This window comes from Pseudorca crassidens, chromosome 3 (assembly GCF_039906515.1).
Source record: "Pseudorca crassidens isolate mPseCra1 chromosome 3, mPseCra1.hap1, whole genome shotgun sequence".
Lineage (NCBI taxonomy): Eukaryota > Metazoa > Chordata > Mammalia > Artiodactyla > Delphinidae > Pseudorca > Pseudorca crassidens.
The window spans coordinates 39,802,217-39,874,305 of record NC_090298.1 but is presented as its reverse complement, the minus strand read 5'-3'; the positions used below and the strand labels follow the sequence as shown (position 1 = coordinate 39,874,305).

General features: G+C 36.3%; 1 long non-coding RNA gene and 1 pseudogene across 1 annotated transcript; one reads left to right on the top strand and one right to left on the bottom strand.

Moving 5' to 3' along the window:
• The first annotated feature begins 583 nt into the window (after positions 1-583).
• On the top strand, positions 584-1,770 carry LOC137220673 (ADP-ribosylation factor-like protein 6-interacting protein 1 pseudogene; annotated as a pseudogene).
• Positions 1,771-12,761: 10,991 nt separating this feature from the next.
• Positions 12,762-64,112, bottom strand: LOC137221275 (uncharacterized). The gene is made up of 4 exons (XR_010941957.1): positions 63,973-64,112; positions 60,392-60,480; positions 29,971-30,005; positions 12,762-13,041 (listed from the first exon to the last, which is right to left on the bottom strand). It is a non-coding gene; the product is annotated as an uncharacterized lncRNA (long non-coding RNA).
• Positions 64,113-72,089: the final 7,977 nt, after the last annotated feature.

Below are 72,089 nucleotides of genomic sequence, written 5' to 3'. Positions count from 1 at the left end.
CTTTAAGTTTTTTGTTTTTTTAATAAATTTATTTGTTTTGGGCTGCGTTGGGTCTTCATTGCTGTGCACGGGCTTTCTCTAGTTGCAGTGAGCGGGGGTTACTCTTCCTTGCGGTGACAGGCTTCTCATCACAGTGCCTTCTCTTGTTGTGGAGCACAGGCTCTAGGTGCATGGGCTCAGTAGTTGTGGCTCTCGGGCTCTAGAACACAGGCTCAGTAGTTGTGGCGCATGGGCTTAGTTGCTCTGAAGCATGTGGGATCTTCCTAGACCAGGGCTCGAACCCCTGTCCCCTGCATTGGCAGGTGGATTCTTAACCACCGTGCCACCAGGGAAGCCCCTATTTCCTTTCATTTTAACCATTATTTTTTTTCTTTCAACAAATCAGTAACTAAAAAGATATCATTGATTTAAAATTAGAATAATTTTATTTATAAAACATTTAAATATTTGTATGTATGTGTCTGAGCTTTCTATTTTTTTGTTGTTCTGGTTGATTATATTGTCACTACTTTAGTGTACAGTAGTACATTTCTTTAATAATTTTATTTTAATTAAGATATCCTTTTATGAGGGTTGTCATGAGTGGCTCTGAGGAAGGCCAGTTTTGGGGACGTCTTGCTCTAGCTGAGGGGGCACCTTGGGAACAATGGTGGAAGGAGATTCTCGCAGCACCAGCCTGCTGGCTGCAGAGACTGCAAGTCTGGAAGAGTAGCTGCAAAGATGGGGAGAAGTTATGCTGATGGCAGATGAAGTCTTCCAATGGGGAAGAGCTTGGTTTCCACCTGCCATCATGGGTATGGTTTCTTTGGTGTTTCTGACTATCTACTATCTAGATCCATCCATTCTGTCCGGTGTTTCCTGTTTTGTTGTTTCTGTGCTTGGCTGACTACCTTGTTCCCATTCTAGCACCTAGAATTTTTGGCTCCAATAAATGGACCACTGAGTAACAGCAGTGAGTCCTTGAAATTTGAAGCAATCTAGTAAAAACTCGACACAGAGCTGTGGGCTGGTAGAAACACCTCCTTATGCTAAAGAAAGAAAGGCCTAAACTGTACTTCATGACCATGATCATTTCTCTTGCTGTGGTTGTTTGGGTGGGACAGCAAGTCCACAACCTCCTTCTCTCCTACCTGATAGTGACTTTCTTACTCTTGCTTCCTGGACTAAACCAACATGGAATCATTTCGAAGTACATTGGAATGGCCAAAAGAGAGATAAACAAGCTTCTCAAACAAAAAGAAAAGAAAAATGAATAATGCATCTGCTTTATTCGGTGTGATTAATGGTGTATACATTGTCCTTGGGGATAGTGTCTGTTATGCTGTCTGGATACAAAAATGTTACAGATGTAGCTCTTTGCTGTCCCTCATTCTGCCCTTAGTGGAAATTCCGACTTGCCAAGTAAGGCTTTATGCCCAGTGTCTTCATGGGTGTGTTCTCATCAGCTGGCCTTATATGGACAGCTCATTCATCATTACCACTTGTTTTGGTTTTTCTCACCCAGGGTTAATTGAACTCTTACTTTTAAAATAATATAGTGGTGAACTTCATCCTTTAGTACAGTTAACAGTGGCTTGGGATAACTGTTCAAGTTGATTTTTGCTTTAGCTGGATACAAAATCATGGTCTGTGACTACAGGAAGCTGGTTCTACTGTCTGCTTCCACAGTCTGCTTAAACAACAGTCTGGTTTCATGAATATAGAAACCAAGTTTACCACTTCTGATGAAGAGACCAATTAAGATTCATTCCTCATTCTGTTTCTATACTGTGGGAGAAGAATCCTTGTGGAATAAAATGAACCTAATTCCATGGCCTAGTATGTGTTGGCTTCTCCCTTGTGCAGAATTTAGCAACTTGTTGGAAACATTGATCCTTCCTCCTAAATGGGGAATCTGACAGGCTTAGAACTCTTGTTCCCTTGCACTTAAAGTTAGTACATCCTTAAAGGCTTTTTAGTAGCAAGCTTACACAAGATGGTATTTAGGATTTTTAGCATACTTTTAATTTCAGATTTTCAGCTAACTGAAACTAAAGTACATAATAGGTTGAGTCATGTCTATGACCTTCATTCCAAGACCAGCCAATAAAGAACAAAACTCATCCTGTGTTTAGTCAAGATTCATTTCAGTAGAAAATCCTACTAGTTTTTCAAGACCAGAATAAGCCTTTAAAGGTAAGCCTCAAGTTTCTCATTTTATGGTAACACTGGCTGCTTTTGGTCCCCATAGATGGAGTAGTTGAAATCTGTAGGAATGAACTTCTGAGGGCTGGAAATGTGACATATTTGGGAACAATTTTTAAACTGATTAACTAGCTATAATATAGTTTTGTGAATTAATTGCACTGATGCTATAAAACCTGGACCTTGTGGTATATCTGTTCCTAAAGAAAAATTGTTTTCTCCCCTTCAGTATTGCTGTAACAGTGGCACCATGTAGCATATGTTTGACTTTTCTTTTTTAATATTTCGTATACAAGCTACCATAATTTACATGTGTTTCCTCATTGTAAATAAGCTTGTCTTCCTATCTGGATTTTTGTGTTTATGTGTGTTCTACCAATTAACTACTTTTGCGATTTTAATCCTGTGTTATTTCTTCTACTTTTTTTGTGTAAAAGGGGAAAAATAAAAAAGCTGGAATCCAAAAAAAAAAAAGATATTCTTTTATCTACCTTATAGATTTTGTTATATTGTCTTCTTATTAGTTATTCTATGTATTTTATATTTGAAGAAAACCCTCTAAAAGCTTTCTTTCTTTTTTTTTTTCATGTCACTATGTGGCTTGTGAGATCTCAGTTCACCGGTCAGGGATTGAACCTGGGCCACAGCAGTGAAAGCCAGGAATCCTAACCACTAACTAGGCTAGCAGGGAACTCCTGAAGCTTTCCTTTTTAATTTATGTAACTTGGCACTTTTGTTTATGTCTTTTTACTAATTCTTAATCTTATGTTACAGATGCCCAAACAAGTATCATAAATTTTGCTATTTGATTGTCCTTGTAGCTTATATTACATACTCAGTTTCCATAAATATACAATGAGTGTTAGTAGAAAGACTATAATTCCTGCGTGAAGAGCACATTATTTAAGTTATATACCTGAAATATCAGCATGTGAATTAAATAAATAAGTCCTGGGAATGTAATGCACAACATGGTGACTATAGTTAATAATACTGTATTGTGTATTTGAAAGTTGCCAAGATGAGACCTTCAAGATGGCAAAAGGTCACCTTCTTCTCCACAAATACATCAGAAATACATCTACATGTGGAACAACTGCTACAGAACACCTACTGAATGCTGGCAGAAGACCTCTGACCCCCCAAAAGGCAAGAAACTCCCCACGTACCTGGGTAGGGCAAAAGAAAAAAGAAAAAACAGAAGAATAGGGATGGGACCTGCACCAGTGGGAGGGAGCTGTGAAGGAGGAAAGGTTTCCACACACTAGGAAGCCCCTTCGTGGGCAGAGACTGTGGGTGGCAGAGGGGGGAAGCTTCGGAGCCACGGAGGAGAGCACAGCAACATGGGTGCAGAAGGCAAAGCGGAGAGATTCCTGCACAGAGGATCAGTGTCGACCAGCACTCACCAGTCCAAGACGCTTGTCTGCTCAATGGCCGGGGCGGGCGGGGGCTGGAAGCTGAGGCTCGGGCTTCGGTCGGATTCCAGGGAGAGGACTGGGGTTGGCGGCGTGAACACAGCCTGAAGGGGGCTAGTGCGCCACAGCTAGCCGGGAGGGAGTCCTGGAAAAGGTCTGGAGCTGCCTAAGAGGCAAGAGACCATTGTTTCGGGGTGCACGAGGAGGGGGGGATTCAGAGCACCACCTAAACGAGCTCCAGAGTTGGGTGTGAGCTGTGGCTACCAGCACGGACACCAGAGATGGGCATGAGATGCTACGGCTGCTGCTGCCACCACCAAGAAGTCTGTGTGCAAGCACAGGTCACTCTTCACACCTCCCCTCCCAGGAGCCTGTGCAGCCCGCCACTGCCAGGGTCCCATGATCCAGGGACAACTTCCCCGGAAGAACACGTGGCACGCCTCAGGCTGGTGCAAAGTCACGCTGGCCTCTGCTGCCACAGGCTCACCCCGCATCTGTACCCCTCCCCCACCCCGGCCTGAGTGAGCCAGAGCCCCCGAATCAGCTGCTCCTTTAACCCCGACCTGTCAGAGCAAAGAACAAATGCCCTTAGGCAACCTTCATGCAGACACAGGGCCAAATCCAAAGCTGAACCCCAGGAAATGTGCGAACAAAGAAGAGAAAGGGAAATCTCTCGCAGCAGCCTCAGCAGAGGATTAAATCTCCACAATCAACTTGATGTACCGTGCATCTGTGGAATACCTGAATAGACAACAAATCATCCCAAAATTGTGGCAGTGGACTTCGGGAGCAATGATTATATATATATATATATATATATATATATATATATATATATATATATACTGTCCTTTTTCTCTTTTTGTGACTGTGTATTTGTATGCTTCTTTGTGTGATTTTGTCTGTATAGCTTTGCTTTTACCATTTGTCCTAGGGTTCTGTCTGTCCGTTTTTTTGTTGTTTTTTTTTAGTATAGTTTTTAGTGCTTGTTATCATAAGTGGATTTGTTTTCTGGTTTGGTTGCTCTCTTCTTTCTTATTTTTTTCTTTTTTTATTATTGCTCTTTAATTTTTTTTAATTTTTTTATTTTTTTGCAGTATGTGGGCCTCTCACTTTTGTGGCCTCTCCCGTTGCAGAGCAGAGGCTCCGGACATGCAGGCTCAGTGGCCGTGGCTCATGGGCCTAGCCACTCTGCGGCATGTGAGATCTTCCCGGACTGGGGCACGGACCCGTGTCCCCTGCATCGGCAGGCAGCCTCTCAACCACTGCGCCACCAGGGAAGCCCTAATTTTTAATAATTATTTTTTATTTTAATAACTTTATTTTATTTTATTTTTTCTTTCTTTCTTTCTTTTTTTCTCCCTTTTCTTCTGAGCTGTGTGGCTGACAGGGTCTTGGTGCTCCGGCCAGGTGTCAGGCCTGTGCCTCTGAGGTGGGAGAGCCAAGTTCAGGACATTAGTCTGCCAGAGACCTCCCGGCTCCACGTAATATCAAACGGTGAAAGGTTTCCCAGAAATCTCCATCTCAACGCTAAGACCCACCTCCACTCAACGAACAGCAAGCTACGGTGCTGGACACCCTATGCCAAACAACTAGCAAGAGAGGAACACAAACTCACCCATTAGCAGAGAGGCTGCCTAAATTCATATAAGGTCACAGACACCCCAAAACACACCACCGGACGCAGTCCTGACCACCAGAAAGACAAGATCCAGCCTCATCCACCAGAACACAGGCACTAGTCCCCTCCACCAGGAAGCCTACACAACCCACTGAACCAATCTTAGCCATTGGGGGCAGGCAACAAAAACAACAGGGAACTATGAACCTGCAGCCTGTGAAAAGGAGACCCCAAATACAGTAAGTTAAGCAAAATGAGAAGACAGAGAAACACACAGCAGATGAAGGAGCATGGTAAAAACCCATCAGACCAAACAAAGAGGAAATAGGCAGTCTATCTGAGAATGAAATCAGAGTAATGATAGTAAAGATGATACCAAATATTGGAAATAGAATGGAGAAAATACAAGAAACGTATAACAAGGACCTAGAAGAACTAAAGAGCAAACAAACAATGATGAACAACACAATAAATTACATTAAAAATTCTCTAGAAGGAATCAATAGCAGAATAACTGAGGCAGAACGGATAAGTGACCTGGAAGATAAAATAGTGGAAATAACTACTGCAGAACAGAATAAAGGAAAAGAATGAAAAGAATTGAGGACAGTCTCTGAGACCTCTGGGACAACATTAAACACACCAACATTCGAATTATAGGGGTCCCAGAAGAAGAAGAGAAAAAGAAAGGGACTGAGAAAATATTTGAAGAGATTATAGTTGAAAACTTCCCTAATATGGGAAAGGAAATAGTTAATCAAGTCCAGGAAGTGCAGAGAGTCCCATACAGGATAAATCCAAAGAGAAACACACCAAGACACATAGTAATCAAACTATCAAAAATTAAATACAAAGAAAAAATATTAAAAGCAGCAAGGGAAAAATAACATACAAGGGAATCCCCATAAGGTTAGCAGCAGATCTTTCAGCAGAAACTCTGCAAGCCAGAAGGGAGTGGCAGGACATATTTAAAGTGATAAAATAGAAAAATCTGCAACCAAGATTACTCTACCCAGCAAGGATCTCATTCAGATTTGACGGAGAAATTAAAACCTTTACAAACAAGCAAATCTAAGAGAATTCAGCACCACCAAACCAGCTTTACAACAAATGCTAAAGGAACTGCTCTAGGCAGGAAACACAAGAGAAGGAATAGACCTACAATAACAAACCCAAAACAATTAAGAAAATGGTAATAGGAACATACATGTCGATAATTATCTTAAATGTAAATGGATTAATTGCTCCAACAAAAAGACATAGACTGGCTGAATGGATACAGAAAGAAGACCCATATATATGCTGTCTACAAGAGACTGACTTCAACCTAGGGACACATACAGACTGAAAGTGATGGGAAGGAAAAAGATATTCCATGCAAATGTAAATCAAAGGAAAGCTGGAGTAGCAATTCTCATATCAGACAAAATAGACTTTATAACAAAGACTATTACAAGAGACAAAGAAGGACACTACATAATGATCAAGGGATCAATCCAAGAAGAAGATATAATAATTGTAAATATTTATGCACCCAACATAGGAGCACCTCAATATATAAGGCAAATGCTAACAGCTATAAAAGGGGAAATTGACAGTAACACAATCATAGTAAGGGACTTTAACACCCCACTTTCACCAATGGACAGGTCATCCAAAATGAAAATAAATAAGGAAACACAAGCTTTAAATGATACATTAAACAAGACGGGATTAATTGATATTTATAGGACATTCCATCCAAAAACAACAGAATACACTTTCTTCTGAAGTGCTCATGGAACATTCTCCAGGGTAGATCATATTTTGAGTCACAAATCAAGCCTTGGTAAATTTAAGAAAATTGAAATTGTATCCAGTATCTTTTCCAACCACAACGCTATGAGACTACATATCAAGTACATGAAAAAATCTGTAAAAAATACAAACACATGGAGTCTAAACAATATGCTACTAAATAACCAAGAGATCACTGAAGAAATCAAAGAGGAAATAAAAAAATACCTAGAAACAAATGACAATGAAATCATTATGACCCAAAACCTATGGGATGCAGCAAAAGTAGTTCTAAGAGGGAAGTTTATAACAATACAATCCTACCTCAAGAAACAAGAAACATCTCAAATAAACAACCTAACCTTACACCTAAAGTAATTAGAGAAAAAAAAAAAAAAAAAACCCCAAAGTTAGCAGAAGGAAAGAAATCATAAGGATCATATCAGAAATAAATGAAAAAGAAATGAAGGAAATGACAGCAAAGATCAATAAAATTAAAGCTGGTTCTTTGACAAGGTAAACAAAATTGATAAACCATTAGCCAGACTCATCAAGAAAAAAAGGAGACTCAAACGAACAGATTTAAAAAGTGAAAAAGGAGGAGTAACAACTGACAGTGCAGAAATACAAAGGATCATGAGAGATTACTACAAGCAGCTATATGCCAATAAAATGGACAACCTGGAAGAAATGGACAAATTCTTAGAAAAGCACAACCTTCTGAGACTGAACCAGGAAGAAATAGAAAATATAAACCGACCAATCACAAGCACTGAAATGAGTCTGTGATTAAAAATGTTGGAACTTGTTCCTTTTGAAAAAGTGTTTCTTTGGAAGTCAGATTTACTATTTCCAGAAAGAAAGTTTTTGTTAGAATATATTTAAGCATTCAAAAAAATATATTGTGCCCTTTAGATAACTAAAAGCTGTTTTAAAGTTGAAAAAAATATTTAAATGTATGTTGAAACTATGGTAGCTCATGGCAGGCCCTCTGAAGGTCCAATGGTACAGTGAGAAATCAAACATAGAAGGACTTATATATGATATAAAAAGTTACCTTACATGATAGTAGGAACACTCTTGAGTGCTGATGTTGTTCCTTCCCCAACCCAGTGGTACAAGGGGAAAGATTCTTTTTATTCTTTTTTTTACTGAAATATTATTGATTTACAATGTTGTGTTAGTTTCAGGTGTACAGCAAAGTGATTCAGTTATACATATATATATTTTTTTTTTCAGAGTCTTTTCCCTTATAGTTATTACAAAATATTGGGTATAATTCCCTGTGCTATACAGTAGGTACTTGTTAGTTATCTATTTTATATATAGTGGTGTGTATATTTTAATCCCAAATTCATAATTTATTCCAGCCCCCCTTCCCCTTTGGTAACCATAAGTTTGTTTTATGTATCTGTGGCTCTATTTCTGTTTTTTATATAAGTTCATTTGTATCTTTTTTTCAATCCCACATATAAGTGATATCATATGTTATTTGTCTTTGTCTGGCTTACTTCACTTAGTATGATAATCTCTAAGTCCATCCATGTTGCTGCAAATGGCATTATTGCATTCTTTTTTATGGCTGAGTAATATTCCATTGTGTATATATAACACATCTTCTTTATCCATTCATCTGTTGATGGACACTTAGGTGGTTTCCATGTCTTGGCTATTGTAAATAGTGCTGCGATGAACACAGCACTTTTTTTTGTATCTTTTCAAATTATGGTTTTCTCTGAATATATCTCCAGGAGTGGGATTGCAGGATCATATGATAACTCTATTTTTAGTTTTTTTAAGGAACATCCATACTGTTCTCCATAGTGGTTGTACCAACTTACATTCCCACCAACAGTATAGGAGGGTTCCCTTTTCTCCACATCCTCTCCAGCATTTATTATTTGTAGGCTTTTTGAAGATGGTCATTCTGACAGAATTAAGAATTAAGGTGATACCTCATTGTAGTTTTGATTTGCATTTCTCTGATAATTAGCTATGTTGAGGATCTTTTCATGTGCCTCTGGCCATCTGTATGTCTTCTTTGGATAAATGTCTATTTAGATCTTCTGCCCATTTTTTGATTGAGTTGTTTGTTTGTTTGATATTGAGCTATATGAGCTCTTTGTATATTTTGGAGATTAATTCCTTGTCGGTCACATCGTTTGCGAATATTTTCTCCCATTCTATATGTAGGTTGTCTTTTTGTTTTGTTTATGGTTCCCTTTGCTGTACAAAAGCTTTTAAGTTTAATTAGGTCCCATTTGTTTATTTTTGTTTTTATTTCCATTACTGTAGGAGATGGATCCAAAGTATATTGCTATAATTTATGTCAAAGAGTGATTCTTTTCTTTCTGACCTGGAGAGTTCTTTATTCCACGTGGGCTGCACTGACCACTTAATTTCAGGCTTTAGTAGATGAAGAACAAAGGAAGTATCAGGGGACCTCATCTGTGTCCTTATAGTTATGTCTGGTGTATATTATCTGCACTGCTTTATGATGATTTGATAAGGAAGCAACGGTGGAAAATCTTAACATTAAATGTTGTCAATCTTGACAATATTCAAAGTAGGATCTACCCATTATTGTCAGCCCTAAATCAGAGCATTTGAAAATGCAATTTAGAATTATATTTTTACTTTATATTTGAAAAGCTTATGAATTTGTGATTTATATACAAAACTGTGTAAAATGATTGCTTATTATTCATTTTATTTCTGCTACCAGGACATATAAGTTACTGTTATATTTTGAATCATCACACTGTCACTTAAAATATAATAGAGAAGCCATATGCAAATCATGTCCTACAGAGCTTACTGAAGTATTATTGTACGAGGTCTGTGACAAGTTTTATACATTTTTAGTAAAGACTTTTTTAAAGGGAAGATTTGAAATACAGTGGGTGTACTAAGGTTTAAACTAAATTTTTTTCTCTACTATCTTTGAATTTTTTTTATCTTCACCAGGTAGCTGAACATGAAAGGTGAGGCAGTTATGTAACCTGAGGTAGACATAATTTCCCCCACCAAGGTATCCATGTCCTAGTACTAATTCCCATAACTGATGAATATGCTACCTTAAATGTCAAAATGATGTCACTAAATCAATTAAATTAAAGACCTTGAGATGGGGAGATTAGCCTGGATTATCTGGCCCAATATAATCAATTTAAGTCCTTTAAAGGGGGGAACTTTTCCCAGTTGTGGTCAGAGGAAGATGTGACTTGAAGAACTGTTAGAGAGATGCAACGTTGCTGGCTTTGTAGATGGAGGAAGGGGGCTATGAGCAAAGAAATGAGGGGAGCTTCTAGAATTTTGGAATGGCAAGGAAATGGATTCTCCTCCAGAATTTCTAGAAATAAAGTCAGCCCTGTAGACACTTTCATTTTAGTCCAGTGAAACTGATGTTGGATTTCTGACCTACAGAGCCAAAAAATAATAAATTTGTGTTTTTTAGGTCATTAAATTTGTAATAATCCACCACAGCAGCAGTATAAAACTAGTACACCACTATTAATGGAAAGTGCACTAAATTTATTTAACAATTGTTCAACATATATTCCCAATTTTACCACTGTAAAATTAAAATATTTTAATACTATTATTTTAATTTCCTTAGAGCATGGGCCTTTCATCATAAACCTTCATTATTCTTCTTACTGGTTCCCATGACACTATTTGCTATATAAATATATGTTTGTACCCAAAGATGTACATATATGTATTTACAGATTTTGCTTTTTGATTAGACTTCATTTAAAATGTAAAGGATCAGGGACACTTAAGAAAGGTGTTCTCAGAATATTTTGACTCTGTAGCCTACACAATATTGGGTAATGTAGAATTCTGTCATATACGGCTAACCAGTGTCTTTAAATATATTCCTCTTGTTTTTGTCCTTTCCCACGTTCCCAGTGCAGAACCTAGAAAAGGTTAATCTACAGATTCCCTTGAGGGTAGTGTGCAGACAACTGACTCAGGTTCTATTAATCAAGGCATCAATGGAAATCTTGGTTTTTAGAAACAAGCAATGTGTGGTGGGAGCCCTTTGTGGAGGAGTTCCCTTCACAGTGGTAGAGACTTTTGGTTATCATGGAATGGCAGATGGTAGAGCTTCTAGCATGCAGTCCTAAATGTTATGGAAGCTGAGTGGGGAAGGCAGTGATGTCCTTGCTAGAAGGGTCTCTGTAGTTGGCATTGGCATTGTTTTTGACTGCATACCTTCCTTTTCTGCTTCTCTGGACTTTCTGTTAGTACCCTTCAATAAATTTATTTTTTTTTTGCCAAAACGCCAGAGTAGATTCTGATGCTTTTAACTGACAATTCTGATTAATTTAGCCATGCAATTATTAAATACCTCCTGCAGGCAAAATAAGGGTCCCGAAGGGGACCAAATAGGAGAAATTATCTTCTGATTGTAATCAGAAAGCTACTCTTCCAAACAGAAGGAGATGAAAGTATTTGTTAATTTATTAATTTTCTGTTAAATTGTTAAATTTTAATTTGTTAATTTTCTATGTAAAGATAAAAGAGATGTCATATAAAAAAGGATGCAGTTTGCTTCAGAAATTAATCAGGTGAAAATGCAGGGGCACTCAGAAGAAAGCATTGCTTTGGTTAATAAGCACCGTAGTTTAAATTTTGTCAGTCACATTTGTAGATATGACTCTCTGCAAAATGTAATAATAAACACTAGATATGAAGGGAATTTTGAGTACCTGATGAGTAATGACTGCGAATAATGGCTTGAAACATGCAACCACCATGTTAGTACAAACTACTACCTGGCATAGGATAAAATAGTTAAGTTAAAAAAAAAATCTCTAAGAATAAACTCTCTATGTATTAGTCCAAATGACACTTCTGCACGCAAGCCTTCCCTGATTTCTCCAAGTAGATCAGGAACCCTTGTTACATGTTTCTGAATTACTCAGTACCTATTATTCATATTGCTCAAGACTTTTAATTATTGGCTGTGAAGGCAAAGACAGTATATGACTTGCTTACTGTTGTATCCTCAGCATCTACCATAGGATGTTACATAGAAAACATTCATTTAAACGTTTTTGTCTGACTAATAGACTGATTGAGTAAGAAAGACAGCATGTCTACCGTGGCTCTATCACAAAGTATGTATATGAATTAGGGAAATTAAATTGATTTTCTGAGCTACTTTCCTCATCTATAAAATTAAGGGGATTTGAAAAATTGAACGTATTAATTCTTAGTTTCATTTCATGTTAAATGTTTACATTTACTTATAAATTTTATATCTTATATGTAAATGTTTCATATATAAATTCATATATACCAATGGTATAAAAATTTTACTGAGAACTCAGATATTTTAGAACATGATGTTATAATTTCCATTTTTTCTAAATAAAAAGGTTATGTAAGTTTGTTATAAAAAATGTAAGAAATGGAAATATTCCTCATGCCCCATCCTTAATTTCTAGAGACAAATGTCATAAGTGATTGCATCTGTGATAATCTTTGTGAGCCATCTCTTTAAATAAAATAGACCAAAATGTTATAACAGAAATTGAGACAATTTTCTTTCCTAGTAATTTTGGATTTTTAAAAAAGCTACAGATCATCTAGCTCAAAGATTTCCTCTGTTTTGTAAAATTTTATGGTACAATTTTTGGTAAGACCTATGTCCCCTTCCACCAAATTCCTTCACTCATAAATGTGTATGATATATAATACTAAATATTTTTAAATGTCTTTAAATTTTCAAAATTACTGCAAAGCATATGCTATTAAGTTCTTTGTCTTTTGTTTAATTTATATTTAAAAATCACTTATCAACAATACTTTTATGACAGTTTCACTTAAACTCTCCATTTGGGTAGAGTTTCATCATTGAGTTGGTAGAGCACAAGGTAACCGTGGCCACGGTTGACCACCTTGATTCATCAAAAAGGGTGGCAGCTGAAGGCTGACAGCCAACTATGCTTCCTACAGAAGGTTCTTTTGAAGGGAGTTCTGAGCAGGAAACTTCATGGCTGCTTCATCCGAAAAGAATGTTTTCAGCAACATCTAAATTAAGAAGGCAAACATATTTACTTGTTAACACGTTAAGTTGTAAATAGTTCATTTTAAATTCTCAGTATTGGAGTAATTGGAAACCACAATAAAGGCCTGAAACAAACATTGCCAATATCTTTAATTTCATCTCACTTTTCAGACACTACTTTTTCTCTCTGACCAGCTACCTCATTCTTTTCGAGGAATACTCTAAGTTCTATCCTTCCTCAAGTCTTCATCAAGAAGCTCCATCTTCCTTGAAAGCATGCTTTCACAGCCTTTCCACCATTGATATGACCCCCCAACTTTGCAAAACCCCCCTCCTGAATCAACTTTTGTTATACAAAAGAAGTTACAAATTAAAAACAAAGTCAAAATTCTAATAAAATTCTAGTGCAAAACATTAATGCATCAATGGATAATGTTTTGCTGAAACCTGATCACTGTTTGCAAGGGGGTATTGTCCTTGCAGTTTCCTTTCATTTTGGCATACTATTTTACAGTGTGTCACATGCTGCTTTCATGTCCCCATCACTTTTTTCTATTTGACTTCTTGCAAAGCTTTGATTTGCACAATATGTTGAGTGAGTTGTTTGTCTTTCCCTCAGGTATACAATCCATCTTTATACAAGATCCTGTGATGATTAAATCAGTAATATGAATAAATAGGTAATAAATCCCAATTTAATTGAAAAATATAAATGTTAACACAAACACTGACATCTGTTATATGGTCATTAGCTGAATAAAATACTCATATATTTTAATATCATCAGTATTTATATATTTTAAATTTTAATATCAACACTAGATAAATAAAATAATTTTAAATATATGGATATATATCTATCTGTTGATCTAATTGTAAAGATACTATGACTATACCTACTTGCCTCATTAACTCAGCTGGAATAGGACCACTTTTTTTTTTTTTTTTTTTTTTTTTTTTGCTGTACGCGGGCCTCTCACTGTTGTGGCCTCTACCGTTGCGGAGCACAGGCTCCGGACGCTCAGGCCCAGCGGCCATGGCTCACGGGCCCAGCCGCTCTGTGGCATGTCCGGGACACGAACCCGTGTCCGCTGCATCGGCAGGCGGACTCTCAACCACTGCGTCACCAGGGAAGCCCCACTTTCTTTTTGATTTCAGGATTTGTTGCCTGCATTAAGTAAGGCAACTTGTGCATAGTGCATTCTTTCTGAAGTCTCACATCCAAGTGTTTCTGTAGCCTAAAAGTCAGAAAACCCTAAACTTTATCCTGAGTCTACAACTAATCTGGATTACATTAATATTTTATATTTGAAATATTTAGCGATTACACCTATTAGTAGCTAAAAGAAATCTTTAAAAGTATCTATTTCTGCCGTCTCATTTTACAATAATTTACCATTGATGGGTCACACAGTTAATATTAGCAAAGGAGAAGTTTCTATTATTATACACAGGAACCATATGTGAAATGAAATGATTCAAGGAGTTAACAAACTTTTATATGACTCAAGTTTTTTTTATCTCTATAAAGACCCCTTGTTGCCAAAAATGTGATGTCATTTGAGTGCTCATTTTCCTAATACTACTTCCATTGTGAAAGCTGCTGAGACAATGTATGTCACTTAGATTAAAAACTCATCTTTAAATGTTGTACTTTATAGTAGGTATAAGATCACAGTTATCACATCCAAAAGGATGGACGTGTATAAATTAAGTTTTTCTCTTGATTTCTGGTGTAATTCTCTTTGATGGAGGTGGGAGGAAAACCATATGATCAAACTGAATTACTTGAGATTTAGAATACATATACATAAGTGATTGAAAAAGTAAATTAAAAATAAAGATACCTAAGAATGTTTTTGTGTGGCCTGCCAAACTCCAAATATCTGCTAACACTAAACAGGTTATTCTTTAATTGAAAATACTAGCAGGCTATTTTTTAATATCATAGGGAAGCAGACATCTGAAAGAACTGAACAGAAAATAATTAATGAAAAGTCGTGTGTTATCCACACTTAGCATGTTTATCAAGTCTCCAGAAAACTTCATGTGGCTGAGAAAAATGATATTGTACAGATCATACCTGTTATGTAATATGAAGCAAGAATATCCATTCTTCCCCTCCTTTCTGTTTTTCCTATAACAAGGCCAACTGTGGAAGAACAGTGTGTTGCCAGCGTGCCTGCCAAGTTTTAATTGAAATGTTGTGATAAATTTCACTGCCAGGTCAGATGTTATTTTCTGGTTAAGGAGGGTCAAGCTGGTCTCTTAAAGGACCACTTTTGATTTTTATAGTGTCTGGTGATTTGTTCCTGGAAGTTGATTTACCACAGATCTGACCTCTGTCCTCTCAGTTGACCTCTGCCAACATGCTCAAGTCTCCAGTTCACTTGTGGCCACTGGTAGAAAAAAGTATTTTATTAAACTGGGCTTCTCATTTTATTAGTGTGAAAATAGGCTTTTCCTAATCGATAAAACAGGAAGCATTCACTTTATTGCTTTAGACTAGAGACTAAAGGTCATTTAACATAAATAGAATGAGGCACATAAAAACACAAGCAGTAAATATTTGATGACTGAGCATCAACAACTTGATTAACACACAAGAAAGTCTACCCTCTTGAATACATGCATGAGGTTAACAAAAATATGAAAATTGTTGACATTTAGGACAATTATATTTTGAATGATAATCCCTACAAATGATTCACTGTAAACTACAGCTTTAGTTTGATTGCTGAAAGCATCTATCCCTAGTTTCTACATAAGGCTTAGTATTTGTTTATAAAGAATACAGCTTCTCTTCCACAAGTTCAGAGCTATAAAACTTCCTTTAAAGAAAGTAAATTTTGGAGAAGCATAGTAAACTGCATAGCAAGAGAAACAAAGAAGAAAATGGCAATAACTTTGCCATTTCATTGATAAAAATATTGTGGGGACTTCCCTGGTGGTGCAGTGGTTAAGAATCCGCCTGCCAATGCAGGGGACATGGGTTAGATCCCTGGTCCAGGAAGATCCCACATGCCTCTGAGCAACTAAGTCAGTGAGCCACAATTACTGAGCCTGCGCACCTAGAGCCCATGCTCCACAAGAGAAGCCACCGAAATGAGAAGCCTGCACACCACAATGAAGAGTAACACCCCTGTCACCACAACTAGAGAAAAGCCTGTGCACAACAATGAAGACCCAACATGGCCAAAAATAAATAAATAAATTTACAAAAAAAAGAAAAAGAAAATATTGTGGAAGCAACATGAGGAATTAAAGAGTGTGCACTCATTATTTTTGTCTTGCTGAGCATTCCTCAAATTGACTGAAGGTTGGTCTGCTGACTGTAATCGTTCAGAAACAAATGCCTCAATCTTATAGCCTGGGTTTGCAAGACCTACAAGATTCCATTGTTCTATTTCAAGCCTTTGTCTTAAGCGTCTCTGCACCTTAGTAACATTTTCAGTCTTCATTAATACTTGAAAAGATACTCATATTACTTGAACAACAATTTATTTTTACCATTTTGAGACAGCTTATTTAGGTAATTTATATAACATACCACTATATACAAATGCAAATATAATGACCATTTTTTGTCTATATTTGCAATGTTTTATCAGTATTCTTTGGTATTTTTTTTGAAATACCATGTCTTTCTATGACAAAGGTTTTAATCAACATGATAAAAATAAAAGAATGATTGAATCTACATTAAAAAGGTCTTTCTTTGAATAGTGGAGAGAAGTTTATTTTTTCTTCTTTTTTTTTAACTTAGTTTCCTCATCATTTTTTTTCTTTTTCTTTTGAATTTTATCTTATTTTTTTATACAGCATGTTCTTATTAGTTATCTATTTTATACATATTAGTGTTTATATGTCAATCCCAATCTCCCAATTCATCCCACCACCACCACCCCACAGCCGATTTCCCCCCTTGGTGTCTATACGTTTGTTCTCTACATCTGTGTCTCTATTTCTGCCTTACAAACTGGTTCATCTGTACCATTTTTCTAGATTTCACATATATGCATTAATATATGATATTTGTTTTTCTCTTTCTGACTTAGTTCACTCTGTATGACAGTCCCTAGGTCCATCCACAACTCTACAAATGACTCAGTTTCGTTCCTTTTTATGGCTGAGTAATATTCCATTGTATATATGTACCACATCTGTTTTATCCATTCATCTGTCCATGGGCATTTAGGTTGCTTCCATGACCTGGCTATTGTAAATAGTGCTGCAATGAACTTTGGGGGTGCATGTGTCTTTTTGAATTACAGTTTTCTCTGGGTATATGCCCAGTAGTGGGATTGCTGGGTCATATGGGAATTCTATTTTTAGTTTTTTAAGGAACCTCCATACTATTCTTCATAATGGCTCTATCAATTTACATTCCCACCAGCAGTACAGGAGGATTCCATTTTCTCCACACCCTCTTCAGCATTTGTTGTTTGTAGATTTTCTGATGATGCCCATTCTAACTGGTGTGAGGTGATACCTTACTGTAGTTTTGGTTTCCATTTCTCTAATAATTAGTGATGTTGAGCAGCTTTTCATGTGCCTCTTGGCCATCTGTATGTCTTCTTTGTAGAAATGTCTACTTAGGTCTTCTGCCCATTTTTTGATAGGGTTGTTTGTTTTTTTAATATTGAGCTGCATGAGCTGTTTATATATTTTGGAGATTAATCTTTTGTCTGTTGATTCATTTGCAAATATTTTCTCCCATTCTGAGGGTTGTCTTTTCGTCTTGTTTATGGTTTCCTTTGCTGTGCAAAAGCTTTTAAGTTTTGTTAGGTACCATCTGTTTATTTTTATTTCCATTATTTTAGGAGGTGGGTCAAAAAAGATTATGCTGGGCTTCCCTAGTGGCGCAGTGGTTGAGAGTCCGCCTGCCGATGCAGGGGACACGGGTTCGTGCCCCAGTCCTGGAAGATCCCACATGCCACGGAGCAGCTGGGCCCGTGAACCATGGCTGCTGAGCCTGCATGTCCGGAGCCTGTGCTCCGCAACGGGAGAGGCCACAAAAGTGAGAGGCCCGCGTATCGCAAAAAAAAAAAAGATTATGCTGTGATTTATATCAAAGAGTGTTCTTCCTATGTTTTCCTCTAAGAGTTTTATAGTGTCTCGTCTTACACGTAGGTCTTTAATCCATTGGAGTTTATTTTTGTGTATGTTGTTAAGGAGTATTTTAATTTCATTCTTTTACATATAGCTGTCCAGTTTTCCCAGCACCACTTATTGAAGAGACTGTCTTTTCTCCATTGTGTATCCTTGCCTCCTTTCTCATAGAGTAGTTGACCATAGGTTCATGGGTTGATCTCTGGGCTTTCTATCCTGTTCCATTTATCTATATTTCTGTTTTTGTGCCAGTACCATATTGTCTTCATTTCTATAACTTTGTACTATAGTCTGAAGTCAGGGAGTCTGATTCCTCCAGCTCTGTTTTTCTTCCCTGAAGATTGCTTTGGCTATTCGGGGTCTTTTGTGTCTCCATACAAATTTTAAGATTTTTTTGTTCTAGTTCTGTAAAACATGCCATTGATAATTTGATAGGGATTGCATTGAATCTATAGATTGCCTTGGGTAGTATAGTCATTTTCACAATATTGATTCATCCAATCCAAGAACATGGTATATCTCTCTATCTGTGTCATCTTTGATTTCTTTCATCAGTGTCTTATAGTTTTCTGAGTACAGGTCTTTTACCCACTTAGGTAGGTTAATTCCTAGGTACTTTATTCTTTTTTTGCAATGGTGAATGGGATTGTTTCCTTAATTTCTCTTTTTGATCTTTTGTTGTTAGTGTATAGAAATACAAGAGATTTCTGTGCATTAATTTTGTATCCTGCAACTTTACCAAATTCACTGATTGGCTTTAGTAGTTTTCTGGTGGCATCTTTAGGGTTTTCTATCTATAGTACCATGTCATCTGCAAACAGGGACAGTTTACTTCTTCCTTTCCAATTTGTATTCCTTTTATTTCTTTTTCTTCTCTGATTGCCATTGCTTGGACTCCAAAACTATGTTGAATAATAGCAGCTAGAGTGGACATCGTTGTTTTGTTCCTGATCTTAGAGGAAATGCTTTCAGGTTTTCACCATTGAGAATGATTTTTGCTGTAGGTTTGTTGTATATGGCCTTTATGATATTGAGGTAGGTTCACTCTATATCCACTTTCTGGAGAGTTTTTATCATAAATGGGTGTTGAATTTTGTCAAAAGCTTTTTCTGCATCTATTGAGATGGTCATATGGTTTTTATTCTTCAATTTGCTGATATGGTGTATCACATTGATTGATTTGCATATATTGAAGAATCCTTGCATTCCTGGGATAAATCCCACTTGATCATGGTGTATGATCCTTTTAGTGTGTCGTTGGACTCTGCTTATATTTTGTTGAGGATTTTTGCATCTATGTTCCTCAGTGATATTGGCCTGTAGTTTTCTTTCTTTGTGACATCCTTGTCTGGTTTTGGTATCAGGGTGATGGTGGCCTCGCAGAATGAGTTTGGGAGTGTTCCTTCCTCTGCAATTTTTTGGAAGAGTTTGAGAATAATGGGTGTTAGCTCTTCTCTAAATGTTTGATAGAATTCACCTGTGAAGCCATCTGGTCCTGGACTTTTGTTTGTTGGAAGATTTTTAATCACAGTTTTAATTTCATTACTTGTGATTGGTCCATTCATACTTTCTATTTCTTCCTGGTTCAGTCTTGGAAGGTTATACCTTTCTAAGAATTTGTCCATATCTTCCAGGTTGTCCATTTTATTGGCATAGAGTTACTTATAGTAGTCTCTTCTGATGCTTTGTACTTCTGCAATGTCTTTTTTAACTTCTCCTTTTTCATTTCTAATTTTATTGATTTGAGTTCTCTCCCTCTTTTTCTTGATGAGTCTGGCTAATGGTTTATCAATTTTGTTTATTTTCTCAAAGAACCAGCTTTTAGTTTTATTAATCTTTGCTCTTGTTTTCTTTGTTTCTATTTCATTTATTTCTGCTCTGGTCTTTATGATTTCTTTCCTTCTACTAACTTTGGGTTTTTCTTTCTCTAGTTCCTTTAGGTGTAAGGTTAGATTGTTTATTTCAGATTTTTCTTGTTTCTTGAGGTAGGATTGTATTGTTAAAAACTTCTCTCTTAGAACTGCTTTTGCTGCATTCCATAGGCTTGGGATCGTCGAGTTTTTTTTGTCATTTGCCTCTAGATATTTTCTGATTTCCTCTTAGATTTCTTCAGTGATCTCTTGGTTATTTAGTAACATATTGTTTAGCCTCCATGTGTTTGTGTTTTTTACATTTTTTTCTCTGTAATTGATTTCTAATCTCATAGTGTTGTGGTTGAAAAAGATGCTTGATATGATTTCAATTTTCTTAAATTTACTGAGGCTTGATTTGTGACCCAAGATGTGATCTACCCTGGAAAATGTTCCATGTGCTCTAGAGAAGAAAGTGTAATCTTCTGTTATCAGGTGGAATGTCCTATAAATATCAACTAAATCTATCTTGTCTATTGTGTCATTTAAAGCTTCTGTTTCCTTATTAATTTTCTGTCTGGATGGTCTGTCTACCAGTGTTAGTAAGGTGTTAAAGTCCCCTGCTATTATTGTGTTACTGTTGATTTCCTCTTTTATAGCTGTTAGCTTTTGCCTTATCTATTGAGGAGTTCCTATGTTAGGTGCATATATATTTGTAATTGTTATATCTTATTCTTGGTTTGATCCCTTGGTCATTATGTAGTGTCCTTCCTTGTCTCTTGTAACATTCTTTATTTTAAAGTCTATTTTATCTGATATGAGTATTGCTACTCCAGCTTTCTTTTGATTTCCATTTGCAGGAAATATCTTTTTCCATCCCCTCACTTTCAGTCTGGATGTGTCCCTAGGTCTGAAGTGGGTCTCTTGCAGACAGCATATGTATGGGTCTTGTTTTTGTATCCATTCAGTGAGCCTGTGTCTTTTGGCTGGAACATTTAATCCATTCAAATTTAAGGTAATTATCGATATGTATGTTACTATTACCATTTTCTTAATTTTTTTTTTTTTTTTTTTTTGTAGATCCTTGTCTTCTCTTGCTTTTCCCACTTAGAGAAGTTGCTTAAGCATTTGTTGTAGAGCTGGTTCGTTGGTGCTGAATTCTCTTTACTTTTGCTTGTCTGTAAAGCTTTTGATTTCTCCGTCGATTCTGAATGAGATCTTTGCCAGGTAGAGGAGTAATCTTGGTTGTAGTTTCTTCCCTTTCATCATTTTAAAAATATTGTGCCACTCCCTTCTGGATTGTAGAGTTTCTGCTGAGAAGTTAGCTCTTAACCTAATGGGAGTTCCCTTGTATGTTATTTGTCGTTTTTCCCTTTTTGCTTTTAATAATTTTTCTTTGTCATTAATTTTTGTCAGTTCAATTACTGTGTTTCTCAGCATGTTTCTCTTTGGGTTTATCCTGCCTGGGACTCTCTGTGCTTCCTGGACTTGGGTGGAAGTATTTCCTTTCCCATGTTAGGGAAGTTTTTGACTATAATCTCTTCACATATTTTCTCGGGTCCTTTCTCTCTCTCTTCTCCTTCTCTGACCCCTAAAATGCGAATGTTGTTGTGTTTAATGTTGTCCCAGCGGTCTCTTACACTGTCTTCATTTCTTCTCATTCTTTTTTCTTTATTCTGTTCTGTGGCAGTGAATTCCACCATTCTGTCTTCCAGGTCACTTATCTGTTCTTCTTCCTCAGTTATTATGCTATTGATTCCTTCTAGCGTATTTTTCATTTCAGTTATTGTATTGTTTATCTCTATTTGTTTGTTCTTTAATTCTTCTAGGTCTTTGTTAAACATTTCTTGCATCTTCTCGATCTTTGCCTCCATTCTTTTCCTGAGGTCTTGGATTATCTTCACTATCATTATTCTGAATTCTTTTTCTGGGAGGTTGCCTATCTCCACTTCATTTAGTTGTGTTTCTGGGGTTTTATCTTGTTCCTTCATCTGGTGCATAGTCCTCTGCCTTTTCATTTTGCCTGTCTTTCTGTGAATGTGATTTTCATTCCACAGGCTGCAGGATTGTAGTTCTTCTTGCTTCTGCTGTCTGCCTTCTGGTGGATGAGGCCATCCAAGAGGCCTGTGCAAGCTTCCTGACGGGAGGGACTGGTGGTGTGTAGAGCTGGGTGTTGCTCTGGTGGGCAGAGCTCAATAAAGCTTTAATCTGCTTGTTTGCTGATGGGTGGGGCTGAATTCCCTTCTTGTTGGTTGTTTGGCCTGAGGCACCCCAGCACTGGTGCCTACAAGCTCTTTGGTGGAGCTAATTATAGACTCTGGGAGGGCTCACGCCAAGGAGTACTTCCCAGAACTTCTGCTGCCAGTGTCCTTGACTGCAAGGTGAGCCACAGCCAACCCCTGCCTCTGCAGGAGACCCTCCAACACTAGCAGTTAGGTCTGGTTCAGTCTCCTATGGGGTCACTGCTCCTTTCCCCTGGGTCCTGATGCCCACACTACTTTGTGTGTGCCCTCCACGAGTGGAGTGTCTGTTTCCCCCAGTCCTGTTGAAGTCCTGCAATCAAATCCTGCTAGCCTTCAAAGTCTGATTCTCTGAGAATTTCTCCTCCCATTGCTGGCCCCCCAGCTTGGGAAGCCTGAGGTGGTGCTCAGAACGTTCACTCCAGTGAGTGGACTTCTGTGGTATAATTGTTCTCCAGTTTTTGAGTCACACACCCAGTGGTTATGGGATTTGATTTTATTGTGATTGTGCCCCTTTTACCATCTCACTGTGGCTTCTCCTTTGTCTTTGCATGTGGCGTATCTTTTTGGTGAGTTCCAGTGTCTTCCTGTCGATGATTCTTCAGCAGTCAGTTGTGATTCCAGTGCTCTCACAAGAGGGAATGAGCTCATGTCCTACTCTGCCATCTTGAACCAATCTCCCTGGACAGAAGTTTCTAATTAAAATATTTAGATGTTTTAGACAACTTTATTAAAGTTTATGATTGTTCTTGAGCAAATGATTGAGATGACTTCAGAATACATATAATTTGGAATTTAGAGTTGAAGAATTACTACTTTTGAATTTAGGATTAAATGAGCTACTGTACACAAAAATATAAAACACAGTATATGTGTTATTATTTTTATTATTTCTTGGTGGATTTTATTCAGGATGCTTACTTACTAAGCTAAATATAATGGTTGCTTTCATTAACAAAAACTGCAGCATGTGCACTTCAATGCTCTAGTTATTTATGTAAATTATTGACAGCCATAAAAAGCTCAGAAAAGTTTACTATACAAGAATACAGTAGTGGGGCTTCCCTGGTGACACAGTGGTTAAGAATCCGCCTGCCAATGCAGGAGATACGGGTTTGAGCCCTGGTCCGGGAAGATCCAACATACCGCGGAGCAACTAAGCCCATGCACCACAACTACTGAGCCTGTGCTCTAGAGCCCGTGAGCCACAACTACTGAAGCCCGTGTGACTAGAGCCCATGCTCCACAACAAGAGAAACCACTGCAATGAGAAGCCCGCACACCACAACGAAGAGCAGCCCCCAGTCGACACAATTAGAGAAAGCCCGTGCACAGCAAGGAAGACCCAATGTGGCCAAAAATAAAATAAATAAATTTATTTTTAAAAAACCTCCATTATTTTAAAAAAAAGAGAATACAGTAGTGAATAAAGTGCAGTGTGAGACTAATCTTTTTATCATGGAAGGCAAGCCAGAAATTTGTCTTTTTAACAAAGGAGCAGCATTTTACAGTCAGTGATCTCTGGTCATTCAGAAATAATCAGTCTCAGAGGCTTCAGGTATGCAAATTCAGTTTGATTAATATCTATAAAATTAAAGAAATAGATTCTGTGGATCTACCTGAAGGGATACATAATTTGCATTATTCATTTTCAACCAGCTATTTAAACATGATATCATTACCACTGTGGCATGCATTAGGAGACAACGACAATGAAAAGGATGACCTTGGGTTTGATTTCCTTCAGACTGTGGGCTGAGTTGGAGGCCTAGGGAAACAGGAGTTAGAAAGTAATTTCATGAGGCCCTTAATGAGCCTTGGGTCATGAGGAGTGTTCTGGGTCCAGGTGACAAAGTGTGACTGAGAGTTGTAAAAGTGTCCTTTCCAGCCATGTCTGCAGGGAATCCACTACAACTTTAGTGACACTGAATGACAAACACTTGGGATCTTATAATAGCAGTGGCAGTAGAGAGTCCCTTTCAAGTAGCTTTGCTATTACTTTATGTGAAATAGAGTAAACCTAAGAAGGAAGGAAAATACATGGAGAGAGTGTGATGTGGCAATTGCGGTGGTCATACTGGTGACTGATTGTCTTATAAGCAAATGTGAAGGTACATTTAAAGTCTTTCAGAAAATCATGGGGAGATGGGGCGCATTTGGTGTATGATGGTGGTGTCGTGTGCAGGTAGTGATTGTTAAAAATAATATTTAATATCACAGGTAGGTAAGCCCTCAATTTGAAAGGTTCTCAAACGTCCCTAAGTAGCAAGAGCAAATTATAACACAGTCACTATTCTAAGGGCTATATATAGAATGACTCATTTAATCCACATGACAACCCTATATCCCCATTTTATAGAAGAGACTACTAAGTCAAAGCTATGATAAGTAACTAAGCAAATAGTGGAATTGTGATTCAGACTTAGGTAGTTCATGTTCTGAAGTGGTTAGCCCTATACATCTCATTTTTCAGATGAGGACATGAATTAAGTTTAAGTTACTTACCAAGAACACAGAATGAGCAAGTACAAAGCATGGATTTGAACCTAGGTCATTCTGATTTCAAATTCATTGCTTTTAACCATCCCATTATCCTATAAAATATGTGAGGAATGTCTGGAGTAGTGAAGGTTCTGAGATTCAGAGCTTTTCTGTACTCTTACTTTAGCTGATAGGGTTCTACTAAAGGAGAATGTTATGAGTTGCTTGCACATATTTACCAAATCTGCTACAATTCAACCCACTCTGTGTTTCTTAAATAACCAGTTGCCTCAAAAGTAATTTACTCCAAGTCAGCTATTGGAACTGCTATTGCCTGAGAGCCTGCAATGTATCAGGCACTCTGCTAAGCCTGTGTATGCATTATGTCTGTTAGTCCTCAAAACAATGCTGAGAAAAATGTGCTATTAACTTATTAAATTTATTTCCATTTGAATAAAACAAATTTGAGAAGTCTAACTCACCTAAGCCTAGCCAGATGACAAGGAGCAAACTTAGGTCTATCTGAGGATGCCATTAGTTCTGCATCACCTTCTGTATTACACTCAAATCCATTCAATCAACTCCATGTTCTGTGGTTTTACAGACATAGGTCTTCTACAGCACAGTCTTGTCTGAACTTGATTTTATCTTGGCTGCCATCTTATTTAACTATTTTCTTGGTTGACTTTCATACATAATCAGTGACAACGGGAATGAGAAAGATCAAAACAAAACAAATACACAATAATACCTATATGTACATATAAATGTATGTATACACTGTATATATATATATATATATATATAAAAATACTTGTTAAAATACTTCTTGCATGCTATTATATCCCAAGGTAGATCACAAAGACCAATGATTATTTTGTGAAATAGAGCTCATGTTTTATTTAACTCATTTACTTATTAAGGGAGCTGTAAACTTCAGTGCGCTTTCATATTTCTCACCCGTCTTCATATTTCTCACCTTTGTCCTTGGCTTATAAATTAATGAACTACTATTTGAAAGCATGCCTTATTTTTCCTATTTGATGTTTAGCAGATGCCACCTGTCTCCAGAGGACAGGTTGTTTGTTGTTATTAGGGCACCATACAGGGTACAGCACGGATAAACACAGTAGTTGGAGTCTAATTACTTGAGCTCTTTATAGAGGTGGATCATCTCACAGCACAATGCTCAACAGGACAAAGTCAGCCCAACTGTCTTTTACAGCATCAGCTGCAGCCCTGAGTTTGGTGTTTTGCCACCGACACCAAGTCTTCTTTGTTTATCAGGTAATTAACAGTAATGACGTCTTGCTGCTTAGCTTTGTTCCTAAACCAAGACTCCTTCTTTGCGGATTTGGGAGGACTCCTAGTCCTAGGTCGGTGGCTTGACTGTCATAAGCACCAGCAGGCAATTCTGGGCTTAATTACCTCCCTTTTTTGTTCTTTACGTTGGGCAATAAACATCCAGTCTAAAGGCAATTTGTGGGAGAAAGGGGAGAGAAAGGGGGAGGGGTGCCTTCTCTTACGGCAATGCATCCATCGAATAAACTAACTTAAAAATGTTTTGACCTTGAGTTCTTAAATATTAATTCCCCATCTTATAAGGAAAATCATTTTAAAGGAAGTTATTCAAATAAAACAACCCCACAGATAGGCAGTCTGTTTATGAAATATGAGGGAATTCAATTACCCATGAATAGATGAATGGCTTTTTTTCCCTCTCTTTGTCCGGTCATCATTGTTACTGTGGATTTCTTTAACAAAAGATATCAAAATAAACAGAAATGTCTTCGATGAACTGTGAGCCTGCAGTTAAGTGACATATCTATGGGAGTGTGCCTCGGGGATGTATTTAGCATAGCTATTATTTTTTTAATGGTACATTATTGAATTTTTAGCAAAGTCACACTAAAAAGAAGAAATTACTACATCAGAGTGAACAAAGATCTAGAAAAACACCATATGTAGCTTTTTTTTGGTTACAAAAAGCAAGAATACTTATTTCATTAGATATCTTAAAAAAAAATTGAGGTAATTTTGGTTAAATTCTGTTGATTATAGATAAATTCATATGGAAATGATATGTACTTGTTTGAGTAATTTTTTAATCTCAGTGACTGACTATTAATTTTCAACTTTTTTTAGTATGGAAACAATATTTTAAAATAAATGTTAGTATGTAATATTTGCTAGTAACTTTCAGTACTCATTAGTGATATTTGGAACATTTCAAATGCCAACAACCTAAAATTGTAGAGGTAATTTTATTAATTATAAGCTGTAATATTATTACCTGTACTATTTTCTCTAGATAGCTCTTGTGGATAAATGATCAACCATTTAAAATGAAGTTTGCCTCTTCCATGTTTATGAAGCATTTAATTATTCTATAAGGTGTTCCACATTTTGGACTCTTTTCCATTTAATAGAATATCTGGGTTAAATTATAGATTCTGCATGTAACAGACAATATTCAGTACATATTTTAAGTAATGAAACAATTTTCCATCACATTTAACAAACCTTGTATGGAAGGATTTATATGGAAAGGAAGGGCATTTGTATAGAAATGTAATTTTTTTTTTTTGGTTTTCTAAAGAAATTTTGCACCAAATATATTCAGTGTTGTGTAATTCTTCCATTGTTATTGACTGGAAATGTTCCTACATTTTACTAATGTTCCTCAGATTTTCATGGATGGGATATGTTTCCTAAAAATGATACATAATCTTCTCCCTGATACAAAGGCAAGAAAATTACAGTTTTCTTTGGCATTCAAGTAGTCTTTTCTATTCTAACCACATTTTGAAAAATAAGTTTTACATGCTCCATTTATATGTGGATAGAAAAGAGAATATTTTAAAGTTAAACAGTATCCAACTTATTATATACAAAATATCAAAAATATGTCAGACTTTCACTGAATCTATAATTACCAAACGGCTATAGTAAGGCCACTGGGAACATTTACATTGAGAAAAGTGAATTATTTTTCCACTAAATTTACTCATTATTGCATTAGCATCTTTAAAATTTATTCTACTGAAAGTAAAATTAAATAAATTGTTCAAGTGGGGTAGTATGTGGAGGAATATGACTTATAGTATCAGATAGTTTTGAAACCCTATAAATGTGATGTCATATTGATAATCTACCAGAATTTATCTTCAGAACTCTTGAAATTTAGTCGTTCTCTTTCTCTTTTAATGTGAATATTTTCTGTAACCTTGAGGTTCATAGAGGAACCAACATGCTCTTCACATCAGTGTTTCATATTTGCTTCATACATGCAATAAGCATTAAGGCCTTAGACTGAATTGGCTCTTAATAAATCATAGCCATTTTATTATTATTCATATCATAATGTTGATTATTATTTTATTTGTGCAAAGAGGAGCATTATAATTGTCTTTGGACATGTGTTGTCAACTGGGGAAAAATAGTTTTACATCTAGGAAGAATAGCTGTGACTATTACTCTTGGGAAATAATGTCAACATCAACGTGGGTCTGGATGAAGGTTGGAAAGAGAAAAATGTAACTGCTTTAGTTCTAGTACTCTCCCACTTCTCTTCCAAATGACATGCTTGGGGCAATGTTTGCTTTCTACACTCTAAACCACAAAATAATGCCAGGGTTGGTAAAGGATGCAATAATTTCTTAACTAAGAACCTATAACACATACTCTACAAATGTAAGAAAGAGATCCCTAACATCATTCGCACCATAGGTCATCTTTTCTTTTCCCAACAACAAAATGTTTTGGCAGTCAAATGTTTAGTGAAACAATAACAACAGGCAAGTCAGCTGATGTTTCTTTGTTTAATTCAATTCTGTGGGATGGAACTATTTAGATGTGGACTTAGTAACTTCATCTGAACATCTATAGATACATGCTTTGTTGATCTGGACAGTAAGGGTATATTCATACACACACAAAAACCCAATTAGAATATTCACAGTACTCTTTAAGTATTTTTTTTAAACTGAAATTAAATTTTAAACTCAAGAGTCTGAGAACATTCACATGTGATCAAGTTTTTAGATAAGGATAAAATTTCCGAGCTCGATGGAGACAGTGTACAAGTTCTTGATAACCAGCAAATATTAAAGCTGATGATTTGCACGCTGACTTTTTTTTGGCAATTCAACACCGAATTGCTTTTACGTTTTCCTTACAAACCATGGAAGAGAAAGGAAGTAATAATAATAATAATGATGATGATAATCCATTTTGACCATCTTATTATTTTCCCTTTATTCATTTGGGAGCTACAGTGAAGTCTTAACCATCCCATAAATACTTATTTAGTGAAAGGAAACAGAATATATTTTCCCTCAGACTCACTGCATTGATGTATTGAAATAGGAGGGAAGAAAAAAAAAAAAGGTTCATAATGCTTCATTAGTTAATTGTGCAGAGTACAGCTCTTTAGGGGTAAACAAGTGAAGGACATTTGCTGAATGGCCCATCCTCGTCACGCATATTATGGCCTAATGATGCTAGTAATGGTAGGAGGCTCCTGGAGAGTCATCTGTCAAATTAGCACATTGAATTATTTATTGCCTCAGAGTAAAATTGTTGAAAGGTAGCAGCTGAGACATGGTTTTTATAAATCTAAAATTCAGGGGAAAAAAACTAAAAAAACTTGCACAGCTGCTTTGTAAGTGCATTTGCTTTTTAATGCTTGTATTTATTTATGAATATGAACACAGTAGTCCTTACTGGGTAAACAGATTATTTTTACCTTTAAATCTGATATTTAGTGGGTGTATGTATGTGTGTGTGTGCATGAAATCCTGGTCATTTCATGCCATTAGTTATAATGTATTAACCTGAAATTCAAGATAGTTGTTTTTTTAAGGCTTCATAACTCATTTCCGCTACATCACCTATGTAAAGCATAAGACAACGTGCCAATCTTTACTAGGCCCTGTGCCCAGGAGCTAACATGGAGGGTACGGCTCTTAACTTCCAATCCTCAAAACTGTTCATATTTCTGTTCTTGCACAATGTTGTCTAAGATAAAAGTCTGTCTTCCTGGGACTTTGAGAAGAAGACAAACCTGTACTCAATTCTATGAAACAAGACAATAGAGATGATAAGGAACATAAATATGGAGAAATGTAAGCATTTGAAAGCCTGAGAAAGCTAATAAATTTGGGGTCTTCCAAAAGATATTTTATTATTTATTCAGTATTTATGTAGTGGATGTGGGCAAAATTTTTTTCTGGTAATAAATATTATATAGAGAAATAAATTCACTTACCAATATCTTCCACTGACCAGTGAAGAGTCACTATTCTAGAGGGAGGATAAACAAGAAAACAGTTTACCAATTCTCTATGGCTCCTGTTATCTCTTTATTTCTTACTTTTAAAATTCTTATCCTGAATTAGACAACTCCTTGAGAAAGGTTGAAATTTTTGATGATAGACCACTAATGTCAGATAAGCAGAGCTAAACTATGAGTATTTGGTCTCAAAGTCGTAACTGAATGACCTTCTCAAAGATACTAAGTTTGAATCACTATGTTCAATTGAAGATATATGTATAAGTGCATCCTTTTTTGGTCAGAAATAGCTCCAGTTTATTCTAGTGATGTTCCGGTACCCTGAGAGACTGGGACCTGGCACCTTTGGGTCAGCCAGTCTTTCATTGGGTGAAGGATCATAGAGAAACTCTCATTAGATCAGGGTCTTGAAATATACACGGGCTATTGATGGGCAGAGAATAGACATGTACAGAGTCATCTTGGAAGATAAGCAGTCAGGAAGGGAGTGTCCTAGAATATATAAAAGAAAATTAAGCTAAAAACCAAATTTGCAATATCATGGAATGTCTTAAATGTTCTATTAACGAGTATACACTATATTTTCAGGAAAAAAATAATCATTTTCTTTTGAACACTATAATCCAGGCAAGAAATGGGAAAGATATTTGCTAAGATAATAGTGGTAATAGTTGAAATAAGGAGATAGATTAGCAGAAGAATCTTTAGGTAAAGATTAAGTAATGATATGTATAGGAAAGCACCATATAAATTCTAAGAAATTATATACATTCTGATTTTCATTGTTATCGCCACCATCACTACCACAAATACCACATGACACTGGAGGGGATGGTAACAAAGACAGAGAAAAAAATTGAAGTACTGAGCTAAGTAACCTCTGTCCTGGGAGACTAGTGATGTTATTAATCAGGAAAAAAAAAAGTCATTGGGAGAAGATCAAGTTTGATAACGAAGATAATAAGCTTCCATTATGGAAATATTGATTTGGAGACGTGGGTAAGGTTTCAAACAGAAATGTCCAGAAAGTTGTCGAAAAGTGGAAATGTAGCTCAAAGAAGGGTGAAGGGAAAATTTACAGATTAAAATTAGAATTGACATTCATACAGAGAAGAAGTCATAGGAATAGCTAAATTGGTTATTTGCTGTGGTTTGGCCAACACAAACGTTGTTTCTGTGCATATGTTACTTTATTTTGAGAAGGTGAGTATGACATTGAGTCAGTCCTCTTCTTATTACAGCAACAATTTTCTGATCAAGGTCTGTGTTTCCTGCTGCTTTTGCCATTTCATTCTTGTTTTTTTTTCAGCTCCCCTTTCCTAAATTATTTTTTATTGCCTCTCCTCCTTTGTGTGTCTGTGTGTCTACCATAGCCAAAGGTCTTCATTAATTTTCTACTTCTTTTTTAAACTCTTCAAAGGAATGGTGAAATGAGAAGGTACTTATTGAGTGTTTTAGGAGCTTAAGCATTTTATGTGCATTATCTAATTTAATTTTAAAAATAATGGGGAAACTGCTATTCCCAGTTTGTAGGACTTGAAACTCGTCCTCAGCAAAGTTAAAGACCCTTCCCCAAGTCACCGTGTTAATGAACCCAAGTCTGTGTAAGTCCAAAGTTTTGATTTTGCTCTTTTGTTATTTCTACACCACATTGTCTCCTGCATAGACATTTCTCTGCATAGACACCTCTCCACTATTATTTCTAGCGTCTCACCTTTTTATTCTCATTCCTAATCATTATCCTAAATCCTTTACTTCCATTTTTTCTCCTCCTTCATTGAACTCTTATTCTAGATCTACTCCTCTCGTTGGCAGCCTTCCTCATTCTGCCAGGGCTTGGTATGCTTAAATCTTCTCTTTGTCTTTTCTTATACTGATCAGCTAAAATACCATCAAGTTATATTAACTCATTAATAGTTAAAACACTTTTACCTTTAAAACTGACAGCGGCTTTGTAAGTAGTCTCAAAATCACCCTTCTTTCACCAATAGTCAAAAGATAGTGCTGAAATCTCTTGCTTATGTTACAAAAGGCCATACCATAACAACTGAAGGGAGGGTATAATTTCAGTTGTATGCCATTTGTCCAGAGAAATCACCAACAGTTTTGCTGCTCAAATAAATACATCTTAAATTGCATTGTTATTCTTCTTATCCATGCACCTGTAATATGTGGTCCACAAAAATTTAAAGATGAAAACTTTATAAAGATTAGAACTGCTTCAAGAAGTCAGATACGTGTTTAAAAATATAGCGTTTTTTTTTTTTTCTTTTTAGAATCATTATCTACTGCAAATCCAATGTGAAAGTTGTATTTGATTAAGGTGGGAAATCCAGGGCTTCCCTGGTGGCGCAGTTGTTGAGAGTCCGCCTGCTGATGCAGGGGACACGAGTTCGTGCCCCGGTCCGGGAAGATCCCACATGCACATGCCGCGGAGTGGCTGGGCCCGTGAGCCATGGCCGCTGAGCTTGGGCGTCCAGAGCCTGTGCTCCGCAACGGGAGACGCCACAACAGTGAGAGGCCCGTGTACAGCAAAAAAAAAAAAGAAAAGAAAAGAAAAACAAAAAGGGAAATCCAGCTGATGCCCAGTTGACATTGAGAAAACCTCAGTCTCCTCTATTGCACCCCAAACAGCTTGTAAGAGTGACCCCAGAACCAGGAGCAGTGGCAGCCGAGGGTCGAAGCAGCTCACATTCAGCTCTCTCTGGAGGATGACTAAAATAGTTTCATATCTAGGAGCTTCTCTTGAAATAAATGTGGGAAAGTTTTGTAGACAAACTGGGATTTTAGTTTTAAAGTCTGTAATTTTAAAGGAAACATATTTACATATACTATAAGACCTGAGGGAGTAGTGTTGACAATCCAGTAGGTGGCAATCTTCCCTCAGAATACGTGTCAAACCAGGGTCCCAGTTCAGGCTTGGGATGTGCTGCTTGCCTAAATTAACACCAAGGTATTGTTTCTAATAGTTCAAAACTCCAACAAAAGAGCAAACTTCCGCTTATATATTAGAATGCATTCTACACTCTTAGAGGACTAAATTTTAGTGACTCTACTTTGCTTCATCAAACTACATTAGTAATTCTTTGGCCTTTATATTATTTTTTTCTTGTCATTACTAATATAAGGATAGCTGTATTCATGTAACATCTCTATCGTCCTTCTTAAAATAACTCATGTACTATGTAGTAGAAACTGCTCTTTGCCAGAGATCTATTTATGACACTTTCCATAGAGTAAATGAGAGCCTGTAAAATGTCATTACCTTTGCAATATTTTTAAGGCAAAAAGTTTAAATGATTCTGTGGACTATATCTGACTCTCTACCATCTCCATTCCACCTGTTAAGGAATTTAGAGTTTAAGGTTTTGAAAAGGCTTGTATAAAATAGCGAAAGTGTTTCTCACTGGGACATTTAAAAAATAGATTTTATGAGGAAAGACAAAAGCAATCAGAACACCTTATCTTGGAGAGAAAGTTTACAGGAATATTTTGTTATGCTATAATATTACATTTTTGTTGTAAAATGTTCTGGTGATGTGTAATACTGCTGTCATTATTACTGCTGTCATTCTGGGGTTTGAATGACATTCTTCCTAGCAGCCACAAGACAGGCTAGCTGCAATCTTCAGTCTTCTTTTCCCCTTTTTCGGTTTTATTTATTTATTTTTAAATAAATCCATTATTTTATTTTAAGTAATTCTTTTGAATTTGTTTCTTAGTCTCATAAATACTAATATGGTGACATTACTACTATGCAGTCATATGTAGCTCTTCTCAACTTCTGTGTCAAAGAGGGAATTGTGTTCCCCTGTTTCCTTGATGTTTATGTGGGTGTGACTCACTTTAACACAAAAACGAGTGTGGAAGTGACATATGTCACTTCTGAGCAGAAACATAAAATCTCCAAAAGTAAGAATTTCCAGATTGTGGCTTCTCTGTCAGCCTCAGTCACTTAGTGAAATCAAAGCAGAAGGATGTCCCTAGTTCACCACAACAGATATGTAGGGTGATCAAGGAATAGACCTTTATTGTCATAGGCTGCTGAAATTTGGGATTTGTTTGCTAGCTTTGCATAGCTTATCCTAATACCGTTAAAAAGAATTGAATTTAGTAGTGTGGAATAGATGATACGTTATATGGTAAATCATATATTCTGTTTAACTCTCCCCTTCTAGGACAAGAAAAAAATACAATGCCCACATAGACAACATATATTGTGGGAGTATACACTTAGGCACTAAAATTACCTCAAATTCTCAAAATGTTTTCCTAATTTGGAAGAGGTAATTGGTTCTCCATTCTACCTCACATGTAGGCAAAAGCTGGACCCTTCTGTAATTAAGCAACAGTCTTATTTTTTTCGGTAGGTTTGAGAATCTTCTAGAACATGGTATCCCAGATCAGTTTTAGAAAATCAGAGATTTAACTGAAAATATAGATAAGTTAAACTTTAGGATTAAGTTCGATAAGAGATGATTATAATTAGGACATAACTAATACAAATGCTTGTTAGCTATATACCAAGCTATACTTCTACTGCAGGACTTTTCAGATACTTCAATAACCATTGCAGATTTCCCAAAATGGAATATAGAACTACTGGTAAAGTCAAAGGCTTAAAAATTTCTATGAAATGTTCTCTCTTTCTGACTTGTATTTAAACAAAAAATAATGTTTTCTATAAAAATAGTAATGTATTTAACCTTTACAGAGAACATTTCCTTCATAATCATTTCCTTTTAGAAGCATGCTTCTGAACAAATTGTAGAAAAATTTGTAAATGATTTTCTTGGTTTTATTTTTTAATAAATCCATGGTTGTCCCTAAATATCATGCTCTCACTCAATCTCATTCTGATATGTTTCCTGATTGGGGGAAGGGAGGAATTGAGTTTAGTTCCTTGCAAATTGTACCGCATCCTGGGTTATAGCCTTGGTGTGTGTTGAGTACCTACATTCCATCCTCCATTCATCAGGACATCAATCAAAGGTTGCATCCTGCCTTGCTGGAGCACAGCTTCACTCCTGATTTCTATATTTGGTTAATATGTAATGGTCTAATTACTCAACAATTGCTTATTGCATACCCGACATAGGCCAGACTCTATGTTAAGCACCAGAAATAACAACTTTAAAGGATGCATGATCCTTATTCTAAAAAATGTCATTTTTTAAGTCAGAGAATACTAGTGAATTCAATGTACTATCAAAAATAAGGTATCTTCAAATACTTTGGATACCAAGACAATAAAGCTATTAATGGGATTCTAGAGAATGATCAGAAGCACAAAATTTGCCAGGGTTATGTGATATTTGGAGAACTATGTGTGATCTGCTGTGGTTCAGAAAGGCCCAGGGAAATTTGGGATATAGGACTTGCCTAAGAATAGTTCCTGATATAAAATAAATACAACGTTACAACCTTGCTCAAAAAGAAACACTTGAGGCAATTAAAGATAGAAAATAACTAAAGATCTTTGAAGCTCACCAAGTAATATGTGCTGTGAATACTGGCCACAAATGGTCCAAATAAGAGGCAGATTGGAATAGTAAGGTGGAGGGAAGGTGCCGTAGTGGAGGTAGGGTAGAGAAATAATCATCTATCTATTGATCAAGTAGATTGTTTTTTAGACACGTTGGTCGTATTTTACACGTATTGTCACATTTCCTGTTCATGACCAGCCGGTCAAGTAGGCATCATAATTCTCACTTCACAAACATGCTCAAAGGCTCTTGGAGAAAAAGATGAAAAAAAATCATTTTTCTTAATTATGAACACAAGGCCATTTTCAGAAAATAAATTTTATAACTGTTAAATAATCTGTTGTTTTTACTTATGATATACAGTTATAATTTGGTTTTAGAAGTTTTGCATTTCTTGTAAGCTTGTTGTAACTAGGGTATTGAATTATTTCAGTGAAAAGAAGTTAGCACTATGTATTATCTTTAAAAAAACCATTTTTATAGAAATGGTAACCAAAATATATACATATCTATATTTTAGTTAAGCATGTTTGAGGAAATACTCGTGGCCTTAAATTAACATAAACAGACTTTGAAGGGCAGAAATAGAGGTTACTTTCTTAAATGTACTCCTTAATCTGAGAGTGGGTATTTCCATGAAAACAACTCACTCTTATTTTTTTTCCATCCTATTTTTTTTTTTCTGGCGAATATGTCTTGCTGTCATAGTCAGTATGGCAGGAAAACTTACTGTTAAATATCTGACATTATTTTACGCAATGTAAAAATTGTTCCCTAATAAGTATCCACCTAAAAACTCCCCCGCTTTGTTTTTTCGACAACACTCACAGATGTATAAACGTTTTGACTATCAGAAGGCCTCCTGCTGCTTTTAGACTTTAAGATTGGGCAGTTTGATAACTCCTCTCACTTTCTGCCCATTTTCTTAGTCTCACTTTTTGCCATTCTCATTCACTGTCCCTAATTTCAACTATAGCACTAAAACCACATATAGCCAATACATTCCTCATATTCACCCAAACTTTGACCATGGTTTCAGTCCACCCTTCTTGCACTGACATTTCTTACTTACTTTCAGTTAATGCTAAAGTTGTTCTACCACAACTTGTACACACTGATCAAAATCTCATGCACAAATATAAAACAATATGGCTGGCTGACAGAATAGCCTATAGAGAGGCAGTATTTAGTGATAGTTAAGGCTATCTACTGCCTCCATCATAAAATATGGCTTTATAACAGAGGGGTAAACAGCAACCAAGAGTACAGTGGCAGTAGCACCCTCCAAACTTAGTTGTCATAATCTGTACATCATCAAACTATCCCAGCTAAGTTGGGAAGACTAAGCTATTTCTCAAGTGTTCTTTCTCTCGCAGGGAACTACCTGAAAAGTCAACGAACTCCCGAAGTCCAGATTCAGCCTCTATCCACTTCAGGGACAGGCACTTATACCCAGTGCTTAAAGATCTGTTTGACATTACCGGCAGGTTTTGCCTGTACTAGTATCTGTTTTCACATGATGATACATGGGTGTTTGTGGTGCCTAATCAGTCATTGGAGAATGGTCTCAGGCCATTTTGTGTGCAGGCATCTGAAAGAAGAACCAATCAAATCCAGACGTTAAAATAGCCCATTACAAATACAAATCAAAAAACCTGACATTTAAGCCATTCCCTCTGATTTATACTTCCACAGCAAATTTAACACTGATAATTATTGCACAAACTCTTTCCCTTCGATATATGAAACAAACAGCAACCAAAACACCATGTTATAATGGATTACACTCGTTACACCTAAGTATTTAAATAGTTTATTGCTAATAAATGCAAATTTGAACGCTTCATTCAAAATAATTTAAAATCAACTCAAGGATACTACTGAACACAGACCTTGAAGAATATTACAGGCCCTAAAGCAGATATTGTATGATTGCTCCAAGACATCTTGATCCAAGTAGGCTATACCACAAGTGCCTCTGCATTATTCCACTCTGCCAAATGAAAGAACTAACTCCTGGTGCAAAATAAATGCACAAACTGGTTTTATTGTTTTGCATTTTTTAATTGAATAAGGGATTCTTTCAGTTCTATAGTGCTTTACAATTTTCAAAAGTTTCACACACGTGATTTTATACAATCACATAGTAACCCTTTTCTTCCCCCTACTGCTATCTTGCCCCTCCCTGCTTCCCTCTCCCTGCTGGTAACCACTAGTTTGTTCTCTATATCTGTATATATATATATATCTATATCTGCTTCTTTTTCGTTTTATCCACTAGTTTGTTGTATTTTTTAGATTCCACATATAAGTGAATCCATGCAATTCATCCGTGTTTCTGCAAATGGCAAAATTTCCTCCTTTTTCATGGTCGAGTACTATTCCATTGTGTATCTATACCACACCTTCTTTATCCATTCATCTGTTGATGGACCTGGTTTACTTTTATAAAAAGAATAATGTAGACCAACTAAAAATCGCTGATCTTAGAGTATTTAATCATCATTAAAATTTTTTGATAAAAATAAAAATTATCAATGTCATGAAGCTGAGAGCTTCCAACCATCAACATACTGCAGTAGCAAATTTAATTTCTGTTTATATTTCAGAATCAGACTTAAGCTAATTTCAGTATGGTTTGTAGAATGGGTATGTCTATAATCCCTCTATAATAATCTGCCACATTAGCTTGATGTACTATAAGAGTAGACAGAGTATGTGTGATTTTACTTTAATAGGCAATTATCAGCATTCATTCAGCAAATATGTATTGAGAGGTCATTAATTACTAGTCTCAATGAGACCTAAACTACCACATACCAACCCCTTAAGGAGGAAGATTTTTCTCTGCAAGAATTATGGTTTGGTTAGACACAAAATAAGTTTAATAAACATATACCTAAGATTGTAAACTGGCAGCCCACAGGCTATGATGAGAGCTGCAGACATTTGGGGGGTACGTGGGGTTTTTTTGATATTTGAATTGGAATTCATAAATTGACAAATTTCACATAATAATCTGGATTCCTGGCTTCTTTTGAAATATTAAAAGATGGCCACAAATAAGTGGAGCTGAATAGCAGGCCATGTACTCTAAAGATTTCAACAGTTCCCACACTTTCTAATACCCAGCTGATTTTACACATTTCAGCTGATAGTACACATTTATGTCACAGGCCTGGCCCCCTGAGATACCTGAGTTTTAGATCTTTGTCTTTTAGACAAATTCTTTCACAAAAGATGGAATGAATTATGCCTGACTCTGGATGTATGTCTCCCTCTCAGTCATCCACCTCATGTAACGTTTCCTATCTCTTCTCCTATCCCAATTCTTGTTCAAATATCCCCAGGTCTGAAGAAATATGTCTGTTCACAGTATCATCATAAGTCCGATCACATCTTATTTTATAATTAGAATGAATTGAAGGTATTATCTATAAGTTCACTGAATACACATTAGAAACAAAATTTAAATTTAGGTAATTTAAAAGTTCCATGAATCAGAACTGCTTTCTTAATCAACCATTTGTTGTTAATGATTTTATCTGCATAATTTGTTTGGTGTCAAGATATAGAATCAGCTAGGCAATGTCTCTGGATCAGGTTAAATTGTTTGGTATATCATCTAAAAATTCATCACTGCAGTCTTTTCTTCCTTGTGGCAAGGGCTGATCTCAGGAACATACGCTGTTACTTATATACTACAATGTCAGGAACAGTGGGAAGGTGCTATTTCCACTGAAATGCTCATTTGCAGCATCATTTGGTACCTAAATGACAACAAATAAAACTTCATTTCATGAAGGAACAGCTTTTTTGTCATGCCAAAAGTTAAGTGTGTAATAGGCTATTAGAATGATCAACAGTAGGCAGAGTCAGCAAAAAGACTCAGAAGGTGATGATGATCTGGGCACAGAGTTAGCAAAGAAACCCAGCAATCCATATGCAGACAAGTCTGGGCAGATGAGTAGGCAGAGCAAGGTATAAGCAAGGTAACTAGATACATGGATACAGGTTTATATATTCAACAACAAAGAAAAAAAAGGCAAACGACAACGACCTACGACCAAAAAAAAAAAAAAAAACACCCAGGATGTTAGAACAAGCAAGTAGAGTGGTGTGCACCTGTGACAACAAAGAAAGGGGACTAGTGAGAGTAGTAATTGAGGGGAGAGTTAAAGGCATGGGGTCCAGACTGACTGTCATTGTATGAATGGCAAGGAACAAGCCAAATGGGACATCCAAAAGCCAGGATTGACCCCAGGTGTTCAGGTCACAGATGACACAATACAGAGATTTACAAAAGGTGAAGGTAGCTCCAAGGAAGCTGTGTAAGCAAAACGAATTGTTGGATCTGAACAGTATTTGGTGTGTGCTTTATTCAACCCAACTAAACAGGAAAGGCACCACCACATTCACTGAAGTTCCTTTTCTGGATTTTTCAGGCCAACCCAGAGGATTTACTCCATCCAGGGCTCAAACAACCACTTCCATTTGAGGTTCAGGTTGGTCTTCAGGAGCAAGGATAGCAAAGAGTCTTCATCTTATCAAAAGGTAGGATAGCAATGAACACATCAAGCACTAGGTTAACAAGGCTTTTATGATCAATCACTGATGTCTACCATAAGTGTTGGACTGTGTCATGAGACACAAGTGTCTGCTGTCCCAACACTAAAAGGTATTTTCTTCCCATTTGGAAGTAATGACTGCAGTCTATAGAAAATAAAATTTTAGTTTTTTAGAAGTGTGAATGAGAGAAACAACACTTTAAACCTCATTAATTATTCTTGAAGGGTAGAGCTGTTTATCTGATGTTCTCTAGGAGCCTAGGGGTGGTTTTTAATGGCTGAGAAGGTCTATATCCAGAAACAACCTGGGAATCTGGGAATCTCCTTTGGGTGGAGAATAAAGCACAGACAGGGAAGGCCTGGGCCCAGAACTTCTTTCCCCTTACTTCAAGTTTACCTGTTGCTGGATGTACAAGAAGAAACATTGAATCTGTCTCTATAGGTCTCCAGTTTTTAAGATTTTCCCAGTTGTATGTAGTTCTCTTTTGATATAGTATAACCTTTTATTAGGAAAAGTACTTACAGGAAAAACCTTTAAATTTAACGTAAAACCTAATTCTTTTGCTCCTTTTGACGCTTGGAAGACTGGATCCTTATTAGAGTGCATTTCTACAAAGAGATAAACATTTTTAAAAGTAAGCATGAATGGAATCCAGGATAAAATGCATCCATTTGTGAGGGAAAATAGCTTTTACTGAAGAAAATGGCACAAATTCATCATGTGGAGAAAAATGTCATTTCAAAGCCTCTTTCCAAGATCAAAATGTGGAACTTTTCATACAATATATTAGCTTTTTAGCTGCTCTGAATCTACAACTTTTTCAAGCCAAAGGGTTTTCACAGTCTTGTTGCAAACATTGGCAATTAATTATCCCTATTAATAGAGAAACTATTAAAACTGCCTGGGCAGGAACAGCACATTAAAAAGAGGCTTTGCCCATTTTTGCATACCAGAGACACTACATTGAAGAACAGTTTTATCGAAGTATTTTAATTCATCTTCATATATAACTGAGTACTAAATGCAAATTACTAACTTTTTGAAATAACTCACATGTCAGAACTGCTGTTTTGTTTCCCTCATGTGAAATGCAATTCAACATGCCGTGACATACAGCTAATAAAAGGGCATCTGTCACAAGGGACTAAGTACCAAAATCAACAATTTGCATAGTGAACAAGGTTTATATTGTGGCGACTCATGTTGCCTTGTACCAAACAATGGGATGAACACTCCCTTATGGCCTCTGCTAAGTACTAGACATGTGGCCTTAGAAAAAGAAATACCCTCTCAACCCACTTTTTCCCAGTGGTCCTTTGTTGGTTCACAGCAAGGGTTTGACTTCATGCCCTGGTCTCTGTCTGAGAGGAAGTCCAGTTCAATTCAATTTGCATCTCTCTGCCTCTTAGTAATGAAACAGCGTCCATCTGAGCAGGCCCCATGATAATGCAGAGCAGATGGGCAGAGCTTTGTCTAATTAGATCTGGGAGGCCTGTTTGCTATAGTAAATGTGCATGTATTTGCTTATTTCACACTTATTTCGGTGACAACAGCTTAGTCGAGACAAGATAGAAATGAATATGGTAGATAGTCTCACTAACGAGCTACTTAATACAAATCAATATTTTTAATTTAATTACTGTTTACTATCACCTATTTAATGAGTTGCTTACAGGCTCTTTGATCTCAAAAGAATACAAAAATCCCCTTTATAAAATTTATTTTACTTTTTAGTTTTTCTTCCTTCTTCCTTTTTTTCTTCCTTCCTTTTCTTCCCTACTTCCCTTCATTTCTCTTCTTCTTTCTTTTTTTCTTTTTCTGTTCAAAGATTATTGGTAAGGTATCAGGGTCTGTAATATAGATTATTTTAAAAATCCAATTACATAATTGATTTTAAAAATTCAATACCAAGGAAGCCACCCTATTCTTTATGTACTTGTACTCCTCAAAAGGCACATGTAGATATCTTAAAACATGCCACAGATTTGTATTTTACACATCCACCCAAGTGATATTTATCACCATCCCCATCATTATCACTCGCAGTGGTTTCCTTTGGGTTAACTGTTCACTATTCTTTCCAGTTAGAGAATCACCAAAGAGCAAGCATTCAGGCTGGAACAGTTCCAGTGCTTAATTTCAGAAACAGGATCTTCAGACTCCCAGTCTTGACCTTTTCCCAGTAACTCTGCACTTCTTTATTTTTCCTAAACTCTTCATACGTAAACACATGTACAAATTCTGGGGACCTAGGCTAAGGGATACTGGAAATGGTGAAATAGAAAAAAGCTTATATTTGGGAGGTCACAGTTTGATTCTTACTCCAATGATCTCTCCTTGACCTCCTATCCCCTTAGTTAGCCAGTGCCTGAGGACTTTCTCTCTCCACCTTCTCAATCAAATAACTCATAAAGTAAATTTAAATCAATGTTTTGCAGAGCCAAGACTGTATCCTTGTATTACATAGTAAGAGTCTATCACTTAAAATAATTTCATACTTTCAATAAAAGTAGTCATGTATTAAGACTTATAAAGGGAGAGGAAGAAAATCTTCTGGATGAAATCTCACCACATGGATAGTGAACTACTTGATGTGCTTACAAAGAAATGACACATAATATTAGGAAATACACATTGGAAAACCCAGATGTTTAATTTGGATTATGGCTATTGGACCATCAGAGAAGCTCTATTTCCTGAATACATAGGGCCAGTAATATGAGTCCCGTTCTTTGGAGTTGCTTATCTGTAAATATTGTTAGACCCAGTGAGCAGACATCATTAACCAGATACTGAATGTCAAATGCTCAACTCATTTCTCCTGCTCGTGGGCTATTTCAACAGAGAACAGTAAATAACAGGCTTGGTTCCAACAAAAGCAGCAAAAAAAAAAAAAAAAAGCATAAATCATAGTACAAAAATGTGCAAGGCTGGTTTGGGAATCCAAACAGTCCTTACCTAAATAAAAAAATGAAAGCCTCTAAAACAGTTAAATTGCGCTGATAACCCTGGTGAGAAGAAAATGAATCATATTCTCATCATGGATGCAAGGAAACGTATAGGCTAATCACCTTTTTCCCATCAAGGTAAAGAGGAAGAGAGGCCCCGTCTTTGAATTTTTTTCCCAGTGTGTATTTCAGCATACACCCACATGAATTTATTGTCTGCCTCTCCTCCTCTTGAGACCTGCTTCCCTTCCAGTCTTCCGTATCTCAGTAAACGACACATCCGTTTTATGTCACGCAAACCAGAAACCTTGCAGTCTTCCTTGATTCCCCTCCCTCGTACCTTCTCCCTCTATCACATCACTTATTTCCGTTAACATCCTTCTAAATAGCTCCTGAATCTGTTCCTTTTTCTCCGTGTCCTCTACCAGCCCCAGAGGAGGTCTTCATTGTCTCTTATTGAGAAGAGAACAAAATCCTAGCCAGCCTGCTCACCACTTCAACCCTCAAATCCCACCACAATATTAATAATTCCAGAATGTAAATATAATCCTGTTTTTTTCTGCTTTACAAACTTCACTGATTCCCCATTATCAATGGAATGAAAGCTGAAATCTATATCATCACCAATATCTTCTAGCATTTTCTCCCTTTCCAGTACCTCAGGATCCAACCTCACCACGTTTCTCATCAACACTCAGAATGCTCCCTAGTCTTGGTTTCCCTAGGAGTGCAAACACTGCTCTCTGACCTTTGAAGTCTTTTGCTGATTTTCTGGCCTGGGGAGCTTCTATTAATTTTTAATACATACCTCAAATAGACAGTTCTCTGTCACAATTTCTCTGGTTCATCCTCCACCAACTTTTCCTTGTGCCCAGCTTTATGCTGTCACATTTTATTGTAATTGTTTACGAGAAAAGAGAATCTCCCAGAGGTTCTGAGCACCTGAACAGTGGAGACCATGTGCGATATAGAAGAAAATCAGCAGGTGCTCATTGAATCAATGACTCCATGATATCAGTATCTCCTTTCTAAACTTCCCTTTCTTTGCTAATGTTGCTACCATTTGATTTGTCACCAGGCAGAGAACTGTGCATTTGCCTTGTAGGCAAACATTTCTTCCAGCCCTTCCTCCCAGATTTATCCTAGCCTCTAGTTCCTTTACAGTTTAACTAAATTCCTAACCCTGATTAACTTTCTCCCTGTTGATGAGTCACTCTGTTTTTCCGTAAAGAATAAAAAGGCTTTGTTAAAATTATTAGCAACATTTCAGAAGAGATCATAATTGCTGTTTAATAACACATCTAAAGTAAAATATGAAATTCTTCTCGTACTTTTAAAGATACAGATTTCATTTTACTTGGTACATGGTAGAAAACAGGAGACATTCTCTTCTGGTCAGAGGGAAATTCTTGATTCCAGGAAACTACCTCTCAGTTGCTTCTGATCTTCAGCCCACACCCCATGACTCTCTCTCCACATCACCTCAACTACCAGATATGATATTTTCTTATTTTTCAGGGAAACCAATATGCATTTTGGGTAGCTGATCTGCCCCTTCAGCTTTTTCTCCTTCCAAATTAGATAAAATAATACTACTGCCAAATTAATTTGACTCCTTAATATCAACAAATAAGTGCCAAACTCCTTAGCCTACCCTTTGAAACCGTCCCTCATCTTTCCTTCATCCAACCATTTCAACTTCACCTCCCACTACTATATATAACTACAAAGGATATTCGTCTCCATCCTATAACTACTATTGACAAGATCATTTATCCTCTTCCAGATATTTCTTGTTCCTTCTCACCTTTTCTCTTCTTTGTTTATACCGCGCACTCACTTTATCCAGAGAGCCTCTTGCATCCTTGTTTTTAAATAATCGAGATATGAACCATATGCTGTAAAATTCACCCTTTTAAATATACAGTTCAGTGTTTTTTAGTATATTCATGAAGCTGCACAATCATACTGCTATCTAATTCCAGAATATTTTTATCAACTCAAAAAGAAACCCTGTACCCATTCCCAGTCACTCCCTACACCCTCCTCCCCCTCCTCCCTAGAAACCAAAAATCTACTTTCTTTTCCTATGGATTTGCCTGTCTGGACATTTCATATGAATGGAATCATACAGTACATGGCCTTTGTGTCTGGTTTATTCCACTCAGTGTGTTTTTAAAGTTTATCCATGTTGTAGCATGTATCAGTGCTTCATTCCTGGGTATGGCTGAATAATATTCTGTTGTATGGATATACCACATTTTGTTTATACGTTCATCACTTAATGGACATTTGGGTTGTTTCCACTTTTTTGCTTTTGTGAATAATGCTAATATAAACATTATGTACAAGTTTTTGTGTAAACATATATTTTCAATCCTCTTGGATGTATACTTAGGAGTAGAATGCTGGGTTACATGTGAACTCTAGTTTTAGCTTTTTGAGGAGCTGACAAGCTGTTTGCCAAAGTGGCTACCCTATGTTGTAGTCCACTGGCAATTTCTGTGTATCCTTGCTAACACTTTTGATTGTTTATCTTTCTTTATTTAGCCATCCTAGTGGGTAAGAAGTGATGTCTCATTGTGGCTTTGATTTGCATTTCCCAAATGACTAAGACGGTGAGCATCTTTTCGTGTGCTTGTTGGCCATTTGTATATCTTCTTTAGAGATCCTAGTTCATTATTAGATATGTGAATTGTTAATATCTTCTCCCATTCCATAGGTTGTCTTTTCATGTTCTTGGTGGTATGCTGGAAGCTCAAACTTCCCCTGTAGCTTATCAATTAAAATTCTGCTCATTCTTCAAGACTATTTTTAAACTCAGTATATTTCTTGATAGTCTTTTTTAGTGCTCTTAAATTCATAATATCTCTTTATTTTTTTGCATGGGCATAGTGGTTGGTTAATATCTGCTATTATATTTATAAAATATTACCTTCAGGAAGTCTCCATTCTCTCTCCATTTGGATCTTCAAGATCACTGACTGTGTTTTCTAGAACTTGTATGTTCCATGATACCTTTGCTTGTAGCAAGAGTCCCCAAACACATTTTGTTCATTTATTAAAGAAACAAGGGCCAATAGAGCTGAGACAGGTGGTCTACATATGGTGTAACTGTATGTGGGTTTGAGGAGCGTGTTTAAAATGACCTTCACATGAATAAACTTTTAAGGAAACTGCTCCCTCCCAGGGTGGGAATGTCAACATGAGACAATTATACCTGGATACCCTAAACAAGAATGCCAAAAGGAATTATATTACCTGATATTTTTTAATTTATTTCTCAGCTAGATTTTTTTTAAGTAAACACAGTTACGAATGTTCTATTTATCAGCACACAACACAAACTGTTTTTGGCATGTTTCTAATCATATGTTCCTATAATTGCATTTTCTTCTACTGTTCACAACTAGAAATTTGCTTTCTTTAAACGTGTGTTTTTAAAACCATGAGTTCTTGATTGCTCACTTCTCAGGGCAAAATTAGCATTGGTCTTCTTTCCCTTATGACTAGGTAATACTGTACTAATGAAAAACAGGGCCTCTTTATTTATAATGGCCTTGGGGTCAATTATCAATTTATCATCATGTCCTGCAGATTTAAAATAAAATATGCTGTGCAGTATAACCATTGTACAGAATTGACATTAAGTAGATTCTCTGAGTTTGGACTTAATAAAAAATACAAAGAGTGCTGCCTAAAAGGTTTCTCCAACTATAAATTCTATTAGGTAGCTTTTAATACAAGACAGTAGGAAACCGAACAACTAAATTAGAGAGAATTCTTTTTCACTGCTGTTTTTTGTCTCATACATGTGAATAGTCATTGGAGGACAGTTTGCTAATTCACAGAAATAATATTTTATATCTTTATAATAATAATCCAAAAGCTGCCTAAATTTTTCCTTATGTCAATCTCTGTATTGACCTTAAAATATTCACATCCAATGTCAACCTATTTGCAAGAGACATTCTGTAACTTTAAGGAATATATGCATACGATATAAGGAGCAATGATTTCTTTTGTCAAAAATAGCCTAAGTCCTTCACATTTACCAATTAATCCATGTATACCAAACTCAGGTCATGTTGAGACTATCTTCCTAGAAGTCTGTGAGATGTCATAAAGTTTTATGTTTTAATTCCTATTGAAAATAACTCTAATTCCCACATAGGTCTGTTACTATCCATACTGAGACTCTGGGCCTGTTTGTGTGAGATTAAGATCAGCATATCCTGCCCATGCACGTGTTATTAGACGCACAGCTAAAAGCCACAGACTCAGTGAGAATGTAAAGGCAGAAACAAAGGTGAAGGTCAATTGTACCTTTGAGAGTATGAGGTTGTTTGTTAATTTTCAAGGGCAGAGTCTACCTGCTAAGTCCCAACCAGTGAAAACTGAGAAAATTCTAGATACTGCGCTATCAGTCCCTCAGCAGCAGTAGCCCTATTGCAAGGGCTCCATAGGCACATGTGGCTGTATTGGTTACTCTGTTGGAACGCAAGGTTACAGAACATTTCCATCTTCATAGAAAGTTCTATTGGACAGTGTTATTCTAGAAAGCGAGGGACCAATTCCTTATACCTTAGGGTCCATTACAAAAGTGGCCTCACTTTTGGAGAGGAACTTAGTCTGGAACTGGCATTGTTAATTCTGCCCGTTTAGTATCCTTTTCTGTACCTTATAGTTATTGTTCTTTGGTGAAAAGAGTAGAAATGGAATATAAAAAAGAAATAGAGGAACATAAATGAAAGGCAAGATATGAGGTTACAATCTTAGTGACGCCAAAGGACATTGACCCTTAGTTCAGAAATTTGTTTTTTTAAGAAAAAAATATTAAATCCACAGAGCCCAAAAGATCCAATATAAAAGTAAATACTATATTGAGAAGTTTTGTTTGTTAGTTTTAAGTGGCCGCCAGAGCAGACACATTATATATTTTCTCAATAATCAGTTTCTTATTTATAATTTTTCATATTTATTGAGATGATAACAATCAAAGCATAAGAAAATGGGCATATATATGTAAATATCCATAGCCCTGTCGTAGGAATATAAATAAAATAATATCAACTTTCCATACTGATATTTTATGTAATTGGAAGCACTGAAAATATTTTACCTTAATTCATTTTTAGATCCTTTCTAGAATTCAGTTTCTAATAAATCAGTTCATAAGTCATATTAATATTAGAGTAAATAAAATGTCATTTTCAGAAAAAATTCTTATTTCAGAGAACTACTTCTGGAAATGCATGTGTTACCATGAACATCTTAGATTATTTGTGAATAGTCATCTAGAAAATTGGTTTAAAGTAAACTTTATTTTACGTGTACTACACAGGTAATGGTCTTCCCTCATTTTCTAGGAGCAGCCTAGATGGGAAAGAGGTTTGGTTGTACATATCTAGTTCTTTTTACTGATATTTTTTCACCGTTTACTTTCCAAGTGAGTCTTTTAAAAATGATTATAGCAATGTCTGGCTGCCCTGGAAAGAAAGACTTTATATATTCTTCAGGAAGGGGATAGCTTTCCTTGAAGGAAATACATTACCCATTTACCACTTTCAGTCTGGGTCCACACGCTGGGTGCTGTTATGCAAAGCACACCAACAGGTTGCAGAGACAAGGCAGGTTTTCCAGCAGCACCTTCTGCTAAGCCCTCCCAAAGCACAGCACACCCCAGCCCCTGTCTGTGCAGTTGATGAATGTACTTCAGGCAGGGCTTGGACATGGCTCAGTACAGTTCTCTAAGCGGTGATAAATGACCACCTTTGTGTGAAATGGGTTAGGTGGGAGGGCCACCCTTTGACAAGGCAGAAAATGAAATGATTACTATTGGATTCTATTGACTTGTCTGGTTAGAACAGTTGTGCCTCTTCCTAGAGGTTAATTGGACTTGAACTCAAGAAATTAAGAGGTCAGCTGAGGTCACAGTGACAGCAGGCGCACTTTTAACTTGCTGCTAATAACATTTGGCAGGAGGATGAATCTGGGAATTTTAGTCTGGGTGCAGTTCAATTTCTTTAAGAGTAATGGTTTGTACAAATTATTAAACAAACCTAATTTTGTATCACTTACAAAAATTCAATGTGGTTTCAATTCCTACCAGGCACTCCTATATAACTGCGAATTTTCTTGAAATAATCAACTGTAGAATACTGCATATTGTATATACAAACACACACACACACATATATAATATTCTTAGAATAGTTTTATCTTATTGAAGACTCTCTATCAAGAAATTTGGATGTAAAAAGAAAAGATTCAGAAATGCTTGAAAATGATGTTCTAACGTATTTACTGGGGTCTTTCTTTTTACCCAACACCAAGTGCAACTCATTTTTTGTCATAGAAAATGTAAGGAAAGTAGAGTGAAGCATTTTACAATTTATATGTAACATATATGTATATATACAGTAAGGCATCTCCTAATGTATAAATTCTCTATTGCACAAGTATGTTTGCAAGCTTCAGACATCTTGATTTGAGAATATGGTAAAACACTTGAATTGTTACTGCTTCCTGAGAAGATATCCCAATTCAGTCACACAAGGTTTACTTCAACTTCGGTCTTCTTTTCTTGGTTACTTTACACTGTAGGGTCTCTTGCTTGAACTGTCCCTGGCACTTTCCCTTGTGGTACCCGACACACCACTACACCCCACATGGAGCTCAAGTGAGGGGCTGAGTCCCCAAGTGCTTCTTAAGGGGGAGGGGCATGGTGTACAATGCGCCAGAAGGGAGACTTGGGATGGGACTGGGCGGACAGTGTCATCCAGATGGTGGGGAACGAGACACATCACCTAATTAACGGGGCCGCTCCAGCAGCTGTGTAACTGGGGCAACTAGGGGGAGAAAAGCAACGGTCCTGGAAGCAGGGGTCACTGAAGCTGCTCCCCAGCCTCCAGCACTGTGATCAGTTTGTGCCAGTCAGGTACTTGTACTGCATCCCTGAGACACTCAGGCACTAAGGAGAAATGCTTTTGCTTCTTTGTCCTAAGGATAAACCCAAAAGAATACAACTTTGGAGATCGCGCACACAGCTCCTTTTTTTTTTCAGCGTTATTGAGATAGAGTTGACACATGACATTAAGTAAGTTTAAGATGTACAAAGTGTAGATTTGATATGCTGTTATTTCGCAAAATGATTACCAACATGGCCTTGGTGAACACCTCCAATAGGTCACATAATTACTATTTCTTTTTTATGATGAGGACATATAAGCTTTACTTTCTTAACAACTTCCAAGCATATAATATATTACTGTTACTCCAGTCACCATGCTGTGCACTAAATCCCAGAACATATTCTTCTTCTAACTGGAAGTCTGTGGTCTCTTTGACCAGCATCTCCCCATTTCCCTCACCCTCAAAGCCCCTGGTAACCGCCATTCTACTCTCAGTTTCTATGCATTTGGCTTTTTTAGATTCCACATAGAAGTGATATCATACAATATTTGTCTTTGTCTGACTTATTTCACTTAGCATAATGCCCTCCAGTTTCATCCATGTTGTCGTACATGGGAGAGAATATTTGCAAACCAAGTATCTGATAAGGGATTAATATCCAAAATATATAAAGAATTCACACAGCTCAATTAAAAAACAAAAAATCCATTTAAAATGGGGCCGAGGGCTTCCCTGGTGGCTCAGTGTTGAGAGTCCGCCTGCCGATGCAGGGGACACGGGTTCGTGCCCCGGTCCAGGAAGATCCCACATGCCGCGGAGCGGCTGGGCCCGTGAGCCATGGCTGCTGAGCCTGCGCGTCCGGAGCCTGTGCTCCACAACGGGAGAGGCCACAACAGTGTGAGGCTTGCGTACCAAAAAAAAAAAAAAAAAAAAAAAATGGGCCGAGGAACTGAATAGATATATTTCCAAAGAAGACATACAAATGGCCAACAGGTACAACTCCTTATTCTAAGGAAAACTTATATTCCCTTATATGCTACACCTTCACAACAAAGCTTCAGGAATACTATCCTATCAAAGGAGCATGGTATATTAACCAGGTTCCGCCACCATAGTACAAAATCTCGTTACCAGTTAACTTAATAAATGACAAAATCCCTAAAACTATCAGGGGAAATGTGTCAGGTTTTAATATATTCTATAAAGGAGAAAGTATTCTGGGCTGGAAATCAGGAAGGTTGCATCCCCTGCCACTTACTAAAAATGATCCTATAGACAAATCATTGAACTATACTGGTTCTCATCCCCATCTGGAAAAGGAGGCCATCGGTTTCACTGATTGCTAAAAGCCCTTATAGATTTGAAAACTGGCATGTCTATGGCAGTGCACAACCTTTGTGCACATTAGAATCACCTGGGGAGCTTTAAATTAAATTAATCTCCAGGGTGGGCCTGGGCATTGGCTTGTCTTAAAAGTTCCGCAGGTGATTCTAATGTGCAGGCAGGGCTGTGACCTATGGCTCTAAGATGTCACCAAATCCAGGCCATGCCTCTAATTATAACCCTACTCACATTTATAGAGCACTCAGTACAGGCACTGCACTTGGCACCAATTACCTAAATTATGTAATCATGGCAGCTTGCCACGGATTAGGTGTTATTAGCCCCATTTTACCCCATTTTATAAATGAGGAAACTGAGGCTTAACAGGTGAAGTAACTCATCCAAAGATGCCCAGCTAATGAGTAGAAGAGCCAGTAGGATTTGAGCCTGAGTTGGATGCCAGGGCCTGTGCCCCTAACTATGCTGACAGCCTAGGAACGTCTCTAGCCAGCTTCTCTAGTCAGTCAGTCAGTATCACAGCTGCAATTTGCAACTGGAAATATCAATGTCTGTGACTGGTCTCTGACATCTGTCTGTGCTGATGCCTCCAGATACAAGCTCCATCCTCCACTTAAACCTCCAACCTTCACAGAACTCTATTTGGACAAGAGCAAGGTATTCCTAGAAGCTGAACAAATAAACTACAGGATTAAGGCATTTTCCTATGAAGAAGGATGTTGTCCCGATAAAATCCTTGGGAGTTTCTGGTTACAAGGCTAAAGATATCTAGTGATGCCAAGATTTGGATTCAAGCTGTTCATCAATGACAGACAGAATATTGAAGCTTCTACTTAACTTTTTTGTTTCTCATTCACAGGAGAAAAGACAGGGTGAATCCTTAATCATAAAAACTCAGTACCATGCAGAGTGAAGTAAGTCAGACAGAGAAAAACAAATATCATATAATATTGCTCATATGTGGAATCTAGAAAAATGATACAGTTGAATTTATTTGCAAAGTAGAAATAGAGACACAACTGTAGAGAGCAAACTTATGGACACCAAGGGAGGAAGGAGGGTGGGATGAATTGGGAGATTGGAATTGACATATATACACTACTATGTATAAAACAGATAACTAATGAGAACCTACTGTATAGCACAGAGAACTCTACTAAATGCTCTGTGGTGACCTAAATGGGAAGGAAATTTTAAAAAGAGGGGATATGTGTATAACTGATTCACTTTGCTGTACAGCAGAAACTAACACAACACTGTAAAACAACTATACTCCAATAGAAATTAATTAAAAAAACCAAAAACTCAGTACCTCGTCTTCAAGCCTATGAAGACATAGCCTCTTAAAATTAGGTTGTGTAATTAGATGAAAACATATGCAAATATAGGCACATTTTGCATTTGGAGGTACAGTGAATGTACCAATTACATTCATATTCATTGAAATATATTACTTTGAAGGAAAATGTTTCAAAATATTCAGAACAATTTATAATTAAATCATCCAGTTACTTTTTTTTTTTTTTTTTTTTTTTGCGGTACGTGGGCCTCTCACTGCTGTGGCCTCTCCCGTTGCGAAGCACAGGCTCTGGACGCGCAGGCTCAGCGGCTATGGCTCACGGGCCCAGCCGCTCCGCGGCACGCGGGATCCTCCCGGACCGGGGCACGAACCCGTGTCCCCTGCATCGGCAGGCAGTCTCTCAACCACTGCGCCACCAGGGAAGCCCCATCCAGTCACTTCTGAGCAAGAACATTTTGATGTTCCAATAGCTGCTTGAAAGTTTTAAAATATGTCTTTAAAGTTTTTTGCACAGTCGGAAAACTTAAATCATGTCAAGAGTAAAGAAACCTGAACTCACTATTTTCTAGCTTCTTCCACTGGCATCTCATGGAAGGAAGGCTCAAATATTCTCTTGCTGTTAAAAATCATCAATCCTCCTCAGCTGTGTTGCTGCTCTTTGTGCCAGGAGGGTAACCCAACTGCTTTACTAAATCCCAACTTGCTTTAGAGAGAACTGAGCATTTGCCATCTACTCAGCCTGGATGCAATTCAGAAAGAAAAGAAAAGCATCAACTCACATTTGAAGTTAGGCCCAGGTGGGCACGAATGGATGTGGACACCCATGCATCAGTGCAGAACTTCCACAAAGGAGACTGAAGGTAAATTCCTCTCCTTTGAACCATAATGCCTCTAATTTATACTGCAGCCTGTCAACAAAGCATTAACATGTGCTTTACCACAAGGCCTGATTGAAGGTAAGACAACAGGCTACAGCTGCCATGTGTTTATGTGTATATATATATATATATATATATATATATATTTTTTTTTTTTAACCTCAGTTTTTTAAAATACAATTCACCAAAATAAAACTAGTAACTTTAGGACATAGAAGCAGGCTTTAAGTGATAAAACTAGCTCATTCATTTCACAAATATTGGTTAAATACCATCTATGTGCCTATACCCCTCTCCTGGGCACTGGGTTATGTATCATAACTGCAAAATTATGATGTCCTCCAAGTCGCAAAATTTCTGTCTGGTTAACTGAAACATGTGCATTAATATTTTTGCCAAGTTTTAAAACAGACTATTTGGTCACTGTATCAGTGAAGTCTGGATTTCTGTGCTTGTATATTTATAGCACTGTTCTTTCCTGAGAATTCACAGTGCTTTGTACACTTTTCTCATTGTGTCATTAAATCCTTATAAAATGAGGAGGTTCTGGCAATCATATTTTTATATGTAAATTGGTAAATCTAGGTATATTGCTTTCTTGTACTTTGAAGAGTCAGTGCAACACATACCATTTATATATTACAAATGTTTAAAGGAGAGATGTAGCAATAGAAGACTGTCTTTCTTTTCCTTCTGTTTCCTTCCCTTTCTTTCCTCTCCTCATCCTCCAAATTGAGCACTTGGAATGCAAGTTTAGAATTAAGACTGAGGAGGTGTTTGAGAAGCAAAGAATTTGGATGTTTCAGAGCACTAGAAGAGTGAGAGTGAGAGCAAGAAAGAAAAAGGAAGTAGAGAGAGAACTTGGAATAATGGAATGTTCTGGATTGAATTAGGCTCCTCCCCCAAATATTCATACATTGAGTCTCTAATGTGACTCTCTTTGGAGATAGGGTCTTTAAGGATGTGATTAAGGTTAAATGAGATTATAAGGGTGGGACCCTAATCCAATAGGACTGGTGCCCTTGTAAAAGGAGGAAGAGACTCTAGGCACTCTCTTTCTCCCTCTCTCTCTCTCTCTCTCTCTTTCTCTTTTGCCTTCTCTTTCTCTCTTTTCCTCTCTTTCTCTTTCTGTTTAGCTTTCTCTTTCTTTCTATTTTTCTCTTCTCTCTCTCTGCACAGAGGAAAAACAGGGTAAGGACACAGCAAGAAGAAGGCAGCTGTCTGCAAACCAGTTAGAGAAATCTATCAGAAACCAACCCTGCTGGCACCTTGATCTTGGGCTCCTAATCTCCAGAACTGAGAAAGTAAATTTATGTCATTTAAGCCACCCAGTATATGTTATCTTATGGCAACCTGAGCAGACTAATACATTGAAGGAAGGCTAGGTATAGGTGGATGAAAGAAAAATTGCCGTTGGCAGGGTACCCAACATGACTTTATGAGAAGGAACGTCTTATGCGGAATTGAGGTTTTTGTGCATATGAACCATGGGATTCCATCTTGTGACCATAACTTTAGTAGAATCTGCTACAATTATGTATGCTCATTGTTTACCTTTTGTTTTGTTCCTAGCAGCCAAGGAAGGGGCAGAATTTCACACCTGGGTAGACATAATGCAAACCAGGGACAGCACACACAAAGAGGAGCCCAGGGGCACCTGGTACCCAGGGCATTACAAGCTGGGAACAGGAATGACATTGCAGAAATTTGGGGGATAGATTTAGACTTTGGGAAACCTTATCTAGACCAGGAGATATCTATGTTAAAATAGGTTGAACGAGGAGCCTCAGTATTTATCTCTAATTTAATCCCTTAATTTAAACATGAAGGAATTGGGGCTTTGAGAGGTGAGTACTAAATTCTTCCTGTGCTGCATTCTTGTCCAGCTGGAAAATAGCAACCAGGTTTTGGAACTGCAAATGCAGTGCTTTTTTGTTTGTTTACTGTGATACTGCTTCTCATTTGCTATGGACTATATAACACAATTTTGATTTTTTTTTTTCAACCCTTAGCCCTGTACCACCTCTTTAAGCTTCCCAGTCTTATTGGCATAAATTTGATTTGAAAATTCATATAATAATTATACCCAGTGTTGTTTGAAAAACAAAATGAGATGATTAGATATGAAATTGCTTTGAAAGCTGTAAAGTTGTATAAAATGTAGGGTGTTATTGTTACTTATTGTTCAACTGTATAGTAAGTTCTTGTAAACATGTTTTTGTTCATCTGATGAGAGAAATGAGATTTCATTTTCAAATCAGAAACTGTTCAGACTGGGGAAATGCGCTGTTCTTAACTAGTACTGGAAACATCATTGATTTTTGTCAGAACACACAAACACACACACACACACACACACACACACTTGTAGTAGAAACATCCAATTCATGAGGCAGAAAAACGGAAAGGTACTGGGACTTCCCTGGAGGTCCAGTGGTTAGGACTCTGTGCTTCCACTGCAGCGGGCCGGGGTTTGATCCCTGGTGAGGGAACTAAGATCCCCTGTATGCCATGTGGCGTGGCCAAAAAGCAAAGCAAAGCAAACCAACCAAAAAAAAACAAAAAACAAAAAGGGAAAGGTACCAACTTTGCAGTTAAATGGGCCCAAGTTAATTAAGTAGTTGCTTATCCCAAACTACATTCCTGAACATCTCTATGACTCAGTTGCCCCCTCTGTGAAATGGACCAATACTGTATTCTCAGGGTTGCTGTGGAGAATAAAGAAGTCAAAACAGATACAGTGTGGTTTTCTGAGTGTTGTTTACAGGAATACATATCTGTGTAATCCTTACAGGAATGACTAATCAATGAACTGGGAATGACAGAGTATTGTCACCACACAGTTGCCCAATACATGACAGGAGAAGCACACACATAGCAAATGTTACTTCCCTTCTCTTTAAAGAGAACCAATCCTAGGTAGACTTAATTCTGTGAAGTGAAAGAGAGCTTTATTAAAAATGACATTCACTATTATATTAAGACTAGGTTTCCTTTATGTAATAAAAAAAAGCAGATATGAGAGATAAACAAGGCTGGGGTAACAAATATATATTTATTTTGTCAAGTGGGTTTCCAGTCAGCCCTTAAAGCTGTTTACCTCAGTAAAGAACTGGCTTACAATTGATCTGATTTTCTGTCAGGGGGATTGTGTTAATGTTAACACAGCTCCACTGGGTCTGGCACATGAAAGTGGCCCCAAAGGGTGAAGGCAGTTACTGAAAGGGAAAGAATAGAAGGGCTTTTAAACTCTCCAGTTTCTAGTACATGTGAGATCATATTGGACGTGGTACAGACATTGCTTTGCCATGAACAGTGGGGCAATTCAAAGACTCATATTTTTGCATCACAAGTACCAAAGAAAATATTTACATTTTAATCCATTTCATTTTTAAGCATTTTTTGTGGACATTTAGAATACAGCAATTTTGTCTCAACCTGAGTTAATGTAAAGACAAAAAATTTTAAAGGTAAACATTTATTTCAATAAATGTTTTTTATTTCTTTGGAGATTTAAACAAGAATATCCACGGTAAGTGGAAAGGTAAACCAACTTCTAAAAAACTGAAATGGTAAGAAAATAGAATTATAACAAAGGTATTTTGTTCCACATACTAACTGATGCTTGGGAGCAATTTAATTCTTGACTGGCTTTTAGATACTTAGAAATTCCTTCCCTGTATGCTATTTAGCATTTGATAAAGATTCTGACATTTGGGACATAGTTTTTAATTGAGCTGAGTGTGATAAAGAGATTTTAAAGTGCCCTAAAGGTTTGTCTGAGTAAAAATATTAACTTTTGGCAGTGTAAGTGTAAAACTAGAATAAATTCTAGAACATAAAATATCTGTAGCAATCTAACTAAAAATATGTTATTCTTATATATTATTTCTTTTTCTCTTAGTATAAGAATGACTCCCTAAAGTAACATTTTGGAAAATAATGTTGCTATATTCCAAATGCACTGTACATAAAAAGCCACTGCAATAAAAACTAAAATGTGTTACCTACTTAATATTAGAAAATGTATAGCTTGTTTCTTCAATATCACTCTAGTTGTATTAGCCAAATTAATTAAGAATACTTTAGGAAAGTGTAAAATACACTACTGTTTTAAAACACTTTACAAAATTAAAAAACAAAACAAAGACCAGTAAAGCAAAGCAAAGAATTATCTTGAGGTCAAATATATTCCAAGAAATAACATAGCCAGACAGAGGTAGGACTTAGAATAATAAGGTAGTTCTCAATTGTATCCAGTCCTCAAAGCCCGTGAGAACTCCCTTGTTACTCTGATGGGCACAATATTTCCAATACCTAACAAACTAGCTAACAAAAAAAGAAAGAAAGGAAGGGAGAGAGGGAGGGAGGGAGGGAGGGAGGAAGGAAGGAAGGAAGGAAGGAAGGAAGGAAGGAAGGAAGGAAGGAAGAGAGGGAGGGAGGGACTAGATAGCAGTGCAGAAATAGGCATAAAAATCAATTTTGCAACATTGTCCCAGAAATGGAAATTAAGTCCTTCTACTGAAGTTCCTAGAAGTTGACTAAATCTAGGCTCAGGATAGAAGTTTTTATTCCAATAATATCAACTATAAAGGATCCAATGTATTGTTCAGTGGAAAATTTTATCTTGAAAAAAATAAACTGAATCTTTTTATTGAAAGTGTTACTTATCCTGACAGCAATATGTTGTTGAAGTTCAGAAGAGAATCTCTCCATTGATCATCTGATCTGAAATTTTAAATGGTCTTTGACCAGCAAAAGGTCACCAGAGTAGCTACATATTGCTTTTAGGCTACCTGGAACCAATGTGCCCTTTCTAACACCCACAGTTTCCATATGTGGTATCACCTTTTCTCTGTTCTGTGCCATTTTGGGAAGTTGCTATATCAAGTTGCTGAGTCCTCTCTCTAGGGAAGTCTGGTTTTTGAAAACTTCTTTTAGAGACTTTCTGTTACCATCTGTACACCCAAGAGGCAAGAACATGTCTTCAATACAAGCAAATGGTTTTTCTCTCTCCAAGGCTGAGGAATACAAGATTTTTAAAATTGGCTTACATTTCTCCTTCATTTCAACTAAAGATCAGTTCTTGCTTCTGAAACTTCATCAGTTTTCTGTTTCTTCAGCATTCCTTTGAAATTCTATGTGACTCCATATTCTTACAGTAATTTTCCCTTGGGCCAAGAATTAGATTTTTTTTCCTCCCCCGCTAGAAACTAAAAGCCATAAATACCAGTGTCAACGATGCAGTTAACCTAATTCTTCTCAATCCTTTATCATCCTAGGCCAACCTTACATATAAGTAAATTTAGACATAGTTAGGCCAAGAGTTAAATTTGGCATGGAAGTGATCAAACATTACTCAGTTTCTGGTACCTGTGAGATCAGATTTCATATGGTACAGACATTGCTTTGCCCTATTATTTATTGAGTGTTTGTCATGTGTCAGACACTATGATGAGGATTGGTCATGAGTTACATCATTTAATCCTTACAACAAACCTATGAAGTAGGTCCTATTATGATGACCATTTGGCATATAAAAAATTGATCCCTAAATTAGAGCAGTTGAGTAGTTTTCCCATGTCTTGTGGCTAGCAAGGCAGACCTAGATGATAAATGCACCTCAGAGAGGAGCTAAAGAAAGTGTAAGCAATGAACAATGTGGTAAGATATATGAATAAATTTTCTCCAGAGCTTTCCTACTGTTAGAAGGAGAAATGTTTCTCTCCCCTTCCTTCTTTCCCTGAAGATAATTTCTTTTTCCTTTTAACTTCCCTGGTTATCTTTTTGGTCAATGATAGCCAGCCATTGATTCCAACTTCTCAGTTGAATAGATTTAATCTATCAAAAATTCTGACTTGAGGAATTTAATCTCTTACTCCTTCATTCTTTTTTGGGTAGGCATCTGCTCAAATGGCAGATTTTTTAACTTCTAGACCCAGAGAAAACAGATAGTTAGTGCCTTTTGGTATTTGTCCTAAGCCACAGTGTTCATTTCAACTTTTATCAATAATCAAAAAATCATTTTAATGCTCCAATCTGCAGACCCACTAGCATTATTTTTTAGTTGTTTCTGAACACAGATGAGAGAGAAGTACAGTTTTGTGTGCTTGCTCAAAATCATACATTTTACTATCTTTCAACACTCCCATTCTTTACATAAAGTTGTAGAATTTACCATTTAAATTAATATTGACTCAGACTAGAAGAATGGCCCATAAGAAAATAATTCTCACATTCCTCAGCTCTCCAAAGAGGACACCATTGGAGCCACTGATACTCTCAGCATTGAGATCCCCAAATGATAAATGATCAACTTAGCTATTTTTTTAATAGGGGAACGAGAAAAGTGGGTAGAAAATAATATAGGAGAAAATATGTACTTAAGAATCCCTAAAGTTGACCATAACTGGTGTAATTATCCTTTCTTCCCCTGACACCCTATGCATACATTAAATGATTTGGAAATTTAAATCTCTTTTGAATGTGCAATATTAAGCTTACACAAAATGTGGACCCTTATCAGGATCACTTAGGAGCTCACTGGGGAAATGTCCAAGAAATTAATCTTAGAGATTGAAAGGTACATTGAAAGAATTGTTCAACTCATTAGAAGAAGAAAAAAGAGAGAGAAAATTTCAACCTATAGTTTATATATGGTTTATGATAAGGCACTGCTCCTACAACCTATAGACTAACCTCAACTGCCCAAAGGTAGAGTATGTCTAACTAGTTCTTAGAAAAAGAGAAGTCCATGGGTTTTCTGAGCCAGGCCACTTACAGTAGATAAGGGATGATTGGTATAGTTTTCTCAAGGGTTATCACTAAGAAGAGTAGATTCAAACATTGAGTAGAGCTCTCCTAACTTTTCAGTCAGGAAGTTGTAGGTAATGTTCTTCTGTTTCTTGGAGGGGACAAGAAAAAGATCAGCAAAGACCAGTATCAAATGAATTATATTACCTGAGCACTTTTCCAGATGGGATCAATGTCATTTTCTGGAGTTGAGATGGCTTTCTCTTTCTTGTTATGTTCTGATTAACTAGGTAAGCCTAGATCATCAAATAAAGAATACAAAATATTAACATATGTCAGGACAATGTCAGGATAAGTTGACACTCTTTTCAAAAAAGCATTATTCAACAGCTTTTAGTGTAGTCAACTAATCCCTAACTATCTAATGTCAGTGGACCAGCATAGACTGCTCACTGAGAGGATCTTCTGTTGATTTTCATGTAGAAGTCTAAACCAACTGGGAAATCAGTATATTAAAATTAGGCCAATGTTAAAGCAATGGTGTGAGTCACTATTTTCCTAGGAAGACGGCCATGGTTGTATCAATCCATCAGAAAGTTTAGTATCACCTAATTCATCACTATAGTTAAGGGCAGAAAATAGAGATCTTTTCCACAAGTACATCTCTTAGATACTATCTCCTGATCATTTGGATTTTTTATTACAGTTTGTCCAAATTGTGGTGATATTAATAATAGAATGGTTTATTACACAGGCTGTAATGTTCCACAGACTTTCCTTAGAATCCTCACTGTGGACTTAGTAGTTAAAATTTTTGATATTAACTTGCTTTAGTTTCTTCATTGGTAAAATGGAGCTATAATACCTATTTAGTACAGTGGTTGTAAGGCTTAAATTAGACATCAACTGAAAACTATTCAATGTATATACCAAGTACTCAATAAACTGCAGCTAGTATTATATCATTGTCATCAATATCAGAGACTATGAGTTTTAGAAGCCTTATATAAGGATCATGAGTCTTCAATAGCACTGCACAGAGATTTTAGCCTTAGGGACAGTTAAGTTACAGGTCTCTTGTGTGTCCTAAACAAAGGATTACTTGAAGAGTAAGGGTTAGAAGAGCTTGATGATCCACCAGTGAAGCCAAAGGCCAGGAGACAGCTGTAAGGCGGCATGAAGTAGTCCTAACAATACCTCATCTGGATGGGGAGGGAGGTGGAGACTTCTATACCACCTCCCACCACTCAATCACAATGGTTAACACCGTAAATTAATAAAAAAAAATAAGTTAAATAATAAAATCAAACAAAATATAAATGGAGAAGTGGAGGTATCAAAACAAAACCAAAAAAAGAAATATATGCATTTAATAAACCCAGGTATTAGGCAGAGTGAAAAAATCCAATCAAAAAAATGTTATGCATGGTTCCCTTGATAAAAAAATTCTCTAAATGACAAAATTATAGATGGATAAGAGAGTAGTGGTTGGCAGGGGCTAGGAATGGGGAGATGGGGATTGACATAACATAGGAGGGTCCCTTTGTGGTAATGGAACAGTCCTGTGCCTTGATTGTGGTGGCGGTTACATGAATCTGTACATGCAATAGAATATTGTAGAGCTACACACACATGAGTGCATATAAAAACTGCTGAAATCTGAAAGTCTATAGTCTAGTTAGCAATATTGTGTCAATGTCAATTTTCTGGTTTTGATATTGTATTATATAAAATGTTACCATTGAAGGAAATTTGTTGAAAGGTTTATGAGGACCTCTGTACTATGCTTTCAACTTTCTCTGAGAATCTAATCATTTCAAAATAAAAAGTTTAAAAATTTAAACACAAAAAGAAAGATTGAGGCAATAATCACAAAAGGCCTAAAATAAAATGTAAAATTCTTAATAATTATATAGCAAAGCCATGTAAACATAAAATTAATAATATATAAATAGATGTTATTATATAATTTTTAAACATCTGCATTTCCAAATATACCATGTATAGATTAAAAAAGCAAATATAAACTGTGAAAATTATTTATGGCAAGATTGACAGACAAGGGGTTGCTCCCAAAAATATATAAAGAGCCCTTACTGTTAAAATAGAAAAAGTCAAAACTCTCAGAAAAAGTGGGTAATAATATGATGATACAACTAACAAAAAATTTAAAATGACAAACATACAAAAAATATTCAACTCATGTATTAATCAACCATTTATTTTGAAAGTAAGAAACTTTTTATATGAAATCAGCAAACACATATTCTCATATAGAAGCTGATATATACACACAGAAGTGGGAACTCTCATACATATGAAAATGGGAGTGTGATTGGGCACAACTATTCTAGAGGGCAAATTAGCAAAATATTTGCTAAAAGCTTAAAGAAAAAACAATACAATTTTTTAATTTAAGGATTGTCTATTTAGAAATTTGTCCCACCAGAAAATGGATTTATGAACAAAACAATTCATCATAATGGTATTTTTACAAATAAAAAATTAGAAATATTTTAAAAAGTAACTGGTAAAATAAATTGTATTATTTCTTTACCGTGAACCCATTACAACTGATGTTATAAAAGTATATTTATTAACATAGAAAGATGTTTATGATGTTTATGTTATGAAAAGAGTAATATAAAAATATATTTTGTTAATAAAAACTTACTTCTTAGTTTCTCCTGACTTTCTCTAATCTTTATTAAAGTTAGCAGTGCCAGTATTTAAATTATATTTTGAATGACATGAATTTTATCTTATTGTTTATAATTAGTCTTTCAAAAATCATATTTTATTTTTGTTGTTTCTTCTTAAAATAATTTTTTCTAAATATAAAGAAATTATAAAGTCATACAAATTCAATATTACAGAGGTACATGCTATAGAAAGTAACCCATCACCCAATGAGAACTACTCTCAAATAAATCAATGTCACTAAATTAAAATTAAACATAAAAAAGAAAATAAAATTCACCTATGATCTTTTTTCCTATCTAACATAAATATCAACCCCAAATCTTTGCTGTGTCTAGCTGAGTTAATACTCTACACATTTCTTCTAGATCTTATAAAAGCAAAGCACAGAAAAAAATCCCAAAGAAAACCCTAATATCCTCCATAATAATGTAATAATTAGATTACATATAATTGCAATCATTACAATAGAAAAATAATAATGAAACTATTAAAACAAATACTTTGTATCTCCTAGTAGCATGCACTTTTATTATGGTTTCTCTTGATTGACAATAAAATATTAATCTTGAAGAAAATAAGTTCGAACCATTATGGATATTATTGTTCCTTGTCATAAATTTTGTCTTTTTTTTGAACAATTGGAGAATATATGTTGTTGAGACCATGATATAATCAAGTGTTATTAAGTGTTAAACTCTGTGTGAAATATTGAAAATGCAAATATAATTAGGATATGATTCCAATCTTTTTAGAATATCATAAAGGTAAGAGAGGCAGACAATTGAGCAAATTTTTATAATACATTATAAATATAATATAATACATTATAAATAATAAGAAAAAGATAAAAGGTACAAAAGGGAAGAGAAGGATTGTGATATGTCTTTTTTTTCAGGGGAAGTTTCAGCAAGATCTACCCAAAAAAGTAAGAAAGCTTTATTTTACAGGATAAATGAGATTTTGCCTAGCAATAGGGATATAAATGATAATCCAAATAAAGAGTATACACAAACATAACATATAAAACAATACAGAACCTTTGGTAGTCCAGTACAGGTGGAACTTAAAAATTGTGACACCCTTACCCCATGATCCCCACCTCCTCGTCTATACCATTGTGTAATCCTCCTTGCTTGGGTGTGGGTAGGACCTGTGACTTGCTTTTAACCAACAAAATATGGAAAAGATCATAGATTGCCACTCCTATGATTTTGTTACGTTACCTAAGACGTCTATTTTGGTAGCAGACAGGCTAGGAGATGCTTCTTACTGGCTTGATGAGGTAAGCAGCTATTTTGAGGAAGCCCACATAGCAAAGAACTGTGGGCAGCATCCAGCTGACAGCCAGCAAGAAGCTGAATGCCTCAGTCTTACAATCATAAGAAAATGAGCTCTGCCAACAACCTAAGTGACCATGGAAATGGATCTCTTCCCTAGTGAAGCCCCAGGTGAGAACCTATCCCTGGCCGGTACCTTGATTGCAGGTTTGTGAGATGCCAGAGGATGCCACTAAGGTGTGCCAAACTCCTGACCTGTGGAAACTGTGAGATAATAAATTGTGTTGTTTTTAGCTGCAGGTCTTTGGTAATTTGTTATGCTACAACGGATAATAAATACAAGACTTGTAGAGAGCCAAATCCCCAGCCAACCCCTAACTCTTCCAGCTAACCTAAGTACCAGATATAAAAAAAAGAAGACATCCTAGTCATCTAGCTACCTGACTGAACCAACACTTAACTGCAATCTCCTGAAAAACTCAAAGAATTGACCAGCTGAGTCCAGTCAACCCACAGAATTGTGACAGATAAGAGTAAATTGTTATTTTAAGCCACTGAATTTTGGGGTGCTTTATGGTACAGCAATAGATAACTGGAATATTTATTCACTGGAAAAATGGGTTTGTTGCCTTGACTCAAACATTTGCCACCTGTTACTTCATGAAAAGGTTAAGTACAGAGGGGTGAATTTTGCTTGAATCATAATTTTAAGAGTAAAATTTTTTATGCACCCACATGCATAAGCAAGAACTTACCCATGCCTTTTTGACTTTCAAATAGTTTCACTTCTCATTTGATGAGCATTTTAGCACTGGCAGACATACTCACAAATATGATTTCAAAACTTGCTTTCTCTTGTTTCTGAAAAAAAATCAAAATGTGGAATCATTCTCATAATAGATACAAGCCTTGCACAAAATTGACTTTCTACTCAAAATTTATCCAAACCTTCAATTTTTACTAAGAAACATATCTTTCTTGGAACACTTAGTTTCTCTTACTTTCCATGCCTGCAGTAGCAGTCGGCTTACTCATCAAGACCATTTACGTCATTTGATTACTGAATAAAAGAACTCAACTTGTATATTTGAGTGGTAGTGATATGCCAGACACTACAGTAGGTGCTGGGAATGGAACAGTAAACAAGGTGGGCTTGGTCCCTAACCATCTGGAGCTTACAGATTAGTGGAAATCACCATCACAGAAATTTCCAGATTTTCTCTGTTCATGGACCTCTTCTTTTCTAAAGAAGTTTCCTCACGGTGCTCCTAGACAAAGATACCTAACATTCCATTTAGTAAGTAGTGAAGTCCAAACAAAGGAATGAGTACTTTTGTTCTAAAAACTTAGTACATATAAATAATACACAAAAATTTAAAGAAAAAATAATATGTTAGTTCATTCTTGAATAACCACAACTACTTAGTAATGAGATGCATGCATGCAGCTGCCCAGCATTGCACAAGTTCTCAAACGTGGGAATCAGATTGGACACCATCCCCCTCATTTCCTGTTTTGCATTGATTTATACATGGTTCTTTCTTTTTATTGTGGGAACCACTGAAAACTCAGCTTCGTTAAGATATGATGACATCATACCTACTAGCACCATCTAATGCAGAAACTGTGAACTATCTTGGGCTTGTAGTTCACAGAATTCCAACAGGTGTCAAGTATCACTGTGCTTCTTTCAAACTTTTAAAGTTTTTCAATTTTAAATACCCTGTGGCATCCTTGTGAGTTTACTGCAGTGCCCCAGTGCAGCTACATGTGCAGTTTGAGAACTTAAGACAGATAATACAGAATAATATACAGTTGATCCTTGGACAAAGCAGGTGTGAACTGTGCAGGTCCACTTATACACAGATTTCTTCAGTAGTAAATACTACAGTACTAAAACTGGTTAGTGGGTCAGTGGTTGGTTGAATCACAGATAGGTAGGAAACATGGATGGAAGGCTGACTATAAATTATATGTGATTAATCCCTGCCCCACTTGGTTCAAGGCTCAACTGTAGCCTGAAATGTAGGAGTTCGACGACTGCATGGATTTCCCTCGCAAGTTCAGCACAAGAGAGCCGCCAGATTAAAGTCTGATGTGTATTGCTTCATAGAATAATAACATAGCAAAGTTTATCAGTACTCTAAAGTATCTGTGAATGGGCAAAATCCTGTCTATTGCACTCATGAAATCCAGTGGTCAATTATATATAAATAGAGTTTGAAGTTAAATGATTAATTAGATATGACAGGAGCTATAAATGCAGAACAAAGGCTATGTAAAACATGTAGAGTACAAGTTTCTCCTGGATACAGCACGTTTTGTCTTTGAACATGAAAAAATAAAAACTTTTCCTCACTTTCCAGGGGCTGATTATGACTGTAGAGATTGAAGCCCTGTCTGAGCAGATATGGTACATAGAAAAAAAAGGAACTTTTATAACCCATTTATTATATAATATGCAGATTATAAAATATCCTATACCCACTTGGAACAAATTAGTCTTTCTTATCCAAAAGATAGCTCTGGTTTTATCTACAAAGTAAGATATAAGGATTGTGTTATTATACTAAAAGTAATTAGATGTATAAAAATGTCATAAGAAGGTCCTTTAGGTATAAAGACCTAAAAGAGGAAAGAGGTTTAATAAAAGAGGAAGATCTTGAAGAAGAGGAATTTATTCTATGAAACATCAAATTAAATTAGCTTATATTTTAAGAGCACTTATGATATGCCAGGCTTTTAACATGTATTTATAGCCAACAATAAAACATTTGCTATTGTTAATCAATCGAATTGTCTAGAGCAGAAATTTCTCATTGCCAACCAGTTGGCCACCTTCACTTAGAAGTGATGTTTTCTGGCCTATACCAATTCTAAATTTATGAAGGTGACACTAACATTTAAAATTGAGTTATCTTACTAGAAATCTGGGTTATGAGTTCCTTATGTACATCGGAAGATCTGGCAAATTCGGCCTTGAATGAATCAGCTGGTGCTGTGTGGAGGTATGGCTTTAAAGGGATGGGAAGTTCACTATACCGTTTGTCGCATTCTCCACTGTACCCTATTTTATTATACCTGAATTATTTAACTTATTCATAATTCATGCCTGACCATGTAGACTTTTGAGATTGTGAATCCTGATAGATGATTGTTGATTTATCCAGGTAATGTCTACATCATAAGGATAATTGCAGAACGACGATGAATGTTTTCATATATGGCAAATAAAACATACTTTTAGTTTAACAAAGCACACTTATAAGTCAGCCTTTGTTGGCCCCTTTGGAAGAAATGGAAAAGGGAAAAAAAATAATATGCCTCTTTAATCACAAGCAAGTTTTATAAACTAACTTGCCATGTAAACTTCTGGGGTGGGAGATTTTTAGGAAAGCAATTAACTATAAGAAGTAGCAATCATGTAGAAAAACTAGTGAAAAACCTGGATTCACTGTGGAAATTTAAAGACAACTAAAGGCAAATATCATTTTTCCCAGCAGCGTTTTTCAAATTATTTAATTTGTCGGTTAAATAAAATATATGAAGATAGAAAATTCAAATGACTAAAAGGAAGTTAAAATACCTCACCTCCTCCTTTCATGAAGCTTACCATCTATTCTAAATATAACATAGCATGTGTTAATTCTTATATTCTCTTATCTTTGTAGTGTTATTTCTTTTAATTTTAAAAACAATTTGACGTGATTTGTAAAATTATAAGCACAATGTACAATCGGGTCATTAAAATGCAGAAAGACATAGAACACAAGGGATTAAGCATCCTAGTTGATTCAAGATAATTATTTTATTTGTGCACTAAATTTAAAAGTAAATTTCTTGATATCTAAAACAAAAATTCATGTATATCTATAGATACTTGGTAAACAATTCTGTCTGTGATAGGATGGATACAAGTTTTTCTAAACAAACAATTCTGCATCAACTTCAAAGGTAATATAACACGCAGTGCATTATTTATAATGAGGTTTGGCTGAATATTAAAAAACAAAATAATGATAGTTTAAACAAGGGTGGTAGGTAGAATTCTAAGATGTCAATCAAGATTCCCACTTCCTGATGTATGTTCTCTGTAGACCCCTTTCCACTTGAACGTCGGACTGAGTATAATGAATTTCAATTCCGTGATTCAGTGTACTATATGACAAAGATGAAAGGATTTTGCAGGTGCCATTAAGGTCCCAAATTCAATTGACTTTGAATTAATCAAAAAGGAGATTATTCTGGGTGGGCCTGACTTGAAACAGATGAGCCCTTAAAAGGGACTGAGCCCTTCCTAAAAGAAGAGATTTGAGGCACCACACCAGAGAACCTCCTGCTGGAGTGGAGGAAGTAGGCTACCATATTATGAGAGGGCCTGTGGAGAAGACCAAGTGGCAGAGACCTCCAAGCCATGTGCAAGATCTGAGAGCCACCCTCAGCTGATGACTAGCATGCCTTTAATTCAGCCTTGTGAGACTCTGGGCAAAGGACACAGCTAACCCATACCTGGATTCCTGATTAATGCGATCTTTGAGGTAATAGGTGGGTGTTGTTTTAAGTCACTAAGTTTGTGGTAAATTGTTATGCAGCAATAAAAATCTAATACAAAAAGATAGAATTTTATTTTTCTTACATGTAAAAGCAGCCCAGCGATGAATAGTCCAGGACTAATATGTTGTCTGAATCATCAGGATCCAGACAGCTCTATCTTATTGCTTTGCCTTCCTTTTTATGTTACTTCATGATGCAAAATTGTGGCTAAAAATTCATCAATTACATCTACAAGTAAAGAGAAGGAAGAAAGAGGGTAAGAAAGAGGGCATGTCCATTCCCCTTTAATTCCAGGAGCCAAAAACGCTTGTGCTTTTATCTCCTTGGCCATTATTTAGCTATACAACCATACCAGTTGCATGTGTGGTTGAGTAAGGGAAAGACTGACAATCGAGAAAAACAGAAAGCTAACGTGTCACTAGACTGTCGCGTCCTTTTAAATGAAAGCTATCTTAAGGGACTAGATTACAACAAACCTGTGACTATCTTATTTTTGGGAAAGGGATCCATATGCTGACAAATTAAATTATAAAGAAGCTCAGACTTTGCAGCAATTGAAGTTCCACAATTTATTACATGGCTTGAGAGACTTGCATACATTCTCATTTGTTTATGTAATCTGTAAAATTTAGGCAATTATTCCAATGCATAGGCACTGTTGGGAAGAAAGCACAAACTGGCATAGGAGATGAAGGTGCCAGTTGTGAAATATTACACTACAGTATGAAATCTGCATTCACTTGCTAAAGAGTTTGGGTCATGAGGGTGCATTAGTGAGAATTATTATTTTTATCAAATAAGGAGTTTTACAACAGCTTCAGCATTTGAACAAATATGTAATTGAAACCACAGATTACCACAATACATAACATGGATAGGAAAAAAAAATGAATAGGTGTTTTTAATCTATAACCTTGTCCACAACTTACCTAAACACTGTAGAAAAATGATATGGAACTCCAGTAGACTTGTCAAGGATGAATTTGTTCCCAAAAGTATTGCCACATAACTGAACAAAATAATCTATTTGACAAAGCCACTTAGCGTAGCCAATTTAAATATCAAAGAATATCTTTCAAGAATAATGAATTACATTAAACTGATATTTACTTACTTTGTTGATGATTAACCAAGAATTTCTGCTGCTATTTAAGGTTTCTCCTGTTTGGACGTAGTAAACAAACCTGTTCTGTTAACAAAGAGGTCTAAGTTTCCTATTTGCTAGATCTGGTAGACATTCATCTATTTTCTTATTACACAGTGTATATTTTGTTTACTGAGAAAGTTAAAATGAAGTCAGTGTGAGGAGTTTAAGGCATAGCTCTATTTTCTTCAGACAAGATATTTAAATCACGTGTTTTATTTGTCAAAGAAATCTTTTCTTTGTACTCTGATTTTAGCTGTAGTACCAGGAAGTAGACTTGAAAATGTATTAATAGACTGAAAATTATGATAGTTGTATGGTTCAGACTTGGGATAGTTCCTGTAAGTGGAATCAATATCTGATGAGAGATTTATGAATGCAACAAGCACATACACTCCCACACAACTATTGCAGTATTCTCGATCATTTGCCCTATAATATAAAATAATGTATAGCACAATGATCAGAATTCGAGCAACCGTAAACCAAACTTGGTTCTCTCTCACACAAGATACAAGATTAAATGATCTAGTCTTGTGATTTTGTTGAAAAGAAAGGTGATGTTTTGAGGGGATATGGACAACACTAATTGCTCCTATATATTTTGGCTTAAAGTGTTTGTAAATCGAGAGCATTTCTGTGGATATATATATCTCCAACACAAACGTATATATATATAGTGTATATATATATATGTCTATATGTAAGTGTATAAATATAAAATATACATACTTTTCCATATATACACACATATATCTTATACATCTATGTATCTATGTGTGTAGTACATACATTTGCGTTTCAAGGATACTAACAGTAGTAAATTCTTTTATAGCAAAGGCAAATAGAAATTTTAGGAAATTTAGAAATTTAGAAATTCATATTCTTATTAATTATTTTTCTCAATTTGTGCTTGTGTAAAACATTGAAACATTAGAGACCTATAGACAAGAAAAAGCAAACATCAATGAAAAATAATTCAACAACAAAAAATCTTCACCTAGTAATATAAAGTAAGCGTCTATAAGTATGTGGAGAAATATCTTGCTTGCTACTGATAAATCCATTAAGATCATTTTTAAAAACCCACAGAATTTGCCTAAAAATATCAGGTAATTGTGGAAAATTGAGAATGAAGTGTCACACTCACTTTTTTCCATTTTTTAAATCATGCCTTATCTTTGTTACATTGGACATGATGAGACTATAATAATTTAAAATTTGTAAAATTTCGATTATAATTTGTTATTAATTTGCTTCCTTAATGATTACAATTTTGAGCCATTCAAACACCAGTTTTACAGAAAATCCTTTTTTTAAAGAAAAAATATTCCTGAATTATAAATAATTGGGCTCTATTATTGTCTGTGCGTGGGCCAGGGAGTAGGAGAAAGTGGAGTAGTTAGCCTTAATTATCTGGATAATTTATTTCTGTCAACCCAGCCTTGGTGCCCTTTCCTTTCAAAACTGAAAAGTTATATTAGAAATTATAGTTCGTCTTAAAGGAACTATAACATTAGAGATGACATTTCAGCACATTTGTGGATAAGTTATTTTCGCTATGTCACATTTCCCTGTGGTAGTTGTGCAGTGTTCCTATCCTAGGATGGAGATTGAGAGAGTAGATGACAGGAGGGTCAGGGGACTCTTCTCTCTCACGCAAAGCCTCCTACCATGGCCATCTGCAATCAGATTGTTAGCATGTCAGCTCAGTCTCTCAGAATCCCCTGAATGCTGCTCAGCCAGCTAAGAGAAAATACCTTGTGTATTGACTGTGGATGTCCCTTAACAACACCCAGTAACTCAGTCATGCAGCCTAAATGTGGCAGCAGACAGCACCTTCACACCAGTGTACGATAACTGAGCTTTCCGTCGATGTGTCTTGACCTTATAAGAAGGCACAGCAAAGGGCCAGGGTGAAGAGCCCAGAAAGGCTTGATTGCTACTAATCTTCTCTTGTCTGTTAAAAATGGCAGCTTCTTTCACTCCAGTCAGTCAGAAACAAATGTAATAAAACAATCTTCACTCAGAAAAACCAGTAAGGCATTTCTTTTATGCAGTGATGAAATACAACCACTAGATGACACCAAGAGATAGTTTCTATATGTCTGATTAATATCCACACTCAGTTGCCTGTTCAAAGGTGACATTCTTGTTAAGATTTTCATTGAGATCACAGATGTAGGCCAATTAAGTGAGCTGAATTTTTAGAATTGCTTTGCTTCAA